The 72,089-nt window shown below is 44.0% G+C and overlaps 1 protein-coding gene across 1 annotated transcript; it reads right to left on the bottom strand.

Annotated features, from left to right (window-relative positions):
- Positions 1-14,404: 14,404 nt before the first annotated feature.
- On the bottom strand, positions 14,405-64,408 carry GUCY2F (guanylate cyclase 2F, retinal; the record flags this gene model as incomplete). Its single annotated transcript, XM_080613580.1, has 20 exons — positions 14,405-14,537; positions 24,140-24,225; positions 25,107-25,201; positions 28,063-28,161; positions 33,712-33,886; positions 33,991-34,183; positions 34,463-34,626; positions 35,845-35,993; positions 38,091-38,240; positions 40,132-40,288; positions 41,195-41,371; positions 42,521-42,601; positions 43,600-43,734; positions 44,509-44,605; positions 47,986-48,070; positions 52,624-52,978; positions 54,520-54,821; positions 56,957-57,660; positions 63,553-63,615; positions 64,392-64,408. 20 exons carry the CDS (start codon positions 64,406-64,408, stop codon positions 14,405-14,407), a joined length of 3,417 nt encoding a protein of 1,138 aa, XP_080469706.1.
- Between the last annotated feature and the right edge of the window lie 7,681 nt (positions 64,409-72,089).

Genomic DNA, 72,089 nt, shown 5'->3' with positions numbered 1-72,089 from the left:
GTTTCACTGTGTCATTTCTGTCAGAGTGCCATGAATAACGTGAGGACACAAAGCCCTCTGAAATAGTGTAGGAGGACTGTGTGGAGCAGAAGCAGACAAACCTGATGCAAGCCCGGAAGCAAACCCCAGAACTACACCCAGCTTGGAGGGAACAAGCTGGTTTGGTGGGGAAGAATGCCCATGAGAAGAGCTAACCCTCAATGTGGTTGGCTGTGGGAAGCCAGGTTATCTGACATTGTGGATGTATCTATGCATACCTCATGAAACAACCTGAGGACACTCAGAGGGACACCACACCCTGAAGACTTGTAGCATCATGCCTCCAAAACTGCTTATGAGCACCAATCCAGCCATTATTTCTTCTGGTACCTGCCATGCACAAACCCTGCATGTTTCTACACAAGAGAAGCAGGATGTAGCAATCAGCAAATCCTGCTTCAAAAAGAGAAACACAAGTCAGTGCTGGTCACACAAAGTCAATTCTGGGCCGTGTCCTACCCTCCAAGTCTCATAGGGTTCCCAGTCTTCCATGGGAGAGGTGAGCAGGCTTGGTTGCTGGGGCTGGCATGGAGATAAGCAGAACAGCATGAACAGAAAGCAAAACTCCCAGCTACTGAGATGCTCTAAGACATCACTGCCAGTATAAGCATCATTATCTTGAGCTGACGTTAGCCCAGTTGCTTTTTAGAAATGACACTAAAAAAATACCCCCAAGAAAGAAACCAGCCAGGAAGAGAAGAACTGGCAGTTTTTAATCACTAGCAAAAGATTAGAGGTTGACCACGTGCTCACCTCGTGCTTAAAATAGGTCGTATCATGTCAACAGGATGCCCATCTCTAATTATAAATGATATTTCCCCAGACTAAACAAAGTTTGATATTTATGCTCCATTTCCTCCAGGTCTGATTATAGCCTGTTCTTTTAGAAAAATACATGAGGAACAAGAGGGTCAGGAGCTTTTTTCTGGCCAATCTCTCTCCGTTCCTGCTGCTGATCAGGGAAGTTGGATGCTGGGAGCACGATGATGCTTTACACACTGGCATTTTGGCTTGCCTTGGATAACGTTGGTTGTGAGCAGCATGGAGAAGTTGTCCTCATCACCGGTTCAGCTGTGGTTCTTGTCCCATTTCATCCTCATCATATGGTGCCTGTAGGTCTGTGTCTTTAGCTTAACTCAAGGAAGATGCTGGGCTTTGCATCTCCCTGGACTAGAATGAGTTTATTCCCCCTGATACCAGCCATAACCTTCCTCAGGTCCACCTGACCTTGGTCCATGAAGACATTGCCATTGCAAGATGCTCTACTTACAACTGCAAAGGAGACATTCCTTAGCCATCTCCAAACCAGCCACCAGTACCCCAAATAGCTGTGAAACTCACCCAAAAAGCTGGGTAACAAATGCATAGTGTAACTAGGTACAAAGGGGTGAAGTTGTGCCCACATTATGATGCAGTGATTTTCAGGATGGGCATAGTCTTGCCTTGTCTTTTCACTCTTGGATATTTGGTGCCCTTGCTTGAAACTCCCAGTGGGAGCAGGTACCACCACAGGATATAGATGAGGTGACTTTGGTGATAAGGGTCTTCTATCACAGAAGATAACACAAATACAGTTGAAGAGGAAACAATGGCCAGATGTGGGATTTTCTGGGACATGGGGCAGTGAGACCATGATAGGAAAAGGAAAGGGAAAACTCCCAGGCAAGGAAAAGCATATCGCAGGAGCTGCAGAGAACCCCATCACTTCTGAGGGTTGAAATGGGGCAAATGGGACTTGTGTTTGGATTAGTGAGAAGGAAAGCTGTCTCCAGGGTCCTCTGGTTTTTATTTTCCAGTAGGTGTGGGTCTCAGACTTACACCATAGCCTAGTAAGACTTTGAGCTATAGCTTGCAAGCTAAATTGCCAGGTCAACATCTCAAGAAGACAGAGAGAAGGGTAGAGACCTTCTGCCTTGATCTCTGGTGGTCAGAGACAGCCTGCATCCACCCCAGGTTTTTCAAGTGTCTCTGGGCTTTGTCTGCGCCTCATTCCATCTCCAGAGATGTCTTCCAGCCTGTGCTTGAACCGTCCCAAGCTTTATCAACAAGTTCAGGAAACTGTGCTCCCTGTGACAAATCTGGTTTATCTTGAAATGCAAACCGGACCAGATTGATGTGGTTTCTCTTGCAAATGTTTCTCCTATCTCTGCCACTGCAAAAGCAGAAGGATCTATGAATCAGGTGGTGCCTAAGTATGTGCTAATGGGGTTAAAGATCATGCTTCTTTCTTTAGGTCTCCTACTCCATTCCAAGTGTGAAATATCATCCATTTTTCTTCTTTCTTTCCGTTTTCTTTTGGGTGGGAGAATGAAGAGGAAAGTTTATCTTTTCCCTTGGTGTTTTCAGTCCCTGTTACAGACTCAGACCTTATGAAAATGACTTTAATCTATCAACCACCACTGAAATAATAGATTCTCTCTTTTTGTTGTCCGTTCTCTTTCCACTTCTTTATCATATTTTCTTTGGGTAGATGGTGTCTTACTACAGGGAAGCTATAGTGAATGGATTACTGGTATTATACCTGTAAGGCCTTGAAGCTGATAATGAAACACGTAATTTTCAGCTCTTGTGGTAAAGGGTTTTACCACAGTTGGTCAAGAGTGTGATCTGCCCCGGCCTTTCATCCTTCTATGCTGGCTTTTTAAGCAAACACTGAAAAAAAGAAGGTTGTAATCATAGAATCATAGAATAATTAGAGTTGGAAAGGACCTTAAGATCGTCCAGTTCCAACCCCCTTGCCATGGGCAGGGACACCTCGCTCTAAACCATGTCGTCCAAGGCTCCATCCAACCCAGCCTTGAACACCGCCAGAGATGGAGCATAATTTTAGGAAGAGAAGAAATGAGTTAAAAATGTTCTATTTTGGTTATGTTCCTTAAACCCTTTGATCCTTCCCATAGACCCTTGATCCATCATTACGTCATCACTTATTGAAAGCAGTTTTTTATAGCCTGCAGCTGGTTTCTGGGTTCTTTCCAAAATGTCTTTGCTTCCTGCGCATGTTTTGCCTCTTGTGGAGTCATCCAGCCTCCACCCCCAGTGATGTATTTTGGATTATTTGGCATGAAGGAAAAATATTGAAATCCTGGCTTAATCCCTATGCAACATCCTTGTTGTACTGACCCCATCACAGCATCCCTGTTCATAGTGCTTCAGGTGGAGCATACTCCTGGAGGTGAAAGGCGCCTGCACCATATAACAACCCCTTTGGACCAAATAATGAAGCAAGGAGGTACAGAGGGGGACATGGGGGAATGTTAGCATTATTTCAGTGGGGAGAGCAGGCATCAGGCATAGGGCAACAACCTGAAGGAAACAATGCCATTATAATCTTGCCCATCAGCTTCTTTGATTTTTCCAGACACTAAAAGTTTAATTTGATGCTGAATCATAGAATCAGAGGATGGTTTGGGTTGGAAAGGACCTTAACGTCTTCTAGATTTCAGAGGTGGGATGAACTCAACAAAAACATTGGAGCTATTGCACCAGCTGCATTTTCACTAGGATGTTTAGTGCACTGGAATGGTGAAATATGGAGAACACAGAAAGGACGCATAATTAGGATCAAACACATATCATGCCAAGCACAGATAGAAGAAGCTACAGCAACAGCACTGAAGAGTAAACTCCTGGTCTCCTTTTTCTTATACACCTTTATAAGCCCAGAATGATGCCCTAGGTGAAAAAGATGAGATATCTTTGATCAAACGTAGACATCTGCAAGGTCGGCATCTATCAAATGAACCACTGATCTTGATAACCTTCACAGCTCATGGAGGGAAATGGAAACCCTTCTTGCTCATGACTCATCTCATTCTCCAGCAGATGAGTCAGCCACAAGGAGCTCCTACTTTCTCCTGTGAACACACAGGGAGTGGTGAGTGACTAATGCAGACACAGATTGAAAATCAAAGGAAATGAAATGAGTCCTTCCCGCAGTCAGGAAACAACTGGACTTTTTGCTGGCGGTGGGTGTACCTCCTGCTGGTGTAAATCCCAGCAATCCAGCCCAGACTGGGCATATCAATCACTTAAAGTACTTTTTGAGTTACCTTGGGAAAAGCCACTTCGGAATGGTATTTCTGGATGTGTTAAAAGCAATACAAGTGATTCTGCTATTCTGGTGTTGCTTTGAGGGTCTGACACTTATTACCCCACAGAGCAAAGCCCTGAACAGGATTCCTGTCCTGAGGAGCCTCTGTACCCCTATAAAGCAACTCCTTGTACGTGATGCGAAGATCTTTGTTAGCAAATTGGGATGCAGTTTCTGGGGTTAGACTCTACATCCCTTTTCCTCGTCAAGTCAAAGGCACTGGGTTTTAGACAATGACCCTTACAGATCTCATGACCCATCGTATCTAGAAGAGCTGTCTGTTCCATATCCTGAGCATCTCCTGGTTAGCGAATGTTCTTCTTAGGATTTACTTTCTGGCTTTAAGACCCCTGTATTTCTATCATCTTCATAGCATGAGTGAAAAGAAGAGAAGCTCTTCTTTGTCATTGTACCTTCCCAGAAGGTCCATGCTCCTGCTAACACACCTCACATCCTAATGGATGAAATAAGATGTTCTTAGGACTCAGGACTCTGAGACTGGTCCCATTGCTTATTGGTTCGTATCAACACCACTAGATTAAGATCTCAGTTATTTTCAGTTGTAAGGTAAGACAGTCTTGACAAATGTTCAACACACCCCAGAAGTGACCAGTCCTTTTCCGGTACATCAGTGAATATCCACTGATTGCAGGGGACTAATAATAGTTTATGCCATTGAAAAGCAGAGGCATTCAGCTCCCACTGGCCTTTGCCTCTCTCCAGACACACACGTCAATATCCATTCCTCTTTCAGCTGAGGCACTGAGGAAGCTTCTCACCTTTCACATATTCCTGGCAGTGTTCAAGGCCAGGTTGATGGGGCTTGGAGCAAGCTGCTCTAGTGGAAGGTGTCCCTGCCCATGGCAGGGGTTTGGAACTGGATAAGCTGTAAGGTCCCTTCCAACCCAAACCGTTCAACAATTCTATGATATGAATCTCCCTGTGCTTACCCCATGGTGGGCTGCTATCAGCTCAGCTCATTTCATCCTTAAAAAAATGGAGAGAATTTCTAAAGAAACAAACAAACAGCTCATTGTGCAAGATGAGGTTGTCATAAGGGTCAAGGTTCAGGGTAAGAAAATCATTGGAGATGGCCAAAGAAAATGTTGGTGATACCTTTCGGCCCACAGAACAGTACACTCATTGACGTGTGCGGGAAACACATGGGACAACTGATTTAGGTATACTTTGCCTGCCCTCTTGTGGTGAATGGCTGCTGCATATTTATGTATGCACATGTATATGCACATAAATATGGATGCACATATGCATCTGCCTTGATATATTGGTTTAGTGTGAGGTGTCCCTGCCCACGGCAGGGGGGTTGGAACTGGATGATCTTAAGGTCCTTTCCAACCCAAACTATTCTATGATTCTATTCTATATATGGCAGAAAATACATTCATCTGAATTGTACGTTAAATCTGAATATAACACGTGTAAGTAGTCGATAATTATTGTCATTGACTGTAGTTGGTCTTTTTAATGCTGAAAATTTCCCCCCTTACTGTGATTGTGTTAAAATTTCCTTCAGTTAAAATAATTCAGCATGAAGATAATAGTATAGCTAAATATTTGTTCCAGCTTGGAGAGACCAGTGAGCTCTTCGTGTGTCCTTTCCCTCTCTATAAATAAACTCTGCTGAAACTGGGTGAGCTGCACAAAATCAAGACCAAAATGTTTTTCTAGGGCCAGTTCTTACAGCAAATACAAGACAGCATAAAAATAACTACCACAGCATCTATGTGCTTTTGCCTACACAATGCCAGCCTGGGTTAACAAGGGGGCACAGAGAGAAAGGTAGCCTTGGGCTGAAAGCTTGGAGGAGATAGATTCCTCCAGCCCCATGGTGGGGTTTGTTTTCAGTTCAGCAAGGGTTTGACATCATCATTGCATTCACTTCCCTTTGTAGCTGCAAAGAGCAGAGAGATTTGCCATGCAGCCCTCCATACCTTCTGCAGACATGTCCAGCACCATGAAGTAATGAGGATAAGCATGTTCAACATCTCAGAACCTATATAAATGTCAGAGGTATTGCCTAAGCATGGTGTTCCCAGCCCTTTCTCTTTGGATGACCTATTGCAATGGGAAGGGCAGCAAAGGAGGCTTCTCAGGCTGTATTCATGTTGACAGGGTTTGTCTAAATCTAGAGGGAAATGAACCAGAGAAACTTCTCAACACCCTCATTCACCATTCAGCATTTCCAAGTAGAACTACAGCCTTTCTCCTTTGGGAAAACAGCCTTCAGCCCTTGAGATCTGCAAGCCCTTCCATAGATTATTACCCTGATTCCATAATTGCTTTGGATTGTGTTTTGAAGTCATGCACAGGGATAAGGACAGAACATTCCTGGACTCGTGTTGCCTTAGGCAATATGGAGTTGATGTCCATAGTGTCCAAACCCATCATTTATAGTATACCGTGCAGTGGCAGTACTTGTCTGCTTGTCTGTCTCATGGTAACTCTATCTAAACCAGTGATCTGTTCCTCGGTGCTAGATTCAACTGTTATATTGATGCCATCAGTGATCCCGAGGAAAACAAGCACCACCCCAAACAATCTTGGGGCCAGAGGCACTCCCACTACGTAGTTTGGGTGTTTAGGAGGGGAAGGCAGTTTATTAGCTGGCTCCAGTGCCAAGGAAGTGTGTCAAGTATGTGTTGTTTAATCATGCAGGTCTCTCCGTTGCTTTCTGAGGAGCATCCATTTGTGCTTTTCTAAGTCCACAGAAGCACCATGCAAGGTTCCTTGCTCTCAATGTTCAGGGACTCCTGTTGTTTCAGATATCATAGAACCAAGGCAGGTTTGTCCTAGCTGAATGAAGCCCTTTTTGTCTTCTATACTCATCTGGTCAGGAGGCTGTTATTCTTATGTCTCCTGTCCCTCTCTACCTACGCCAGTGTTGGACAGTCTGCACCTTTCCCAATGCTCCTCCATCAGGACAAAGCTACAGCAACAGCGGTAGGTAGGAGAAGGTTTTCAGGCTCTCCGTAGTGTGAAAAACAACCTTCACTGCATCACCCTGCAGCCAGGACCTGAGCCTTGGACCCATCATGAGTATTGGGTCATATTCCCCTTTTTCCTGATGGTGTTGGAGCCCTGACAGGTTCAGTCAACCGGAGCAGCCTTGATGACATCTCTCCATCAATAAACTTTGGCACCTTCTTTGGGTAACAACCTGTGATTATTCCCTGCAGTGCTTTCTATGTGATGATAGTGTTTGGGGAGTGAGAGTTACAGATTTGGCCAGGCAGACAATCACCTCCGCAGGGAGCCCACACAAGTAGGTTAAACAAAAGCTTTATTTCCACACAGTGTTCTCAGGACATGGTGCCAAGATTTCACAGACGGCTCAAAACAAGGATTGGCAAGGAATGCACTGCTTCTGTGAAGCTTTCTGTGAAGCACACAGCCCTGAGTCACAAAATGCATGTTCAGAGCCAAGCCTGAACTTCCTTTAAAATCAGAAGTGTAAAGACTAACAATTTTTAGGTTCTTTAAAGCAATAATGTACCGGGGCAGAGCAGAGGAGTTTAACCAGTTTCTAGAGCACCAGATTCTCAATACATGACCTTAAGGTCCTTTCCAACCCAAACTATTCTATGATTCTGTGATTCTATGATTCTATAACGAAAGCTGTTGATTGCACTGCAACTGCCATCAGATATTACTCTGTGCTTCATGATGTTCAGACTTTGCATTGCTCCCGGTGAGCAAAGACCTCAAGACTGGAGCTTCAGCCATGCGGAGCCTGTTTGCTGCCTCCTCTTCCTGCCCCCAGTTTTCTGACTAGCGTGAAGAAAGGTCACTTGGTTTCCTGCAGGATTTCACTATTTTGAAATGCTATTTCAGTTCCAGCTTTTGGACTAAAAAAATAAATAGAGAAGGAAATTGGATGTGGATGTTGGATCCAAGACATCTGCCTCCGGGGCTGCTTTGCAGTGAGAGGCTGGAGCTGGTCACTGAGATAGCCCAGCAGACGGGCAGTGGAGGTGTCTGGCATACACTGTTAGGAAACCAGGCTGTTTTCCATTGGAAAACTGCAGAACATTTGCAACTTGGCAAATTCTAACAATAGCAAAGAACACCCCTTTGATGCTAATAAATGCCTTCTGTTCAAGACCAGCTGGAATTTCATGCATTGTATTGTGGCTTCTTTCATTTGGACATCAGGCCTATGTAGATATAACATATTTCAGCATTGATCCTTGGCCCTATATCAACTTTTCCTGAGCTTTTTTGCATATGTTAATGAAAATGCTTCAGAATTCCAGCTTTGTGAAAATGAGTGTATTTGTTTTCAGTCTGTTGTACAGTTCTTTTAACTGTGCCTCCTGTCTGTACTATGTAGTTTGGCTCCTGGACAGGCTGAGAAGAGGTAATGGCAAACAGGGGATTTAATCCCTTTGACTGAAATAATTTCAATGTGTCAATGAAAGTAGTCAATATTAAAGAACAAGGTGATAAGATTTTTCTTGACTGTAAGAAGATACTGAACAGGTCCTGTTCAGGAAAGGAGACTATTGCACCAAGTAGTGACAAGGTGAAGGGCGATTGTTGTGGATCAAGACTGATGTGGAGGCAGGAAACAAAGGGGAGAATTGCATGACCAGGACTCATTGTACAACAGCTGTTGTGGGTGGTCCTTGCTGACCCCCTTCAATTCTGCTTAACAGAATTCAGAGGTGCTCAGGGATGTTTGTCAGGGAAGGAAAGAGAAGCAAGGGATACTGACATCTGCAGATATCATTAAGTCAGGCTTGGAGAGGGTGATGAGGAACTCCAGTAAATTAAGAGAAAGGTGGTGAATGAAATTTAGTATGAACAGCTGTAAGGTGATGAGCATCAGAGGAGAAATGTGAGGTGCTTCTTACACTGCACAGATATGAGATGGTTTCACCAGCTCAGAGGATGCTCTCCTATGGTCATTACAAGAGGACTGGGGGAGTACCCTGGTGTGGGACTAACACAGAAAGCTTCACCTGCTTTCCTGTCTCAGCTCCTGGTCCAGGAGCATTATGTGCTGCTGCAGGAGGCTGGAGGAGAAGATTGCAGTGACCCAGGGTCTGGAAACCATCCTGAATGCCACGGCTCTTAGTGCATTTTGGGAGGTCTGATCTAACTCTGTGTGCTAACCCGATCTCCCTTTACATCAAGCTCTTTCTCTTGTACAGCTCTGTCCCCACAAGCTGATCTAGCAATCCTATAGCTCTTCACCAGGCTGTTTTGCCTGCAAGAACTTTACTTAAGGCCACAATTTCACGTGGAGTCAGTTTGAACATGAAGAGCTGTAGTTCCTCTGCCTTCTCCTGTCTATTCCTTCATTCAGACAACTATTTTCAGCACAGCTGAGGTCAGTGACGAGAGTCACACTAGGACAGTCATGACTGAAGGGGAATAGAAGGATGTGTGGTTACAGCAGTAGGAAATCCTTAGCCCACCTTCACCATGATGCTCACGGATTTGCACCTGGCTGATGACCACTGTGTGAGTGGATAGGTGGAGGAGGGTAGGGGTCTGCCTATGCGTATGACATTACCAGAACATGTTTTTTATTGCCTAAAGCAAGCAGGTTGACCTGATATCTCCCACTCATTCAACAAATGGACAAATCCACTGCTGGTGTGAGGGTGAAAAGATGCAAGGAACGGAGAACTCCTGCTGCAGTGACCATGGAGCTGTCCCTGACCTCACCACTGAAGGAGACATCTCTACAACGCCAAGGTAAATAACCAGAGCTTTGGGGAAGGCAGACATGCTGATGTTTTTGCACGAGGATGTCGGGACAGAGGCATCATAGTTCTGTGAGTTCAAAGAGGGGTAATGCTGCAGAAGACTTGCCCTCAGCCCTATTTCTGCCTTCCTGGGGCTGCAGTCCCAAACCCCAGAGGAACATCTTGGTATTTTCCAAAGAGAAATATATCTGCATATTGTATTGCCCCTTCCCTGCTCTAGTATCCCCTGTCATGGGAAATTTCCCTAGTCATGGATCCTTGCAGCTATATGGACATCCAACTATGATGCAACTGCTCCATATCATCCTTGGGTTCTTCTGCACTTCCTCATACCTCCTCTGCCTGACTTTTCTACTGCTGGCTTTTGTATTTTGAGCCCTGATTCTGCATTATTGGACGGAATATGTGAACAGGGGTCTCTGATCTGCACAGAGAGAACTGAAAAGTAACCTGAGAAGTAGGCTGAAAGCAAATATCCAAACAAGAACAAGACTTTCAGGTGGAGGGATAGGTGTCCAAGGATCTTTATTGGCATTTGGTTTTAATTCACTGTTAAAAATGGTGTATGAAATATGATCGCTATTCAGACAGTATATATTGTGCATATATACATCTTCTACAGCTCTCAGCGGGTTTGCATGATTACGTTAAAATCCACCCTATAACATCAGTGGTAAAACCTCCAGCATTCACATGGTAGGTTCTTGTTAATAGTGGTTTCTAGAGTGTGTGCTTCACTACCCAAGAAATCCACCAAGTGACTTGCCTACAATCACCTGAGAAGTCTGCTGTGGAGCTACAAAACTTACATTTGCTGCTTTCAGCCCCTATCTTCTTCATCACAACATCCAAACACTAGCTTTAGGAGCAAAATAAGAATCACAGTTAGCATGGGAAGACATCTCATGAATAAACCTAAACCTGTCTAAACAGAACAATGCCAGGGAAATAGGAGTATATTTTATGGCTTTCTAACAGCAGAGGTTATCACACTCAGGGATGAGTCCTTGGCCTCTTCCTGTTGAAATCAAGAGGGAAAAAAATACCACTGGCTTCAAAGAGAATGAAGAATTATCTGGGGATTACTGAAGTCGTCAGTGATTAGAACTTTGCTTCTCTCCTACCCTTTCCCACAGATTTACTATTTTATTTCTTTTCTAAATAAATTCAAGGAATGTTGTTTATTTTAGAAGACTACAGGCTGAAGAAAGAATCCCAAAACTGTGGACAGAAGGGCGGATTGAAATCCTCTTGTTTAAATCATCTTCAGCTGGAAAATTTAGGTTTTGGCTACCCAGCATTTTCTTAACATGGTCTTGTTTTGGATTAATGAAAACACTCAGAATATTATTTCTTAGTGGTTATGTATGAAATAAAAAACAAGGTACCCCGAAACTGAAATATATATGTACCTATGTGTAGATCTTGAAAAGGAGAGTATATGTATAGTGGTACACTCAAGAGGTGTGTTGGTTTTGGTTTTGTTGTTAAAAGTGTTTACTATGATACATATATCAGAAACAGAAGGTTGATGTCCTTCCTGCTCGCTGCCATATTGCCAGCTAAATGAATCAATGGGAAGTTTTTCAGGGGGCAAATTGCTTCACAGATTTTGTTTTCTGCTCATATGTATCTTCCTTTACATCCATTTTACCTGTGCTGGGAAGAATAAGTGTTTCTGAGAGGGTTAGCACATCTAGAGAAGCCATGTGGCAGTTTCCAGGCCCAGGGAAAAGGTCAGGGAGTCCAGCACCTCTGGAATTCTGATGATAACTATTTGGGAGTGAGGTTCATCCAGCTTGACCTTATCCATTCATGATGTAGATTTCTTCATCTGAGCTGATCAGCACAGCTCCTGTTAGAGTTCATGGCAAGCACTTTCATGGTATGGTTCATCCATCTGAATGCAGATATCCAGGAATGGATTCAGTTTTGGGTTAAGACACCCAAAAAGCCTATCTTATTAAACATACCTGTCCAGTATTATTTCACATCTTAGGGTCTGCTATCTCATCTCCAACTCCATTGCAAAAGGATCTGGTCCTGTGACTTGTTTATCAGCTTTGTTGGATGTTGTAGGTACTTTGGTGCATCTCCTAATGGCATTAAGAACCTGTGCTTCAGCAGCTGAATTCTATCACAGATATCTCTGTTTGGGTATCTCTGCATGCATCAGGCTCCCACTGCTTGAATGAAGACTGTGCTAGCCACATGTAGGCACCCATTGTAGACTTAGCTGGGTCATTAGGCTCCTTGGACTTTTTCACTTGATCTCCATGAACTGGGAGCTGAGAAACCCAGCACACACAGAGGTATCCACGTGTAAGAGTCTAAGAAATTCTTCATTATGAGGGTGCTGAGGCGCTGGCCCAGGGTGCCCAGAGAAGCTGTGGCTGCCCCATCCCTGGCAGTGTTCAAGGCCAGGTTGGACACAGGGGCTTGGAGCAAGCTGCTCCAGTGGAAGGTGTCCCTGCCCATGGCAGGGGTTGGAACTGGATGAGCTTTAAGGTCCCTTCTTTCTGCCTGCCACGTCTTCCAGTTCTCTTCAGCCAAGACATAAGGTCAGGCAATTGAACCCACACCACTTCACAACAGAACAGCACTGATCCATGTTTTTAACATGGAAAATAATAGAAAATACATGAATTATGCAGGAATTGTTTGATTTTATACTCAACTTTTGCACAGACCAATTCAGATACCATCCCTCCCTGAAACTGTATATTGAGGTTTATTGGTGACAGAATTGCCTGGCCCAGATCTCTTCCACAGGACGTCATTCCTGAATGAATTTGCAGGCTGACAGTGAGTACAGTGCAGAAGGTTTCCTAAGTCCTGTCTGACAGCCCAAATATCGTAGGACAGATATCTTTTAAGAGCCAACTTCTCCCACCTGGAATATTAACTCTCATCACTAAATAGACAAAAGTTTCTTTCACAAAACCAGGTGCACCAGAGTCAAATCTCATTATTAAAGACCATAGATGAATTTTCCTTCTATTTCTACTTTTCAGAGGTTTATACTCCAAACAGCTCTTCCTTTGACAGCACACGTGTTTTGTGCTTGCTATGGTGAATTAGTGTGAAAATAGTATCTGGATGCTGGCTTGCCTCATTTCATGAAGACATTTGCAATAGCCCAAGCAGGCTTGGCAAGTGGCTGTTGGCTCTTAGTCATCATCTGAATGATAAAAATCCACTGTGGTCACTCTGATGTGAAGAGTTCAGACTGAGCTTGAGAAAGGTCTCCGTGTTTTTAGTGAGCACATTCTGGTGGTAATATTGACTAAAATTACCATATCTGCTCTTCCCTTCAGCCTTGCAGAAGAGAGAACAGCAATTCCCAGAAGCTTGTTAGAAGCCAGATGTTGAACAGGAGTAAAAAACCTGGAAGAAGAAGTGGTCAGCAACAAAAGGATTCGACCCTGATGAAGCGTGCTGTGTGAAGACAAGTTCTGTCTCTTTGCTGAAGGGTATTTCTACCCGCTGGGAGGCTTACTTTGAAGACAAGTGCCTTTGAGACCATTTGGAGATTGGGGAGGAAGAAGAGTGATGTGTTTCAGGCTTTGCACTGCCTAACAGATGTACTTTCTGTTCCCTCAGCCCCACTTTTGCAGGAAAGAAAATTCATCTCTTATTAGTATCACTCAGCTAAAGGAACTGCAGAATGTCATTCTCTGCATCTCAGTTTTCCAATATCCTGGTATTCCATTTTCACCCTGCTTTGGGATGAAAAGCATGAAATGTTTTAGATATGCTACATGTGTGTGTAAAGCTAAACAAAATGTTCTTCCAGTTTAGATCTGGAACTGCAAAGATGACATATTTTGACATTTTGAGCAGAATCATTTTGGCATTTGGAAACAAATATTGATTCATACCAAACTGTCTCATTTCCAAACTGTCATTTCAGCTTGAAAATGGCATTAAAATGACATTTGCAGCTGAAATGTCAATTGAAAAGAAAATGTTTCGGCTTAAATTGACATACAGGAACAAAACATTTTGATTCAAAATTTCCACTTATGGCAGAGTAAAAAGTATTTTTTGCTGTTGTCAAAACCATTTTCTCCTGAATGGCATTGATTTTCATGAAACCAGTTTCCTACAACAGCAGCAACAACCTATTGAATGCAAAACAGTTAAACCACTTTAGCACTTGACATTATTGTTTGAAATCAGGCCGAAATGCAGCTGGATGTGTTTGTGCTGCCATGCAGACCTAGCTAAAGTATTCTTTGAGCTCATCCTTGCGTCAGATGCTGATGAAGAGCTGGCACAACCATCACCATTGCTTTCCTCCCCAATGGACCCCTGCTGAAAATGCACACATGCAGCTCTGAGCTAGTGCCCAGTTTCACAAGAGACGATGTTCAGGATTCGTCTGCCTGCTGAGGTTCAACCTCTACAAGAGCTAAGAGGCTTCATCAATTATACTGCTTTTGGCTGGAAGGGAATTAAGTGGAGGGTATGAGCTCCTCTGCTCAAGGCTTCAAGGTGTCCATGCTGACCTCATCAGTTCTTTGCTGTGCTCTTCTCAGATGTCTTCCTCTTCACTACTCATTTTGTCCTCCTTTATGCTCTCCATCTCTTTAAGGGTTGCTTTTGCTAGTGTCCTCTTTGTGATCCTCAGGACAGTTTTGAGTTTCCTGGCCAGTACATCTGGCCACCTGTGGCTGTAAAAGAGAGAAGAGAGGGGGAGTTACCAACCCTGCTCACTAAGGAATCATCTTTCATTCTGCATCATTTTGTGTCAGACAAAGCAGAAACATTAGATGTTCTCAAAGCCATCAAGAGGCATTGGGCAAGCAGAGGTGGTGGTAAAGAGCTGCAGGGATGTGGTCCCAGTAGACCATACAACTACTGGAGTTAGTTGTTGTATGGGTTAATGGGATACGTAGAGGTTTCATCCAAGGACATCCACTTTAGCAATGTTAATTATATCTGCATAAAATAACCAGGGGGCTTCAGCTGCTCCTGAAAAACATTCCTAACTGTGCATCAGAAGTCTCATAAAGCCCCTAGCTGGTAATAAAAGAGATTCCTTTTCATTATTTATAATAATTTATTATTTATTATTATTGTCATTTATTATTTATTATTCTCTATTATTATTTATTATATTTATTCAACCAGCTGGCTTTTCTGGGTTTGAGGCCATTCACTGCCACCAATGAGAAATATGAGGGTCCAGCCACTCGGACAACCCCATGATCTCACCAAGCCCAAGACAGGATGGGCAGAGAACCAGAAAGAGCTGACATTCATCTCAGATCCAGGTGTGGTTTTGCTGTCACTGTTCCTGACAGAATGAGCTCTGCTGAGAACCAGGACTTAAGAGCTGGGCTAATTCAGAGACTACATCTGTATCCAGGCTAGTAAACTGATGTGATGGAGCTGAAGGCTATCATTTGCTTTGATGCTTCAAGTATTCATGATGCCCAGGTTCTACCATCTGTCAGTGGGCATAGATTTATTATGACATAGTTGGCTTTCAGACACAAAACAAACATCAAGGACTTGTAGAAGGCCAGAAGCTGAGTTAATGGCAGAGCTTTACGGAGGTCTCAACTCTGCAGCTGTGCTGTCTTACAAAGCATCATATGAAATCAAACTTACTGTGTATAATAGAAGAACTTATTACTGCTGTTGTGAACCAGAAAAAAGAACCAAATGCTAACCCATACCACTAACACCATTATAGTTATATTAAAAACAAATAGTTGAGAAATTGTTGTATATACATATATATGGGTTTAAACTGCACGCACCATTGTTGTGTACAATGAACAAGCAATTACTATAGAACAGAGTAAGTCTGTAGATGACACCAAGTTGGAGTGTTGGTCTGCTTAAGGATGCAAGGCTCTTCAGAGGGATCTGGGCAGGCTGGATCTATGGGACAAGGCCAATTGTATGAGGTTCAACAGAGCCTGATGATGGGTCCTGCACTTGGGTCACAACAACCCCATGCAATGCTCCAGGCTTGGGGAATTGTGCCTGGAAACTGCTCATGGGAAAAGACCTGGGGATGCTGATTGATGGAGCTGAACAGGAGCAGCTTGTGCCCAGGCAGCCAGGAAGCCCCCAGCATCCTGGCCTGGATCAGCACCAGTGCGGCAGCAGGGCCAGGGCAGGGATTGTGCCCCTGTGCTGGGCACTGGGGAGGCTGCACCTGGAATCCTGTGCTCAGCTCTGGGCCCCTCACTGCAAGAGAGACATTGAGGGGCTGGAGCGGGGCCAGAGAAGGGCAGCGGAGCTGGTGCAGGGCCTGGAGCCCAAGGGTGATGGGGAAGGGCTGAGGGACCTGGGGGGGTTCAGTCTGGAGAAGAGAAGGCTCAGGGGGGGACCTGATGGCTCCCTACAAGTGCCTGAGAGGAGGATGGAGCCAGGAGGGGCTGGGCTCTGCTCCCAGGGAACAAGGGATGGGACAAGAGGAACCGGCCTCAAGCTGCACCAGGGCAGGTTTAGATGGAGCTGAGGAACAATTCCTGCCCCAAAGGCTTGTCAAGCACTGGAACAGGCAAGGCAAAAAGCAGGAAAGGGATCTAAAGGCAAATTGCTAGATCTTTAGAAATCACCTAAATGTATCGACCCAATGTGATTTAGGATTCAATGGAGGATCCACCCTGAACATTCTTTCATTGAACTTTATAAGAGCGAGCTGATGCCCTTGTCAACAGTTATCCAAAACAGACCACAAGGAAAATACATAAATAATTTGGTTTTGGGGTTTTGTTTGTTTGGTTGGTTGGTTGGTTGGTTGGTTTTTTAGGCCTTTCTGGTGTTGGTCGGAGAAGATATCCTTTCCAGTGTGTTGCTGGGGGATGTCCCTGCATACCAAGAGAGAAGAAGTAGCTGATACGGAGTGGAAGAAAGGAGGAAGAAAAGAAAGATATAATGGGTAGAAAAAAGCAGCGGAAATGAGTGTTTGGTCTCTGCAGTTGTGGTTTTAATTTTTGGATAGGTCATCCAGGCAACATCATCTGAAATCACCCTTGCAGTGGGGGTGAAGGAGTTTCTGTGTGGGTTTCACCTTTAAGAGCAGAGAGAATCTTAACCAAAAACCCTGCCCTGAATGACTGCTGGTCAGTCACACCTTGCTAGTCTACGGCTTGCCCAGCAAGATGCAATGATTTGGGTGTTTATTTCCCGAAGAAGAAAGAACCTGAAGGGATCTCTAGTCACTAAGCTGAGTTCATGGCACAAGAGGCCAGAATAAAGGGAGAGGCAAAGCCCTGAGTAGAAAATAAGAGAAAATAACTTATAAATTTGAGCCTCAGGACTTTTAGGTGATCCCAGACTGGTCCTTTGTCCTTGCAGGACACACAACCTGTATGCTGATACATCTAAAGTCAGCAAAGAGCAATACAGGTGATGCTAAGATTTATACATCCTGGATCCCTCCATAGGTACAGCAGCTACCAATCACATTGGGGTGAAATCTCATCCCTTTGAACTCCACAATGAACTCTGACTGACTATGTGGGATCTACGCCTCATCTCCAAAGTGAGATCAATGTGAGGATCACAGGGAATCATTAATATCTCTATGGGACAGTTCTTTGCTGGGCCTTGAAGGAAAGAAATAAACCACTTTCTCCAGATCAGAAGCACTGTAAGATGCTGGGGGTGAGATTCAGGTGCCTGAGGGTGCTGTCTACCAGTGTTTGAGATGCTATGGTTTATCCTATGTGATCTTCATCTGCCAGCCTTGCACAAGTGTTTCTTGTGCTTCAGGCTGAATTCCACTTGGATAAGTGGTTTAGCAGGTCCATGTTATGGTCACAGATCCTACTGCAGGACAAAGTATAAAGCTCACTAGTGGTATAGCCAGGAGTAACTGGAGGTGCACTTTGGTGATCCTCATGCTTTGCTGCATGTTTTTATCCAGATCCATCCAGAACCATCATTTCTATTCAAAAACGTGTCCACCAAGGACAGCAGAGTCTACAGTCACTCATTGAAGGTTAAAGGATTCATTTCCTAAGTATGAGAAGCAGGCCTTCCGCTAGAGTCCAGGCCAGGTGAATACTCCAAAACATATAAATACTCGGAGATGGGTATCCCTATCTTTCTATAGACAGCAAGGACCCTATGAGACTGTTAACAGTTCACAGTCTTTGACTAATGGGACTCTAAACTGGGTGAGTGGACTATAAATCACTACATCTGAGCTCCTTGTATAGTGTTTTCTTATTGCTACCAAGGAAAAACAAGGTTATTGATGGCATAGTCCCTTTTACTATAAAATATCAAAGATCGATTAGCTGAAAACACCACTAAACCACCAAGCAGGCATGTGGGAATAAGTGGTTGTTGAGGACATAATTGCTTCCATTGAAAGCTTCATGCACACAAGAAGGATTGAACAAGGAGTGTTGAAAAGCTCCAGGTATAAAATGCCTTATTGATTTTTCTGCTATTTCCCCATGAATCGAGCCAAGTGGGCTAATGAGGACCTTCTGCTCTCCATAATGTACTGCTAACCAGCTTTGCTTCAGTGCAAAAGTCTATGTCTGTGGATGATATACATCCTAAATATTTTCTATACGTACATTCTTTGTCAAGCAGGACTAACCCAATTGAGAGATCCTCTTTGCCTCTGGCCTTGGAGGAGCTCCTTGGAGAAGCTCTTAGGTGTAGAGCTGCAGGGCATTCTTCTGTGCCTTGGAGCTTAGGTTTAACAGCGAGTGCTCACATATGGTAGTGCTTATGCAGGTCTCTGCACAGTGTGTCCTATATTTAAATCTTTTTATAAAAAATGAGGAATTTCTGCCCTGTTTCTAGAACAGGGAGAGCCTCAGACAAATATTTAAGAATCTCTTAAGGGAGATAAAACAGCCTAGTAACACCCCCTGAATCTTAAACAGTTGTGGTTGGGAAAGAGGAACACAGCCAAACGTTCTCTGCTGGGTTTTATCCTTGTGAGAAAACAGGATGGAGCTTTAGAGTAATCTATCAGCTGGATATGGTGTATCTTAGGGGTATGTAACCAGCACTCCGGGCTTTCATCCACCTCTGCCTACATCTAAGAAAGTGGAAATTGAGTAAAAGTTGGTTCAAAGACATTGAGCAGAAACATTATTTCTGCTTCCTGAAATATTATGTAAAAACCCCCAACCATAGAGCACTTTAATGGGACATCAGACCCTCTCTATGCATATGTGCATCTGCTTGCTTATATGCCAGCCTTGCTCTGGTAGCACCTATTTGATCAGGCACCCTAGCTCATGCTGTTATACTCCATGTAACCTCTGAATTCCAACCAAATCACCCTAAATCCACATTTATTTCTTGTACCACAGGAACTGGAGTGATGCATAACAGAGCTGCATGTTGTTTCACATCATGAGATATGGAATTACACTAGGCAGGAGATAGACATTGCAGGAAAGCAACAGCAGGCAATTTGGATTCTTTCAGACTTCATCTCTGTGTTTACCATGGACTAGGCTCATCTTGGCATAGTGTACATAGACATCCAGTGGATTGATAATACGCTGCAGGTAAACACAGAAGGACTGTATGTCTTTAAGGAATGAATGTGGTAATAGGTCATAAATTTGTTAGGAGATCGCCTAACAAGGTTACTACAATCTTTAGGCAACTTTGCTGCTGTTCTGAGCGTCTTTCAATGAGACACCTTAAAAGAATAATACATATTTTTGACCAAATAAATAGAAAAATAAAGCATGACACTAAAACCAGCAAAGTGCAGACAAACAACATGTAAGCAGGCACTAAATAGCAGCACTACATTGGGACTGTCCTACAGCTACTACCTCAGATCTAGGCCCTTTTGCCAATGAGTTTTGCAGCTTTCCTCCTTTTGAACTCTGCAATGTCTTCCAAGGGTAAGCCATGGGCTTTAGACCTGCAGTGAACATGTAGGCCATTAGAGAAAGAACCAGTTCAGTTTCATCTGCAATAAAGAACAGACCGTAACGGAGACTGAAAGGGAAGTGTCTTCTGGTGTGAAAAAGGAAAACAAGTATTGGGTCTGGTTCTGATTTTTATTTATTCCCCTTCCGTATCACTTCATCTTGATTTATTGCTAAGGGTGAGGTTAGCTAATTTAATTTCAATTGTCCCCAAGTGAAGTGCCTGCTCTGAAACAAGCATCTTTTGTGATCTGTATAGCCAGGCGCATCCAGAGGGCTCATCCTAAACACTTCTCCCAGGATGAGATGGATGACTTTGTTGATTGAGGAGTACAAACTACATGTCTATCATGGATGTGCCCAGAATCCATTAGACAAGATGAATCCTGGGAGAATTATTCTGTTATTCCTCTGATCCTCCCCCTCATTCATCAAACGGAAGAGCAGAACAAAACTGCTGTGAAGATCTTGCCTTCGGTTAGTTCAGCTCCCGCCTCTGTGCCCCTTGGTCTTCCAAGGGTGTTGCTTTCAGAAGCTCTCAGCTCTCAAAGCTATGGGCACATTTCCAAATGGAAATCCTATTTAACTGTCCCTAGAGACAGCCAGTTTTCCCTGAAAGCTTAGCACAAATTTAACAGCCTTTCCCGAGGGAGATCAGAATCAAGTTTCAGCTCTTTTGCCAACTCTGTCCTACATATGGAAACACCTAACCAAGCTGTCCTTCCACACCTTACCTAGATCCTCAGCTCTGGGAATACCTTTTCTTTTTATAGAAACATTGATCCCTGTTTATAAACCTTCCTGTGAATGCTGAAGCTTTCAGGGCTAGGTCCTAAGGACAGGGAAGCCGGGAGGCTATAATCTTGATGGGCTGAATGAGGAATAGCTTCTTCTGGGAATCTACACCTCAGATGGGGTTCATCTCCCTGAAATTTAGCTACCTGCAGCTGAGATGTCTCCATCTAAGCCAAATTCCTTGGGCTCTCTTCCGAGCAAGTGGAAGGAAGTAGGCACTGCTGGGCTGCAGATGGGATCTATCCCAATGTAGATGTCCTCTGTGGGGCAGAAGAACTGCACCTAGATGTGCCTGTTTCTCTGCGCTGACTCTATGATGTGTAAATGACCAGCTCATATGGAGGTTGTCTATGATATCTTTTAATAAGATTAAATCCTAACAGTGGGAGAGGGAAGAGGAATGCTTTCTCTCATTCCTCTTTATGCAAGCAGTAGCAAAATTCAACTACAAACGGGTAAGCATGAAAGGCTTGCTCTTTGAGTGCACCCAGCAGGACCCATCTAAACCCACCACTCCCCATCCAAAGGGGAGTGAAGGAGGTTGCTGCCTATTTCTGCACAATAGTGCAGCAGGTTTTGACCTAATGGTGGCTTGAGGTTTATTATAAGATAATCAATCAGATGTGTTCTCTCAGCAACTTCAGAAATATCAGCAGGGGTTATTATCACAGGACCATGAGTATTAACCCAATCACATAATGAAATACTTCATATTTTCAAGTTTGCTGAAGTTTGGCTTCTAACCTGCATAGAACCTCACCTTTGTAAGGTCAAGGACAGTTCCCCACATCTAGGGTACTAAGACTACTGCAAGCACAATAGGATAACGAAGCCTGATTTATCCTTCTATGAACAGCTCTATGAGCTACTTAATCATAGATCTTCTCATGACTGCCTATCAGAGCTGGAAAATTGCCTTCACATGCCAATAAATCCTCCTGCTAAGGGCTGTGTTTGCAGCATTGATTGGCTGATGGGTTTTAGTTCATGGGAAATAACAGGAAGCTAGCACTGTTTTCTAATGTTACTTGCTGTCTTTGCCATAAAATACTGCAATGAAGGCCTGAAAAACTTCATATTTCAAGGGCCATGACTGGTCATGGAAGTATGAAGCATTAACAGACCATTAGTGAAACTAAAGTGATCAAGTTGTCCATATGAGATAACTCATGGGGTCAGACACAGATACAGATATTTTTATTAAGATTAAATCCTTATTAGATTTAATTTTCCTTAGGGCATCTTTGACCCCTTTCTCCACACAGAATATCCACCCCTAGTATCTGACACTTAAATCTGTGGCCCACAGGTTTGTGTTTCTCCGGTATAGAGAGCAGGCCAAGCACAATTTATGAACCTTCTCTTATTAAGTATCACCTCTCAGCAAGACCACCACAACTGCCTATCTGTAGATGTTTAGGCCACTCAGGTCACAAAATAAAGCATGACATAAAAGCAAATGCTCATGGACCTCATGGAAAGGAAAGACCTAAGTAGAAGATGAGTTGCTTCAGGACAGGGTGAAAAGATGAGTAGAAGAGGAATTTATTCAGTACATCCTTCTTCAGCTCAAAAGCTTATAGATGTGGAAATTCCTGTAGAAGTATGAGGCAGTGACTTGAATCTACCATACTGGCTCATGTGACAGAAACAACCTTCAACCTCTCATAATCTGGCACAAAACTGAACTATCAAGATAAGGCTGGAAAAACAGAACATAATGTCTGATATCTACCCGATAATAGCACAGCATATGCATGAGGCAATTCTCAAAATATTTGCTTTGCTTGAACATCCAGTTACTTCTTTCTGCCCTTTGACATTTGACTTCCATGCAGTATAGCTTTCATTTCGACCTTCATTAGGTTTCAATTTCATATAACTTTGTTTTTCCCTCTGATTTCACATTCATTTAACTGCTGTACGATGAGGTATGGGGACAGAAATACTGCAAAAGAACAGTGAAGATCAGGGCCTTGGGATAAAAGCAGACACCTCCCTCTCTGCAGTGCTACTGGTGGGTTCTTTTGAGGTTACACAAGGATGTTTAAGATTTCCTGATCCAGGGTACATAGGAAAATTCTTTGCCTCCTCTTACTGTCCCTGTGGACCTGATGTATTTTCTGTCATTTGCAACCCATGCTCAGGCCTGCATAGGTCTGATTTTGGCACAAATGACCAGAGAACAGGATCTTTGAGGATTATAGAAAGAACCTCAGCAGTCAACAGAGGCCTAATACATGACTTTTAGATGGTAAAACCAGCATGAGAAAAACCTACCATCAGGGTAGAAGTCTGGGTGCTTCCTTGGCTGCATGGTAAGGCAATCCACCTTGCTAATGTAGCAAAACTCCTCCCAGTTTCATATTTGCCATGAATAATGCATATTTGATATCAACGCACATAACTCAATAGCTCATTTCCATCAAGGCCTCCAAGCCTAAGAAATACTGTGTCTCAAAATTATCTTGCCAGTAACCTTCTATCTTCCACTCTGATTGACACCTAAATAACTTCAAAGTTATGGCCCCAAATACTGTTAATTCATTCTACTCCAAAAAAGCTCTGAGAGGGCTCTGAGCACATGGACTGCCCTGTATGCGACTGCCCAAGTAGTTAACCATTATCTGCAAAGGAAGATTAAAACCATTTTCATTTTACTAAGATGAAATGAGGCAAAACTTAGAACAAGATTGCTCAGGGAAAGTCAAAGTGAAAACAGACCCTGTTTGCTGTCAGACATCTGTCTCTGAGCTAGTCTTTATAGTCAACAAAACCGGCATCTTGTGAGGGCAATTCATCTTAGAATACAGATGTCTAAGAAGGCAAGTCAAATCAGACCCTTGCACATGTATTTGTATTTGCTGACTACAAAGGGAGTCAAGGTTGAGTAGCTTTAATATGGGTGACCACAGTGTTCTTGTCAAACAAATCTCACTCCTGGTTTTTATGGCCTGACCACAACATCCTTTCCAGGCATACAGAATGTGACAGCTGAACAGGGAGTATTCCGTTTGCAAAGACAAGCATTGCAAAGCTACTGAATGGCTTAATGAATTTCAAGTACTCAATCTTTGCTTACCACCACTTGTATGGAAGCGACATCATTAAGTCTTTAGTTGCCTAATGGTGACATATTTTTACAACACAAAGTGTCCTTATTGTTCTGTTCAAATAAACAGTGCTACAAGGAAGAAACGTGTTTATATAGTGAATGAGGCTGGTGTTTTCTGCAGGAGGAAACACCTTTAGATGGAAGTAGAGAAAAATCTGAGTGTCACCTATATACAGATGACACCAGAGACCTGAAAGTGTCCCTGCTTGTACATCTCACATACAGAGCAGAAAGGGGATTCAGGACAATATAGGGGGGAAGCAGCAAGTTTCCATGCTGCTTCTTGGAAACTGATTAAGGAGAGGAACTGAAGAAAACACACTTCTGAGTCCCAGTACTACGCCTGAAAATGTAAGTCATCTAAGGAAAATGATGTAGACTTTGCAAACAGATAACTTCGAAAGACAGATATTCAGCCTGTGAACTCCAACAAGGACCTTTTAATGAATGCATTGAACAGTGAGGAAGTCACACTTACCCTGGCTTCATTTCAGGAGGTTTAGGTAGGGGCTTCAGAAAGCCTTTTTTCCCAACTAGCCAATATGTGTCTTCTACTCCTTTTCCCTAAAATGAAAACAAAAATCCAGATAAAGAGCAGCTTTCTGACCACCCTCTGCTCAATAAATAACCACCTCATTGGGCTTCGTATATATCCAGAAACAGAGCATGTCTCGAAATCTTGGGCTCTCCCTCATAATGGCTGAGATGATTTGAATTTCACTGTCCTAAAAGAGGAGGCTCAAACTATCATAAAATCTCTCAATTAATGATGCTTGTTCTACCAAATAAGATGGTTATGGGTGAAAGGCATCTGATGAACTGCAAACTCTGATATCAATGACCCTTGAAGGTAGAAGTGGAGGAAGACAGACACTTCTTGAGTGACATTCATCTTCACATAACCTGGACCCTGAAAGTCAGGTTAATAATTTCCTAAAGTGCCAATCTCCACTATGTAAAGGTTTCTTTCCATTGAGTAAACCTGGAATAATTACCTTTTATCTCTGCCTGGAGACGTATAAAATCAGTTGAGATGATTCCACTCATCATGAAAGATTGTTGTGGAACCTGAGGTCATATTCAGACCTCTTACTGTACGTGTTTAAGGCAAACAAAGATCCTACTGCTGTCTATTTGCTGTGTAAGGGGAGAAGTGATGTTTTGAATTATTTGTCTTTTTTGGACACTGAAAAGTAGCAGCTTTCATCAAAGGTGGACTAAATAGAGTCCTAAATACATAGTTAGATCCAGCATATGCAGCTGATTCCTCGATCCCACAGTCTTTCAATAATTACCTCATGTATTGAAACAATGGATGGGGATAATTTGGGAAGGATCAAAAGGTTGATTGGTGGATGAGGTCCAAACAAGATCTTAACAGGCAAATTCTTCAAGCAAGAAGATTCCCATGTGTGAAGTATTTCACACAGCCCTGGCCTTCTCACCTTGAGTTCTGTTTTTCCCCTAGGTACGATTTCATAGCCTTCATTTAGACTCCGAAGCGTATCCACTGTACTTTGGCTGACATGAATTCTGTAAGCTGGGAATGGAAAGCAAAACAGCTGGATCACTATACTGCACACATATCGCAAATTACCCCCTGCTTCATACTGGCAAGGAAAAACACTCCAAAGCATGCAGGTGTGGAGCTATTGGAGCTTTGTGGTGCTCCTCTACGTAGAGTTTGACGCTGATCACAGAATCACAGAATCACAAGGGTTGGAAGAGACCTCAAAAGATCATCTAGTCCAACCCCCCTGCAAGAGCAGGGTAACCTAGAGTACATCCCACAGGAACTTGTCCAGCTGGACCTTGAATATCTCCAACGTAGGAGACTCCACAACCCCCCTGGGCAACCTGTTCCAGTGCTCTGTCACTCTCACAGTAAAGAAGTTTTTCCTGATGTTCACATGGAACCTCTTATGCTCCAGTTTACACCCATTACCCCTTGTCCTATCACTGGACATCACTGAGAAAAGCCCAGCTCCATCATCCTGACACTCACCCTTTACATATTTGTAACATTGATGAGGTCACCCCTCAGTCTCCTCCAAGCTAAAGAGCCCCAGCCCCCTCAGCCTCTCCTCATAAGGGAGATGTTCCACTCCCTTAATAATCTTAGTTGCCCTGCGCTGGACTCTCTCCAGCAGGGCCCTGTCCTTCTTGAACTGAGGGGCCCAGAACTGGACACAATATTCCAGATGCGGTCTCACCAGGGCAGAGTAGAGGGGGAGGAGAACCTCTCTTGACCTACTAACCACACCCTTGATGGATGGATCTTTCCAAGTAGGGCTATAATAGGGCAAGAGCAGATCTACACTGGGGACTTCCTGGGGAGGAATACATGCAAAGTGTAGAAGTCTAGCTCTTAATAAAGATGGCAAGTGGTTTTTCAGCAACATTATCAGCTGGAATCAAGAATGCTGGTTTATCTATTGCCATAGAGTAACTAGGGAGCAGGAAAGAAAAGAAAGATAACCAGCTGTCCTGCTCCAGACACCCAATGTCATTTGGAAGTGATTTGAAGAGCTAGAGTTTGCAAGTGCACATAACAAAAGTGTGGCTATTTATCTAAAGCCATCTTGGTTTTTCAGCAATTGATTCCACCCATAAGCTGTCATTAGCAGTCTATGAACAAAAAGAGCAAAATTCCCATCTCCCCCAGTTTGTTTCACAGCCATTGCTGGAACTCACTGGAATTTGTTGGGTTTTTGCTGATGTGGACAAGCCAAGGAATGTTTCTGAACATTTTGCCACAAAATAGTTTTCTTTATGGTTGTTTTCGTTGAACTTCTGTTTCAAATGCATCAATCATATTCCCTTCCACCTTGAAGGATGGGGGATGAACCAATTTATGCAGAGGAAGAGCAGACAGCTTTGAGTTACATTTCCTGGGACACCAACCTACAGTCTTCCTATTACTGTGTATCTATATACATGCTTATCTATAAGCCCTTCTCTTAATGTATAAAGATGCTTTGGTATCTGCAGTGCTCCTGCTGTCTCCAGTCTCAGTGGGACTTTACACTTCCAAGGGTCTAAAGCTCAGGATTCTTTAAGTATCTGTCTTGCCATTAGAAATTTGCTATCAAAGTATTTCTTCTTTTCCATTGCTTTCCAAATGCAGTGCATGCTTCTTAAAATGAGTCAGCCATAATGACAAAAAAGGCAATTTTCCTTAATTAATGATTAGCCTGATTGTTAGTCTTAATTAGTCTAATCAAAATCACTGGAGCCAGAATTGTGAGGAAGAGTGGAAAAGTTCCAATGTGGCACATATACTGCAATGTGTTTCCAACCTGGCAAGACCTCAAGATATTAATACTGAGTATCCCAGGCTTGTGTAGCTTGAAAAGCAGACACAATGGGTAATTTCTTAGAGCTGTTGAAAATACCAAAAGGGAGATCAGAGATCAAGGAGGAAAATGTATGAGTCGTTGCCTTTGGAAACCAATTTGTACCAACAGCTTGAACATCAAAATTCAGAACACATCCAGGGCTCTGACACTGCTGTCACTAGCATTGTGCCATCCACAGTTCAACCACTGTGGTTTGCATATCCATTAGCCAAGGACAGCAAAGCAAAAACAGCAGATCTGTATACACGTATGACTGAAAAGCAGGTAAATGTTGCTTCCTCACCAGCTCTTTTTATGTGTCTAGAAGTCTCCAACCATGGGACAATAAGAACTGGCTGAGAGATGGTAGTGTCTTATCTGCTGCAACTATTGGCTCTGTGCACGTAGACTGTTGGTTTTATAACTGGAAGCCTCAGAAAAACAAAGGTAAGAAAGATCTTAAGGGAAAAATAGTCTGAATATCAACCCATCAAGAAAGACATCAAGAAAAACCAAAGAGGAAGGAAAGCTTAAGGATTTTGTCAGGACCTTCCGACACTTGTTCATGGAATTGTTATCATTGATTGTGAAAGCCATCACAAATGATGCCTTTCATGTTGTAGGACCTGGTTGCATGTGGTCTGCTTTTCTCTCCCTCCAGCACAATGGAAGCAGTGCCTACATGTGCTTCAACCTTGTCTTAACCATGACAGGCAAGTGCCTTATTTTACTGTGCAAGAACAGCTCTGAATTAAGGGTTCTCAGCGCTGAAAACAAGATCCATGTAGAAGAAATCTAGGGCAATATTCATGTTGATTTTGGTTGATGGGATCCAAATCAGAGGACTATAGCTGGAAGGCAGGACCTTAAATGCAGACCCACAACGTCAAAGATGATGCCTTCCTTTCAAGCTGCTTTGAATTTTGTTGTTTGACTGACCCATTCCTTCAGAGCTGATTCAGTTGCGATGCTTACAACTAACTAACACTCTATATAACATTTCTTAATCCCTTTTGAGAAGTTCCTTTAACCACCCACCCCAGGGACTGCCCCAGATACTCACGCAGGCCCGTGGACTCCATTCGTGAAGCCGTGTTCACAGTGTCTCCAAAGAGGCAGTACCGTGGCATGGTGAGCCCCACCACGCCTGCCACACAAGGCCCTGAAAGACATGTGTCATCTGTATAACCCAGATGGTACTGCATGAATCAAGGAATGCACCAACAAACAAATCTCATCCTCTCCTGTGATATTCAAAACCCACTTAGGAATATAGGAGAACAATTTTTAAAGATCTCATTGGCCTTGGTGCTTGCTAGAGGTGAATAAAAAATAAGCATTTCTATGTATTTCTCACTGTATAAACAGTGGTGTTTTATGCTTGAGAAAGGTCTTGTGTGGTAGGACCTCAGTTCACAGTCATCTAAGAGAAATTTGTTCAGAATTCATAGAAGCCCAAGAGCTATCACAGTCTCATTTTAAAAAGACCTCATTTTCCATCCAAGAAAACTAATTCAGATCTTGTGACATGCCCTGTATCCCAGTGAAACAGGTTTGACAATCAGCCTTGGAAATCCAGAGATGCTGGCAGCATGCTGGACCACCCTGTGACCCCCCCTTGGAAAGAAGACATGTTAGCTTGTCTGTCTAGCCAAAAACTGTTGATTTTCCCTATTTCTCATTCTGTAGACAAGATCCACTCCCTTTCAAAGTAGCTCCCAAAGAACCGGTGCCAAGTTCTTGGGGAGAGGTATGCGTGCAGGATTTACATGAACATACGTGGAGATAATATGTGACAGCCAAACAGCACAGACAATTGTCATCTGGGGCACTGGTCTTAGCTGATGTTAGGACTGTGGACGAGATGAAGATGAGATGCTAAATTTCATCACCCACAATTAGAGATACTAGGATTGCGAAAGGAATGCAAGAAAGAAAAAGATAAAGAAAAAAAAGCGAGTGCTCTCAGCAATATAAAGGAGGCATGGGGCTGTCTGCAGAGAAAAGACTGTGCCTTCCATTGGATGTATTTTGCCATATGTTTTTTCAGGCTCTACCTGCTTTTGTAATGTCATAATCCTTCTGGATTAAGATCTGGCAAAACTGACAACAAGGAAATCTTTTCCCATGCAAGGTTACAAGAGAAGTGAACATAGTACAACACCAACAGTATCTGAAATGATGGTATAGATAAGGTTTCTAAATAAAAAAAGTTGTGGGTCAAAATGTTAGTTTTAAAATAGTAATAATAATAATATTGTTAATAACAATAATACTAACAATAGTCTAATTTAGAAATGATCATGGAATCATAGAATGGTCTGAGTTGGAAAGGACCTTAAGATCGTGGGCAGGGACAGCTCACACTAAACCATGGCACCCAAGGCTCTGTCCAACCTGGCCTTGAATGCTGCCAGGGATGGGGCATTTACCACATCTCTGGGCACCCTGTGCCAGCGCCTCAGCACCCTCACAGTAAAGAATTTCTTCCTTATCTCCAACCTGAACTTGCCCTGTTTCAGTTTGAGCCCATCACCCCTTGTCCTGCCACTACCATCCCTGATGAAGAGTCCTGATGATCAGTTACTTGTCTTAGGACAGTGTAATTTTACAGTGATTTTAGCCTTCTTAGTTACAAAAACTGATTCTTCATATAGTTTTCCAACACATTTTAAGGACAATGAATCTCCATAGCTGAAAGCTTCGGGGAGCTTTGCAAGAACCCCTCTTACTGTGACCTCTGAAATGTTGTTGTTGTAGAATCAAAGTAACAGGATTACAATGTAATTTACAGAGGATGTAAACAGGAGTGAGGCAAAAATTACCTCCTCCTGGTGAAGCAAAACTTGATTAAAGAATAAAATAGAGAGAAGAAGAATGCTTCATACCAAAAATGTTACAAGGACTTCAACAGCATATCTGGACCAAACACAGCATGCAGGGACTGCTGGAGGTCAGGAGAACCTGATTTAGTGTTTGAGGTTTTTTACTGCCAATGTGCCATGCAACCTTGGATAAGACGTTGTTCCTCAGAATCTCCTCTAGTTTAATTCCTATCATTATCAGTAATCCCTAATTTGGTTTAAGTTCTTCAGGACAGGTGTTATATCCACTAGAGGAAGTCTTTTCAAGGTCTAGTCTATAGGCACTTCTATAGTGCAACTGTTGATACTAGCGGGTCAAGGGCCTAATGCTGACCTAACTGGTGCTTAATGTGTTCACACTGACTAAAAAAGAGTCTTGTTGGAGATTATTTAATTCATGCTTCAATAAAAGCTTTCCCTGAGTAAACACTGACTCACACAACATCACCTCTCTTCATCTTGTGGTGATGACATGACAGCGGCACTCAGGTATCTCAGTAATGATCAAAGCTCCTTCTGTAATACGTGTTTCAAAGACACAAAAAAGTGGTTCTTGTCAAAAACCAGCCCTCACTGAAGAGGATTTCATTCCAGTTAAGAAACACAAATATAGGCAGCTGAGCTCCTATGCAGTCACAGAATTACAGAATGGTTTGTATTAGAAGGGACATTACAGCTCATCCAGTTCCAGCCCCCTACCATGGGCAGGGACAACTTCCACTAGAGCAGCTTGCTCCAGCCCTCACAGCATCTCTGTGGCCTCCTCTGGACTTGCTCCAGCAGGTTGTGGATGGTGTGGAAACAGCTGAGTCAGCTGTGTTTACATTTTGGGAGCCCCAGACAGTAGTTGGTGGAGGCCAAGTCAATGCAGCCAGCTAAGCCATGAGACCTTTTCCACTCCTGCATCTGAAGAGCTCTCCAGGGTCCACTTAAATGTCCACCAGATCCCCACCAACCACAAAATGAGTGCATGCTCCCTAACACTCTTGGAAACACCTCCATGGGGTGCCTGAATTTAGGTTTCCTATTTAGTCAATGCAATCATCCAATCATAGAGGTTTGGATTGAAAAGGACTTTATGATCATCCAGTTCCAACCCCTCTGCCATAGGCAGAAATCATATCTGCAAAGCTGATGGCTAAGATGGCAAGATTTTTTGAGTGAGACACAATCATTCTCGAGTACAGCTTCTGCTGCACAGTTATCAGCTCAAAAGCAACCTTACAGTGTAAGCATTCCCAAAGGACTTCTCCATGTTGAAAGCATCCAGGAGTTAATTCACTTGCTGCTTTCACTGCCTGTGTGTGTTCCCCCTTGTCGAGACAGCTCCAGCAAACGGCTATCAAAAGCTTCCAGCCGTAAATCTCTCACAGCAACAAGTTACAGAGGAAACCAGATACCCTGTGATGAGAACGTTATGGCCTCCTTGTTTAATTATACAGGTTTGCTGGTTTGTTTTGGAATGGCTCTTTGCCAGCGCTTGCAGGGTCAGTTAATGAGTGGTGCTGGGCTAAGACTCTGCAACAACCATCAGTGGTGCCTTGGAGGTTCATAAACTCAATTGGAGTGTGTGCCTGCCTGCTACAGAGCCTGACTGATAAACAGATCCTTTCAGCCTCTGGAAAAGCTTGTTTTCTCATCGCTGCTCTCCCTGACTATTATTCTCCATCCCACACATGGATGGTGTGGAAACAGCTCAGTCAGCTGAGTTTTACTAGACATGGAGTTAAGTCCAGAGAGGAGAGCCAAGACTCCAGGGTCAGTTTAAAGCAGGGCAGAAACTGCAGAGCAAACACTGTTCTTTTTGTCCTCTTTGCCTTACCGATGTATTACCACAAGTGGGCTATGGGCATGGAACAGCAGAAGTTCCCAGGGGTGCAGCTTTCCATTGGAGTTGGAGAGACACGGGCAGCCTATGCCCAAATGGCATTTATTGCTTTATCAGAGAGGGGATCACAAGCTGTTCTTGACACCAGTTTCCAGAGAGCAGCTGGCCAACAAAACTGGTGTTCACACCCATTCTCCATCCTTTCCAGGGCAGTGAAAGTGTTAGCAAAGCCCTCCTCTCCCCAGGCACATCCTCAATGCTTTCATGATGCTGGTGATTCCCTCTTCATGCTTCTTTCCTCAGGAGAAACAGGGTTCAGGGTTAATCAAACTCTGCTGTCAGCTCGGTGGCTTGGAGATCTGGTTTGTTTTGGAGCATACGTTTCTCACTGCTCTCATGAGAGTATGAAGTTGCCAGATCTGTGCAAAACATGATCCAGCTTCTGCTTCTTTAGAAAGAAAACCCCAATTCCTTCCCCTCTTCCTCTTACACTCCATACAACAGCTTATTGCAACACCACTTTCCAAATACCCAGAGTTCATAAAACCAAGAAAGAATGTAACTACACCCCATACACATCACCTAGGGATAGATTTTTGGCGGGGTGCATGGAAGACACGTTGCAGAACTGCTGTCAACAGGCAGCAGCAGATGTTGTGCACCGAATTCATTTCTTTCCATGTTGAATATGTGCTGCTTGTGCTCCTTCTCTGGGCAAGACAAGCTGGGGCCATAGCCTCATCTAATTTCTGCCACAGTATAAACCCCACAGTGTTCCTGCAATCATTCATTAGCACTTCAGGCTTCTGTGAATGGCCAGCTAAGACCCCTAAACTGCAAAGAAAACAGTAGGGAGATTAGTTTTAAGAAGTAACCCTAGAAGAAGAACTTATATGGTCTAGGAGGTATGAAATACCAACCTTTAATATGGGATATGAAACATCAACCTTTGATATGAGATATGAAACATCAGAGGTTGCACCAAATGATCCTCAAGGTCCTTTCTAACCTGTTATTCTATGAAATACTGATTTTGTCTCTGCTCTGGGTGAGATACTTCCTTCTCTCTGCTCTTGTTTCCCCATATGTACAACAGGAACTGGGATATTGACTTCTGTAAAACGCTTGCATTCCAAAGCTGCAAAAATGTGGGCATTATTGGATAGGCAGAAGGATAAAACCCCTGTAACACTAAATCAGACTCCTGGACAAAGTTACTCAATGTTTTGCTTCCCACTATGGGCAAGTACCTGCTGCTTTAGAGGAAGACAGAAGAACTCTGGTGATGTACAGCTGGGAAAACTGTATTAATGAATGACTATGGTATAAAAATATGAAGGTTCGTATCTTGTCTAAAAGTAATGATCCTAACATAACAGCAGATGTCTTTTTATTAAAATCCCAGTCATGCTTTCACTTACATGACGCAGTCCTCCTGTCTTTGTTTTGTTTTGTTTTGGAATTTAATTACACTTTGTATAAAGAAGAGAACTTCCTCTTTTCTTTGTAAGCAAGCCACTTTTCTGTTAATTGAATAGATGATGACTTCTACATTAGAGATAATTTACTTTCTTTACAACATAACTTCTTAATAGCTGTATCACATACCCTTCAAGTTATGTCCTACCTGTAATAAAACTCCACAAACTTTCATTCGTTCACTCTATGTGCCTGCTTTTCTGTGCTTTTTTGTTTCATAACAGAGTTACAAAGGCATCACTGGATGTCCCCATATCACACCAGTGAAGATCCTGTGGCACATCAAAGAGCCACCCTTTCAACAAAACCCTTGTAACTAATGTGTCTGATGTAGTTCCTGTCTGGGACAGAATACACAATTTCTCCCTCAGATGACACTGAGCCGTTTTCCTCCTCGGGGTTTGTGTTTCCATTTTAATGCCCTTGTTGCTATGGAAGATTTTAAAGCATCTTCCAAGGGTGCTTGTTTTGGGGCAGGCAAGGAGAAAGCATTCAAAGCTGGAAATGCAATTGCAGAGTTCTTTGATGTTCAGGCGCTTACCTGTGTGCAGCCCAATTCGTATCCTGAGGGGAATGTCTGGCATGTGTCTCATTTTGAATGACCCCACCGAGCTAAGGATGTCCAAGGACATGTTGGCTATCTCAGCCGCATGCTTGTTTCCATTACGTTTTGGGAGCCCTGAGGCAACCATGTAGGCATCACCAATCGTCTCCACCTAGCAAATGCCATTAGATTAATAAATAAATAGGAGGAAAAAGATGGAAGAGACATAGAATAAAGCTACAAGAGTATTTGACCAGTACCCACTTTGATTCTCACCTTGTAAACATCATGGTTTCCAAGAACCGCGTCAAACAGCGTGTAAAGATCATTCAGCAGGTCAACCACTTCGATGGGCTCACTGAGGGCTGAAATGGTTGTGAAGCCCACGATGTCGCTGAAGTAGATGGTCACCTGGTCAAAATACTCTGGCTCCACAGTGCCACCAGTCTTGAGGGCTTCTGCCACTGATCTGTAATAACAGAAGCAAAGATGGCAGGGCACAAACCCCTTTGTAGTACATGCTCAAGGGTTCAGACACTCTTGCCCCAAAGTGCTTAAAAGATTTGCCACTAAATAAAAGGTTCTATATGGCTGTAATAAGGACTTATTGAAGTTTCTTACTCTGATCGGAAGGTGCTTGCCAAAACTGGAGGTCAACTCTGCAATCCTGCTCACTTCTGGGGAGCAGTTTTGTCCAGTTTAGCTATGGGTTTGGTTTATTTTTACCATCTAAAGTACCAGTACTTACGGAGGGAGCATTTGTGACAACAGTTTCTCTGTCTTCTGTTTTTCAATCTCTAGCTCTTCAGTCCGCTCCCTGATTAAATCTTCCAGGTTGCTCGAATACTGCTCAAGCATCCTGAGCATTGAGTCAATGATATTGGTCTTCCTCCCTTTGTTGATGGTTTTGAACTGGAAAATCAAACTGGAGAGTTATTTCTCCATCTCTTTACACCATTGTAGCACAGTAAGTTTGGAAAGGAAGAAAAAGCAAACACTTACTTTAAAGGGACAGTGCTAAAGACTGGCTTTGTGAGTGGCAAGAGTTCAACAATAAAGGTTGAAAGTTTGGATAGAGGGTGAATTTGCATCAATGACTATGGAAGCTGCCCAGGAGCATGTTGCTCATATATGAACTTCCAGTGAGGGTGACGTGAAACACTATAGTTGTTATGGAGTCCTATCATGCTGCACATTTGCACCCTGATTTATCCAATTACCAACCTTTAGGGTAACTTACAGCCATTTGCATTCAGAGGTGCAAATTGCAGGGCAGTAACAATACTTACAACCTGTTTATGTGTTACTGGTCTTAAATCCATCTTTGCATAGTGGCATGTATGTGTACTGCCACCTCCCATCCCCAATATTTCATTGAGTTTTGCTTTCTCCTCTTGACCTGAAGATGAGTCTCTGGACCATTTGGATAATCTGTGGCTTCAGAAGCTGCCATAGACTCAACAGTGGAGTCATATGGGTGTAAAATTATTCACAATTTCTTAGAACAAAAAGGTAAAAATCATTAATATTGGTTTACCTACTTTGGCCTTATAAGAACATAGGAACAGTACTGCTAGATCAGACAAGGGATTTATTTTGTCAGTTCATGACATTGGCCACTAACATATGTCTCGGAAAGCTGTTGAAACAGGGCTCAGGTATAGTTATATTTCTCTGGGATATGCTTCCAGTCTTCACCAATCTGCAGTTCAGAAACTTCATGTGCCAAACGGTTATATCTTTGTGTTTAAAAGCCATTGGTGGATTTTCCTTTTAAATTAATCACCTTTTAAATACTCTAGAAGATCAAAACCCGTATTGATCTGAAGGTGCTATCATAATTTACAGATCTCGGATCTCCATCAGATCATCAGTGCAGGTACACTGCAATTGTGAAGACACCATCCCGTGTTCAGCCTACTTCACACCCCACATGGTGGTGCCATGCAGCCGATGTTCAGGGCAGGGTGTAAACCAGACATCATGAACCATAAAATAACCCAATAGCAAAGGCAAAAGGAGAGCTCTGGGACTTCTTCGGTCGTTACTTAAGGGCTCACTTAAAGGAATAAAACATGATTCCCTGCCAAGTACAAACAAAGGATTGAACCTGCTGCTCTGTTCACTGACCTTAAGAAATACCTCCTCAAAGGTTGGACGTCGTTCTGGGGCTTCACCCCAGCATTCCTTCATTACCTGGATGCACCTCATGGGAGCCAACTCAGGGGCTACATTTGGGCGGCACAGGGGAGGGGGCTTCTTCACTTTCTTGATGATTTCTGTGACAAAGAGAATGGGAAGCACGTTGTGAGATGCAGGGTCTTGGTGGGGGCAAAGGACATGGATCTTTGCACCTATCCCTTGCTCGCTCCATCGCCCGTCACTGTTATTCCTCACCATCCAATGGCTGGTTCTGCTTTCCACTTCCAGGAGTCTATTGGAGGATTTAAAAGACAAGAGATTCATCTGCCACCTTGTCCCCTGAGAACCAGGTTATGAGCAATAAAGTGGCTGCATGGGGGAAGGATGTGTGACAGATGAATGTGTGACAGATGAATGTGTGACAGACAACACTGCAGGGTTGTGTTTAATGAAATTGCCTCTGACTCTCTCTATTAGGATCTGCAGTCCTCTAAGAGAGCAGAGGGTTATGGCTGAACCCAGGCAGGAAGGGTAACAGCTTGTGATACTCCATTATTAACTGTGAACCAGTATGTAGGAAGTTGATGGGAACAGAGACAGTGAAAAGTATTTTAAGGGGTAGAGTTTGGGTTCATAACAATGTCTGGGAAGTGACTCCCTATCCAGAGGTAAAATAAAGACTAACAAGGAACTGGGCTTGAGCTTTTAGACCTTAAGAAGTCAGTCCTTGAATCTGCAGCTTTTAGATAAAACATCATTACAGAGAAGGAGTAAAGCTGCAGGTTTCATTGACAGCTGAAGGATGGAGGATTGCGATGTCTGAACCCAACCCTGACTTCAATTTAGGTATTTCTTAATAAGAATATCCTGGAGGAAAAGTGTTTTCTGTACGGTAGAACTATACCTTCATGCTTAAAATAAAAACTCAAAGTGATTGTATTTGAAGGTTTCATTTTGCATAGGGCAGAGCATTCAAATGGAGTGAAAACCACCCTCTTTCTGGCAAGAACCCTGCATTTCCACAGCTGTTACTGGGAGTACCCAAAGCTTTTCAGTGTTGATAGTTTACTTTAAAGCTCTTTGGCACATCCCACCAATCTCTATCAAATGAACTAATCAAAGCACCTGGGCCAAATATTTCCAAGGGGCAGCCAAGAGGAAATGCCTTCCCCAGTCAGTTTTAAAGTTCATGCCGTGAATGAAAGCTCCTTGAGGATTAGGGTGCAGTGAGTAGAAATTAATCATTTTATCAAGTCAACATGATGCTCAACATGGGCTGCAGGTTCCTCAGGGAGAATAGGTGGGGGGGACACCTGCTAATTACATCATAGGCTACATCGAAGGTCCAGCTCTGAATTACAGAGTGGGTTAATAATCATCATCATCAATCATAATCATCATTGTCATTGCATTGCTGCAGCAGCTTGGCCCCAGTTTTTCAGGCAGGTACTGAATAGCCATACCCCGCCTGCTGACTGTCCAGTTAAAAACATATTGAGAATGGGCTTTCACTGAAATCAGACCACTTTTGATTGTTATCACTCCCTCCCTGTTCAAGTGCTTGTGACGTGACCCGGACCACAGTGTGTTTGCCCTTCCTATGTATGCATAACATGGTTTGAAGTAAGGTGATTGCACAATGAGCAGTTCCTAAGGAGCTCACCTATTTGCTGTTTCTGATACAAGCCACCTTGTATAGAAGTTAGTGATGTATCACTTTGGATGCATCAAGATACATTGAGAACCTCTTTAACTGGAGAAGTAATTAAAGAAAAATAGATGGACAGATGAATAAAATAGGATGCTAATGAGGAGTCCAGCTCAAAACTCTCAACCTCTATGACATACAGAAAAGGGCTGAAGATTGGGAAGCCAAGGATTTTCCAAGCTATAGGAAATTCTGCCATCAGATTCCATGCCACACTGTGATGATAAGTCAAAGTCTGGACAGGGAACTGGTGCTGCTGCAATAGCCTCACTGCTGGCCAGATCTGAAGCATCTTAGAGGTACCTAGAGCCCGAACCCCACTGATAGCACTGATGAGTCAGTGCACCAGAACTACACATTTTGATGTTTATTACGGATATTTTGTTGAAAACAGCCTTGTGTCACCGAGAAAGGTTGTGAGATTGGGACATTATTTCCATTCTAATGTGTTACCCAAGGTGCTTGGCCAGAACTTTTATGAGCACTTTGTGTAAAGCCTTCCAAATGTACTGAAATGGTTGCCTACCTTCAGCTGAGAGTTCTGACATGCAGTATGGTGGACCCCGAACTACCACTTCTTGCAGGATGATGGCAAAGCTGTAAATGTCCCCTTTGAAGGTGCCTTTTCTGCGCATGGCTGGGTCCCTTAGCAACTCAGGAGCTGTCCAGAGCAACTCTAAAAGATTCAGGAGCATCAGGTTTCTTACACGCGAGCTCAGACTATGGCAAATTATCTGCTTAAATGAACACTTCATTTCAGTCATATGAGGAAAGGTTAGCACATACTTCATTATTTACTGGATCAAGTCCTGTATTTCTTGAGAGATCTTAGAAATATTAAACTTCCATCCTAACAAAACATTTTGATTTTCCAAATTTCACTCTATGTTCTAAAAATTTATTGCTGCACAACAGTTTATATCCTATAACACCAGCCCTGAACTTCAACATAAAACATCTTCTCACCATTGCCAAAAGCTTCAACACCTTTTATTGCTTGAAAACATCACTCAGTCAAAACTTTGGCACTGAAGCCTGGATTTCTTGCCCCTGTTGTTGCTCTTCCACAAAGCAACACTTCATAAAATATTCTCTGTAGTTCTTCTTAGATGGAAGTGGTTCCTGTAAAAGCAGTTTGTGGCAGTCTGAAGCACAATCAGTCTTTATAATCCCATGGTTCAAGTGGTGAAAGGCACAGTTGTAAAACATACCCAGCTTCATCAAGAAATAAATCTTCCGACTGGGATATTGTTACCCAGGTAACTGTGCATTGTGAGTAATGGGAATAAGGAACATTTCAGCTACTGCAATATATATCACTTTGGTAAAGGAGGAGGAGAAAGTCTCCTGGCAGCTGTCCTATCCGAGACACTGGAAATGTGTAGGAATCGAATCCTGAGACAGAGGGATTGGAACACTCCATACTACTTGAAACCAGGTTTCAAGAATGAACTGGGATACCAGAGGAACCCCAAGGCAACGGCCAGGTGAAAGAAATCCTGTCCAACTCTCCAAACCTTGTGCCATGAAATGCTGTCTTAAGTGGTGGCAATGTCATGTGGCAGCCTTCAGTGATTGGCATTGGACCTCTTTCAAAAAGGCTGTATCATCTTGGGTCTCAGATAGCTTAATCTTACAAAACAAAGCTCTTTGCATTTAGGTTAACCTAAAACTTCAAATAGAGGGTTGGGGCTAAGAATGTAAAGCCAGTTCTACCAATCGCAGACATTCAGGATTGATCAGGATTGAGACCTAACTTGGAGCATTGTGTGCAGTTCTGGTGTCCTCAACATAAAAAGGACATGGAACTGTTGGAACAAGTCCAGAGGAGGCCACGAGGATGAGCAGGGGCTGGAGCAGCTCCTATATGGAGACAGGCTGAGAAAGTTGGGGCTGTTCAGCCTGGAGAAGAGAAGCTGCGTGGAGACCTCAGAGCAGCTTCCAGTGTCTGAAGGTGACCTACAAGGATGCTGGGGATGGACTGTTCACTAGGGACTGTAGTGACAGGACAAGGGGTAACGGGTTCAAACTGAAACAGGGGAAGTTTAGATTGGATCTAAGGAAGAAATTCTTTACTGAGAGGGTGCTGAGGCACTGGAATGGGTTGCCCAGGGAGGTTGTGAATGCTCCATCCTTGGCGGTGTTCAAGGCCAGGTTGGATGAGGCCTTGGGTGCCATGGTTTAGTGTGGGGTGTCCCTGCCCATGGCAGAGGGGTTGGAACTGGATGATCTTAAGGTCCTTTCCAACCCAAACCATTCTATGATTCTATGATCAGATTTCAGGGTCACTTAAGTCCTTCTCCAGCTGCAACAAGCTGAAGTTCTGTCACTGATTGCAATAAAATCCTTTTTCCTTGCCATGACACTCCGCTATTCACTTCACTTTCAGGAAGTCTGAAAAAAGCTTTGCCTATCCTTTCCTGTAACAATACATTTTATACAGGTAACTAGATGTTGTGAGATTGAGCACATAAATCCTCATTTGGCCACTGGCCTGCAATTGCATTAGGACACGTTAAATCAATAGATAAATGTATCTAGAACAAATATTTCATTATGGCACCTACCTTCTGGGGGTGGCTGAATATATGGGCATTTCTGTGCTTCTAAGAGCTCATTATAACCATAGTCGGTTATCTTCAACACAAAGCGGCCATCCACAACACAGTTACGAGACTTGAGACGTCCATGGGCAAAATCTCGGTGATGCAAATACCTAATTCCCTATGAAACACAGAAAAGAACAAGGCTATTCCTTAAGAATTACATTATCCATCTATCCATCAGCATTCAGAGACAGAAGACCAAATTATCACCCTATATAGCATCAGAAACAGCATTGACTCAATCAGATGCAGTCCTGATCAATGCAAGAAACTATGGGAAAAGTTCAGCAGTGGATTAAGAATGAGAATTAGGTCCACTGCACCTGAAGTAACAGTGGAAAGGACTTCAGGAATAGTCAAATGTCTCTATCTACAGCCCTAGGACTCATTGCACTTGAAAGTTATCCTTTGAGGCAAGGTTAAGAAGGTGGGCACAAGTGGTACTCAATGGTTAGGTCAAGGGAAGCCATTAAGAGCCTGATGCCCTTACCCGGCTCCCTCAAGGAGGATCAGAAGGTTCATCATGGGCCATAAGTATGATGCTGGCAGTCTACCGTCTGTAGGCCACCTGTCCCAGATTGGTAGTTCACCATTAGGGGGATAAAAACATATGGGAGATGATTGGAAGTGTGTGAACACTCTTTTAAAGCGACCGTATGTGCAGAGGATGGATACGATTTGGTTCTATGCTGGGTGCATTTTTTAATTTATGACAAGAAGGAGCTTTCGGCATGTATGAATTTGTCACCAATTTCACTGTTCAAAGTGATCGCTTTAAGCCTGATGTGTAATTTTAACCTCTCATCCTGCTGCTTGGATGTAGTCCTATTACCCCAAATAGTGCTTTTCTCAGATGATAGCAAAAGAACGAGAGGTCTGCGTTAAAGACCCTGTATACCAGTATAATTACATTCACACTCGTTTTTCCTGCATTACTATAACAATCCCAAAGTCCTGGATAAAATAGCTATGTCAATGTAAAAGTCACATGCAGGTCCTGCCTCAGCAGTAGCAATGGATTTACTTTTATTAGATCCATGACGAGAGAGGACTTGAACATCCAATCCAGTTTCATATCTTCATTCCTCAGCAAGTCCTCCAGGCTTCCTCGGGAGCAGTATTCTGTCACTATGGCAAAGATGCCACAGTCAGAGAAAAAGCCCACAAACAGATTCACATTTTCATGACGCAGATGTTTCATCTGAAACAAGACAGGGGATCACAGCAAGACCGAGTCAGACAGATACCTTTTGTTCTTAATATCTAGTTCTTTATATCATTAGATGTCGTTATCATTGTACTACCAAACAGTTCTGCACACAATGGAGAAGAAAATGTCTTTGCTGCTTACTTTCAACTATCTTACACTCTGTAAGCTTTCCTTTTCTTAGTCTATCCATTAAGACAAAGAAAGCAAGACAGCAAAAGCAAACTGAAGGGAAATTTGTTTAAGACAAGCTGGATTGGATCTTCCACTAGGACAAAATGGCTTCGACTGGGGTAAATTGAGTTCAGCAGGTGGAGTCTTGTTCCACCTTTGGTATGGTCTGGAAAGCAACACCACGCCTGGAGGATCCAAAGGCATCTATCAGTGGTGCCTTTGAAAAGGTGCCCTACTAAATGTAATATATTTATATACATAAAAATGCCATTCCTATGTTAGCAGTAGCTGCCAACAACTAATGGCCTTGAATTTGGAAAATAAATATATTTGCTTGTCATTTAGTTATAATAATAAAATTAAAGACTAAAAGTAAAACTTCTAAGAAACATCTTAGCTGGAGACACAAAAATCCCAGAGAAACACACAACCATGCTTGTGCCACACTGCCAACAAATAGCACATGAAAATAGCTATCGGTGCATCACTCTGCCCTGACACAGGCAGGGATGATTCCCTCCAAACTACTCTGCTTTTGCAGACAAGGTCACTTAAAGAACTCATTGTCCATTCAGCATTGCACCAGCTTTGACATGGGTAGGTCCGGAGTGGGGCTCTTCAAGCTGCTGCCTCTGACACATGGGTCATTGGTAAGTCAGATGCAATTCTGTGTGGTCTGTTCCACCAGATTTCACCAGGCAAGACTCACTGACAGCCATGACATTTGATTCAGTGAATAAACAGCAGATAAGGAGAATTACAACATGCTGCAATCACCAAAAGTCAAGCCCAAGGTCAGGCTGGGCAGACCCTTGGGTGATATGGTCTAGTGTGAGGTGTCCCTGCCCATAGCAGGAAGTTGGAACTGGATGAGCTGAAGGTCCTTTCTAGCTCAAACCATTCTATGATTCTATGAGAAGTCCCCTGAGCAACCTTCCCTCCACAAACCCCATCATCCCCTGTTTCTACCTTCCTCAAGATGCTGGTGGAGCTTTGCCGCAGACGGTGAGCTGGTCCCATGTTGAACTTTTTCAGCCATACCCAGTCTCCCTGTCCAAAATACAATGGGTGAATGATAGAGGAAGTCTTTGAGCAGCAGCTAATATTGCGACTTGGGTCAGAATTCCAGATCCTTCACTTTGAAAGTGGTTGGGGATTTTCAATGCTCTTGGCAGTGGATGCTTTCTATACTGCACCTAAATAAGAACATCCACAGCAAACCCTCAAAAAAATGGGGCAAGGCAGGACCTTCACCTGGATTAGAATTTCGTACGTGGAAGGTGCATTTGTATCTGATAAACAATGATAAATTGATTAAAAGGGTGCCCAGAGAAGCTGTGGCTGCCCCATCCCTGGCAGTGTTCAAGGCCAGGCTGGACACAGGGGCTTGGAGCAAGCTGCTCTAGTGGAAAGTGTCCCTGCCCGTGGCAGGGGTTGGAGCTGGATTGGGTTGGTCCCTCTTCCAACCCAAACCAGCCTGGGATTCTATGATAAAGGAAAGTAACTCTCTCCAGAGCTTCTCTCTGACATCAATGATCCAGTTTATTTTGCCCTTTTTCAGGAAAAATTGGCAAGCCACTTTCTCCAAAAGCTGCATTTTTAGGAAAGAACTGATGGACAAGGTGAGTTTTCTTGGCCATTGCCTCTGCTTAAACATTTTACAGTCCTATTGGCACAAAGGGGAATTTGCTACCATTTAGTCTGTGTGTTTGGATCCTTGTCTTGTAAGAAAGGTCCTTGCAAGAAAGGTTTTGTAAGAAAGATTCTTCATGGTGCCCTTAGGTGGTGACATCTCTAATAAGGACCAGACCTGGAAATGCTGCAGATGGATGTCGAATACCACCACCCCACATGCCTCCAGGTATGAGGGTGAGGGTTGAAGTAGAGTCACCTTAAACACTGCTTGGGGGTAACTTATTTTCACCCTTAAGATCCACCAGCAGCATTCCCATACTGGGACCTACAGTACTGCCGCCCAAGACTTCCCTCCCTTGAGCAGCTCAGTGGACAGTAGCAGTGGGAGAAGGCTGCCTGCGGTCCTCACCTACCTCATACAGAGCCACATTGGAGGTTTCATAGGTGGCAGCATCACTCTTCAAGGAGGAGGAGCGGGTTACGGATTTCAGGCTTCTGCTGTCTGCTGCTACGCTGTTTGCTTCAGTCAGACTGTCCAAAGTCATCCTCTGGAACACAAGAAAAGCAGGTGTAGGACAGCTACCACCTTTGGATGTAACCCTCTCATCCAGCTCTGCCTCTGGCCGTACATTCACCCATGCTAGCAGCCTCCCGAACTTCCCATCTCGTCCCTCTCAATACCTCTACAGGTCAACCCTATAAGGTTGAATCACTACAGCAGCACTTCAGGTGATGGAAATGCTGTGAATTGGGGGAAATAGCAGACAAGGCAGGTGTCCCTCTGAATAAGGCACAGGGAAGTGTCTCCTTCGGCATAGGTAAGAAGCCTGAATCTGTGCCAGTGACCTAGGCAAAGGGATTGCTCCACAGCAGTCCATATCATTGGCATGGTCCTCGTCTATGCCAAGTAACACCTTCCCAGGAGATCCCCAGCTCTGGGCAGGAGCCAGCACAGGCCAGGAATGGTTCCCAATAAGTAATTCAGGTGCAGACACTTTACTTTAGAGGGCAAGTTGGTTTAGCTGTATGGGCATGAACTATGCTGCACATCCAACCTCAAGAACAAAGAATAGGGGCTGGTTATTAGAATAAAAGCAACCAAGGGTATTATTTTACATCATCATAGCAGCTCTGATGCTGCATGTGCATCTAATCTGAGACTCAAAGGCATTCTGCATATAGGAAATCTTCTGATATGCAGGGGAAAAAGAGACATGGAGAAGTGAAGAACTTTCCCAGAGTTTCATAGGTATGAAAATACCAAACAGCAAACCTGGTTTTGAGTGTCCCACCAGGTTCCTTACAGGAGTGGAAGGACTTACCTTTTTCTGTAGCTCAGGATTGATGAAGATGAGGTCATCCAAGGTCAGTATGATCTTGTTAGGTCCCCTGAATAGCTGGCTGTTCAAGATACTGTGCCTGCAAGATTTGGAGAGTCACAGTTAACATTTGTAGGTAGTGACCAGCTTACACCACCTCTAAGTCCCCCACATCTGCCTTCCCTCAATATTAAATGCCAGCGAGGATGGGCATGGGTGAAAGCAGAAGGCAAATTATGGTGCCCTGACTTGGACAGAATCCCTCTGAGTGAAGGGTTATCCAATTCACAAGACTACAAAAGCTATAATCTCAAAGGGTCAAATAGACACCTTGAGTTAATCCGGTTACAAATATGAATCACATGTGTATGTAATGCTTACTTTGCTTTGCTCAGTTTTATTTTTCCTAATCCAAATTATTCTCCATTAGGAAAGAATAAGAAGTTTTATTAGAGCAGCCAATGTGCCTGGTGAGCAAACAGCTCTCAGGCACACCAGCTTTTCTTAGCAACTGAAACTGAACCACAGGTAACTTATAAAAGCTGCCTGAACACATGTTACCATCAAAATACGCTGGTTAAATCACTATATTGTAGCATGGTAAAGTAATGCACACAGCAAAATACCCCTTTGTAATGGCTGCGAGCTCATAAAAAGGGAAAGCTACAGGGGATGAGCAGTTTGGTGTGTGTAGTATAGCGCAATGCAGCCTGGAGGGCTTAGAAACAGTATTGCTGAACCGGTGCTGTTTCTCTTGGTCAGGAGTAATCAGATCAAGAAGACTGTGCTGATTCAGACCTACTTCTTCCAGGGCCTGAGCCAGATGGGATGTCTACCACGCACTGTGTGACACAGGACAAATATGCTCCTGGCATCTCCACAGGATGCTGTGCCCATTTTCCAAGGGATGACTCTCTGCATTCCTTGATAGACTATTAGATTTGTAGAATTGCCACAGGCAAGGCAGAAAGTTCAGTATAGCCATCAGACCAGCAAAGACACTACCTGTTGCTTGACTGCATCTTTCTACTTTCTCAGCTTCTCTTTAATTGGCAAGGCAGAAGAAACCACAAGAAACGGTGCGTTGTCAAGGACTACATTCATGGCATGGTTTAAACAGACTTATGTCCACTTCATGCAAATCATGACTGAACATTCCAGACTTCCTTTGTTAGTTTTTAGCTGCGATACATGTGACACTAATACCCAACACATGGCTATTCTAGGGACTCAGGGAAGAGGCAGAATTCACACGCCATCATTCTGAACCCACTGTTTCAATGGATGCCAAGGTTTAACACTGAACACAAAGCACACTACATGTATTAAACAGTCAGAAACTCATCAGATAGGAACAGAGAGAAGGCAAATGAAAGCTCCTCCATTGCTCTCCATGTCATTTTTTTGTTTAAGGAACTTTGGTTACAATATAGTACATCTGATCTGCACACACCTAAGATTTTTCCTGATGAAAAGGGTGCATTTTGCTGGCTGCTGTAGAGGGAATCCAGTAAAACATCCATACATCACCACAATTCACTTTTCTAATGAATGTGTCACTCTGGGCATTTTATAAGAGCCCAGACATCTTTTTGGAGTCCAAGAGTCTTGGCCACATAATCACAGGCATCACTTGGGGTGATTTTGATAACCTTTCTCTGACCACCTTGCCCCCCATCTTATCCTCATGCAAAAAACTCATCACTTACATACCTTTCACCTATCCACCTGAAAACCTTGCTTGGTCAATCACATCATCTCCCCCAGACATGGAGGAAAGCATCCCTCTGCCCAAAGCAAAGCACAGATTGCAGAGCAATTCATTTAAGGTCATGCAGCAGATCCCTGGCAGACCTAAGACCAGAGCTCCCACATTTGAACTCAAACCATGCTGTGGTTTAAATTTAGTTCCAGACATGCCCTTCTCTCACATAAATCATTGTCTGAGTCATGCTAGACTTCTTTTCTTCCCTTGCAGACAGCCATACATCTTTATTTACTACCGAGCCTTCCCAAGAACAGTCTGGAACTTGTGGAACCGTTTACAAGTAAAGTAGGCAGAAAGATTCTCTTCTATTTACTTAATTGCAGAGGCTGGTAGCCAAAGGAATGGAGTGGGGTTTTAAAGTGCAGATGGATGGAGCAACCTCCTCAGTGCCTGCAATTAAAAGATATCAGAAGCAGCTGTGTGTCATAAGGGAGAAAGCTGTTTGGGGTGTTGCTTGCTGGGTGGCCTGATATCATCTGGGTTAGGAGGGATGATTCAGAAGGGGAAGGAAAACATGTTCTGGGAAGATTTGAGAGGCAAAGCTGCATGGGACAGTCCAGGAGCTTTGTTCTGCTGAACTCAGTGCTGCTGAGTAAATATGCCTTCTAATTTCACCCTAATTTCAGTTGTGTACCATGTAGACATCAATAATGAGAGACAGATTACTCCAAAGGCTATTTTGGGGCAGATTACTTCAGGTTATGGCCATAGTGTCCTTGCTAAAGAGCAACCCATAGCTCCTGGACCAGCTAGGTCATGCTGGCTTATGTTTACCTTGGGTATAGAGTCAGGACACAGATGTGACCTATGCAATCATTTGAAACTGTCCCTTCCCAAGCTTCATTTGCTCCATAGATCCCACGCCCAGAATAATATAGACGCAATGTGGATAACCAGGGAGCTGGATTCCAGACCATAACAGGGAGAGAATCAGCTTGGTAATAAAGAGGTATCCTAATTAATTGCCCCAAACCCTCTCCAGAGATGTTCTCTTTCTCTTTAGTACATGGAGAAAATAAAGAGGGTCAGCCTAGGTGCTTCATGGGAAACAGGATTCTATTAGGAACAGAAACCCAAGCAAGAATGATCTGGGTAAGGAAAAGACATTTAACATGGCAGCCCAATCAGTTTCTACCCCAATGTTCTCAAAGCAGATTCCTGTCTTTGGTTTGTGTGGCATACTTTGCACCTCCAAAGTGATAGCCACCTTCTTAATGCTTCAGAGCCATCATCTAGCTACTCTTCCCAGCAACAGACTGCAATCCTCTTCCAAACCTGGACTGGTTTAAGGGTACAGTGGCTGCTCCTGAGACTGCAGAACCCATTCCTACAGTGCTCAGGCCACTATCACTTAATGAAGTTGAACTGGGTTTGTGTTTGGAGCAGAGGAAGAGTGTGAGGATCCTTCCCTGGGGAGGAAGGAGCTGCAGAGACAATGTGTGATGAACTGTCCCCCTGCACCACTGGTGGGGAGGGGGTAGAGAATTCAGGAGTGAAGTTGAGCCTAGAAAGAGGGAGGGGTGGGGAGAACGTGTTTTACGATTTGGTTTTATTTCTCATTATCCTACTCTGATTTGATTGGTAATAAATTAAACTAACTTCCCCAATGACCACAACCAAGCCTGCTATGCGTTCACAAACTAAACTGCTGGCTAAAGCCTCCCACAGAAACTAGAAGTGACACCAAACCAAAGAGGTCCTGCAGTTCTCACCTGATAAGAGAAGCCAGGCCCATAGCAAGAAGCACCAGGGCAAATATCACCATTACTCCCAAAATGATGACTGTAGGCTCAATTTCTGTGCAAAAAGGGGAAACAAAACAGTGAATTAGAAAATCCCTATCACTTGGGCAATAATATTACAAATATATCAGTATCAGACCATTTGACTACAAAGTCAAATATTCAGCCAGGAGAATGACAGAAAATAGGTGTTTTGATGAGAAACTTTATGTGAGAAGGACATGGAGCTGCTGGAGCAAGTCCAGAGGAGGACACGAGGATGATCAGGGGCTGGAGCACCTCCTGTATGGAGACAGGCTGAGAACATTGGGGCTGTTCAGCCTGGGGAAGAGAAGCTGCGTGGAGACCTCAGAGCAGCTTCCAGTGTCTGAAGGGGGCTACAAGGATGCTGGAGGGGGACTCTTCATCAGGGACTGCAGTGACAGGACAAGGGGTAACAGGTTCAAACTGAAACAGGGGAAGTTCAGGTTGGAGATAAGGAAGAACTTTACTGTGAGTGTGGTGAGGCACTGGAGCTGTGAATGCTCCATCTCTGGTGGTGTTCAAGGCCAGGTTGGACAGAGCCTTGAGTGCCATGGTTTAGTGTGAGGTGTCCCTGCCCATGGCAGAGGGTTGGAACTGGACGATCTTAAAGTCCTTTCCAACCCAAACTATTTTATGATTCTATGACTTCAAGTACTGTAATTATGTGTCTCCGTGCACTCTTTACTACACGAGCCCTGGAACCCTGAATCAGTGGGAAAACAGCTTTTTCTTCAAGTAAATAAAGCCTGGACTCACAGGGAAGTATTTTGCTTTAGAGGCGGCTTCTGCAAAGTTCGTAATTTCTCAACATTTGACCCTCTTCTCTCCAGGAACTGAAAGGCTGAAAAATCTTTACCATGTGAGTCACCAGCCCATCTGGGGTTTTTCATTCCCTGCCACACATTTCTAATGCTGGAAAGAGCAGAAAAGGAGGAGAAGAAGGTCGATGTTTTCCTCAATGGGCCCATCGACAGAGAGCACTGGAGACGGATAGTTTGCTTATGAGTGTCTTTGTTAGAGAGCTAAGGAATGCTGACATGGGTGGATGAGCTAAATTCCAGTGAGAATTCTTTGCTGTCTCTGCCTCTTCTGTCTTCTTATTTTTCTACTTCAGTCTGTCTGCATTCAGAGATCCTTAAACACAAGTGAGCATGGAGATATTGGGGTTGATAAAAGGTTCATAACTCTATGTCACACTTGTACCTGAATCACAGGCCTTTTATCAAGCACTGAAACCTAGAGCTCCCCAGCAGAAAAACAGCATTTTTGAAAGTATGTGTCCGTTTCAGGAAAAAAAGAGAGCATTTTAGCTGAATTTTTTCTGCCTGCTTTGGACTCCCTTTGTGCTTCAGCCCACGGCCCCAGTCCCTGGTTGTTCTCACACATACACTGGCCATAGGGTGCCCAGAGAAGCTGTGGCTGCCCCATCCCTGGCAGTGTTCAAGGCCAGGTTGGACACAGGGGCTTGGAGCAAGCTGCTCTAGTGGAAAGTGTTCCTGCCCGTGGCCGGGATTGGAACTGGATGAGCTTTAAGGTCCCTTCCAACCCAAACCAGGCTGGGATTCTATGATACTAAGATTCAAGTTAAGTCACTGCTTTCATGCTCCAGCTTATATAGTCCTATATACCTCCTTCTGAGAAGAAATCTGGGCATAGTAGGGTGGATACTTCACACCCATTTCTCACCCTCCCAAACAATGTGGATGTGGAACAAGGATTCGCTTCACCAAAGTGCAATGGAGACACAGACAGTTTTCTCCAGGAATAGCTTTCACCTTGAGTACAGGAATGAGCAACACCACACCAAAGTGGCCTGGAAGACATGGTTTGTTCTTCATACATGGAGAAAGTCAAGCGTTGCTGTCCCCATAAGAGCAAATGACAGCAACCCAATGTTTATCCCTAGGAGGCAAGGGAGCTGCCAAAGATGTGCCCTCCTGCAACAGGACTGGTGTGAGTATGAAGCCAGAACACATCCCATGAAGGTGTTAAATCCATGGAAAAGGAGGGACTGGATCAGTTTAGGGGAGATATTTTGCAGGAAATCTAGTGCTCTGGTTCTGTGGTTGTCTGTTTCTTGCTAGGAAATCTGTTATTAAAGAGAGAATGAGCTTAGAATAGCCCAGTCATAGTGGCATACGCTGGTTTATTTGCTGGACCAAGAAGCAAATGCCTTCTGGACGAACCAGTGGTGAAGTGCAGGGGTATGAAAGTCCCATCTCACATCTCTGCGTGGCCTTCTAACACTTTGATAGAGAATCTGTAACCCAGATCACAGTGTGGTAGGAATAATGTGGAGTTTGTTAATGCTCCCTACTGTATTCAGTCAGGGTTTTTTACTGGTCCTGTCTCCTAAGCTTCCTCAGGTAGCCCTCAGAGACCCTACTGTCTGAACAAATCTCCTTTGACAAAGAGCCTGGGAGAAATTCTTCTGCTTATTCCCACTGCATATGATAAGCCACAAGAGTTTGGCCACACTTTAGAGGACTCTAAGGCAATGTGGTACTTGAATGACAGTGCAGAAACGCAAGGAATAGCAAATGGTGTGTCTCTGAGCATGTCCTTTGCTGAAGTAGGGGCACAGTTACATGTCAGGACATGAGGAAACACAGCTGGAAAACATCCAAAGTCCATCCAATTTCATTCAGTGGCACAGCATCTGATAAGCTGAGATTGAGAGCTGGCTGGAGCACAGCATTCACTGGGATGAACGAGAGACAGTAAAAGGACAAGAGGCATAAATGAATAAACACCCTGACAAGCAAACCTGAAGGAATAGGAGATAGTGAAGACAATACCAAAGACCATGGAGCTCATGTCAGTGATGGATGGGCCATTGCAGAGACCATGCAAAGCCTCAAGTAAGCTCAACAAGAACTTTATAACTGATCAGAACCTTCTTCTTAACCCCTATCCCTGTTTCTTGTTCTGTATGAGTGTGCTTATTGCCTGTGTGTGACGCTTATAGACTTCACATCAACCTAGCCAAAAGGTAAGATAAGGAGTTCTGAAGCCTATGATCCATCAGAGACCACAAGACTGGAGACCAGCTCCTGCAGAGACCAAAGGGATTGAGAGCTGGCTATGGGGGAATTACAGGTTTGGACCATTTACCAATGGTATGTACATCTACATCTGTATGTGTGCAGGAGCTGGGGTTGTGAGATCTGGAAGCAAGCTTGGAGCCTGATTAAGTGGTGCATAAGAACCGGATCATGCCATTTGTGTTATCCATGTCACGGCAATGACGGCTGCGTGTAGTGGTGGTTTCAAATATGTTGCTTTCCTGTATATGTTGCTGGGCTGGGGACTGACTTTGTTGTACATGTACTGGAAAAAACCTGCTTAGCCCTGCTCCTGATGGACTTTGGGTCAGGAACCACAGCAGCCTGGCAGCTTCACGTCCAGCCACTCTCCAAACCTAACTCCATACAAAAGGCAGACTGAGGCCTGGGTTTAATTCTAGTCATAAGATTCAGTCTCTGAAATATTAGTAATAATAATAAATTACTGCTCCACTGAAAATGCCTCGAGCTTTACACTTCTATAAAAGTGTGAACGTAAAATCTGATCTCTAAAAAGCAGTGATTTTTCCATAGACAGCAATGGGATGATAAATTGCTACTCCAGTCCTAGTTGTAGTGCAAAATTAGATATACAACAGCATCATATTTGTCTCTCCTATAGCTTGCCAGCTGCTGTGAGATCAGTGTATCTCCAATTTTCATGGAGCAACACTGATTTAAACCAGTTATGGCTGAGCCAAGGGGAATGATTTTCGCAGCTGCTGCACTAAATATTGTGTAGATGTGGTTAATTTTCTCTGTTTAAGCCATATCCTGGAGCAGTAGGAATAAATGCTTAGCATTATATGTAAATATGTCAAGTGGAGTCTAAGTATCCTACCCTGAGATGCTGGATTCCCTGTGGACTTTAAAACTGCACCATAGTTACCTCAAATTAAAAACAATAAGCAAAACCAGTGCCCAGCCTTGCAAAGCTAGGAGGAAGCAGTTATCTCTGCCCTTAGGTCTTCAATTACCACCTCTGTTATCTACAAGTAACTCAAATTATTTCAAGTAATGATTATCATCTTTTCTTGATGAGGTGAGCAGAGCTGACTGGATAAAGAAGATGGGGTTAACCAGGAGAGACGGTGAGAGCATCTGCTACCGTGCAGCTCTTAGGCTGTCTTCAAATCCTCTTAGTGCCCTGTCCCTTAGAAGGACATGGAAGCAGTGCTGGGTGGAGCCTTTGGCATGTATTGATTGCTATCAACATATCTAGATGTTGGCTATCAGACCTAGAAAACCCTTTCCAGCACGCAACAGTGGCAACAACCTTATAGAATCATAGAATAGGGACCTAACAAGAAATACGAGAGTCTTGTGGATCAACAGTGGGTTCTCTGCATAGAACTCCCATTACAAACAGCATGATGACTGGTCATTTTTATAGTAATTTATTGAGTTTAGATGTTTCTCTTTGAGGAGCTCTAATTTAAAGGGGTAATAAGAGAAAAGACGAAAGAAATAAGCAGCATTGACCCAATGCCATTCAACCCTGCTTTTATGTCTTGCTTACCTCCAGTGCAGAGAACATCTGGATCAAACCAACAGCTGGAGTCTGGCTTGGGTAGAGTTTCTCTGGGAAAGTGGATGTCCCGACCTAAGGACATCACAGAGTCTGAAGACATATCCAGCAAGTGGGTTGGGAAGAGCTGGTTCCCATGACCGTCTGTGTCCAGTATCACGTAGTTGCTCAGCCCCTTCCCACAGTGGTCTGTCTCTACCTGGTGACTAAATCCAGGGAAACTCAAGTTTTTTGTGTGCTGAGCTATGTTAGCTCCTGAGACTCTGGCTCCTTTTCTCCGAGCGCTGTCAATAGCCATTGCCATGAAGTAAAAGCCATCATAGATTGTCCCAAAAAGAGGAGAAACCTGGAAATACAGAAGAAAATGAGGTCTGGATATACTGTTGACAGCCTCTGGTTTGAATCCTGTGACAAAATGATGTCCCACTGGTTAAGCTGTAAACTCAAGAATAGGGAGCTCTGAGCATTAAGAGTTCACAGAATAATGGGTTTGAAGAATCTTAGGTTGAAGGTAGCTTTTGGGAGCTATTGGGGTTGACCCAATCTATGTGTGACTTTGAATATGATTCTATGATTCTATGAATATCTGTCTTTTCTTATGGTTGCTTCCCAAAATAGAATTTCAAACTATTTTTAAAACCATGTAAAATTGCTTTATTAAGGGAAGAACTAAAACTCTGAACCTGATATTCAGCTGGCATTTTAGCACAGCCTGCCTCAAAGAACTATGTGAAAACATCTACAGATAGAAGATCAAAGTCAGAGGCTCGCCTTCCTACCCAGGTAGGAAAAGTGTCATACCCAAAAGACTGGTCCTCTTTGCCAGCACATTGTTTATTCCTAAGATTTAGAAATCACAAAGCAGATCCACAGCAAACTCATTCTCTGGGGTACCACATCCTTTTCTCCTTATATCACTCTTTTCCATGCTGGATTTGGTTTAGGAACCTATAACTTTACCCCTCTCCTAAAACACACACACAGTAACCTTTCTAGTCACATGGTCATTCACAGTTGGCAGATGAACATTGATTACAGCCATATACTAATGATATAATGAGGATTGCTGTTTGGAGCCGTGGAATTTGACATCTGTGGTGGAATTCATTGATCAGATGTAGACACCTCTAATGAAGAGCCATACACTCAATATAGTTAATCAGGGCTCTCATTATAGTGAAGGAGAAGAAATTAATGTTTTCAAGGCATGATTCATCTCCTTCTAAAGTAGATATCCATGCAGATCTCATAAATCATGCCTTAAAAATACTTGGAATTTTTTAAAAGAACATAATGAGATTAAGCTCAGCTGAATCCTCCATCTTTTCCCAGATTCCCCAATTCTTGTAATGCAAATGACTTGGTTTTTTATAGGATTGTAGTGACATTTTGATAATTGTGCTGAGAAAGAATAACTTTGACAATAGTGCTAAGAAGAATGAGGCTGCAACGATCCTAACCATTTCCCTCAAAAGCATCCAGTATTCCACTTGTCTGTTGCATTCTCCCAGATTATCAGGCATGTGGACATCTTATTTTGGCTCCTTACAAACTCTATGGTCTTTATCCACCTTAGGAGACACCTCTTCAGCTTGGGCCTACAACGGTTAGCATGTAGTAAATCAAATATGAAAGCCTCAGAGACAGCCCCTTTCTCTTCAGTTCCCAGCATGGTCCTGCAGTTGACCCAACTGTGTTAGAATGCCAGATATGCAGAAATATTCTTTCCAAATGAACTCAGATCACATCCAAATTTCACCATATTCTTCCCAAAATAGAAGCATAGAGACTGGGTTATCTCTCTCCTGTACTTCCTCTATAGCTATTGCTTGTCCCATGTCTCCTGTTGTCAGGTCCCAGCATAAAACAGAGAGAAAGAATATTTACCTGGGTGGCTTCCAGATCCCTGGTTATTTCACCACTTATTTTGGCTTCCCTGAATGCATCATAGAAAGTCCTTTCTCCAGACTCCAGTGTGACAGTCAACACAGCATCATATGCTTCCTGGAGCTTCTCATCATTATCAAAGATGCTGAACGAGATGTTCTGGTAAGGAAGACTGTACAGCAAAGTGTCATATGGAACAAAGACATATCTTCCATCTGCTAGTCCCATTTCCAGAGCTTTTGTGAGTAGGGTGGCCTGTTCCTGCCCTCCAATGAGCACAGAATGCATGCACAGGATTATAGCTGAAACACAAGGATCGCAGACAGTGGTGTTAATCCATTTGTGGTTTTCAACACAAAATAGCTCCATACCTCCCCAGTGAAAGAGATGTGAACTGCTTATCAGGTCAGACTCTAGTGGTCCCTCACCAACGTCATGTGCTGAGGAAGTTGGGAGCTACACCAATTTTGTTCAACCTCTGGAGGACTGCAATATCTAGCAAAGGGAGGCTGTGAGCATCACCCATTCCTGGGGCCATACATAAGGAGAGATGAATCACAGAATCACAGAAGAGAGATTTTGTCAAAGGTGAGGCACAGGCTAACATAGAATCAATCATAGAATCATAGAATGGTTTGGGTTGGAAAGGACCTTATAATCACTTAGTTCCAACCCTGTGCCATGGGTGGGGGTCCCTCACATGATGGGTAGTTGTGGTCATTGCTGTCATGGACTGAGAGACATGAGCTTTCCCTTTGTATGCCCTGAGCTGACAGGCACCACACAGTTGTTAGTGCACAAGCTTCACTTCTTCACCCTGTCACCGTAAGTACATAACACAGGACACTGTGTCATGTTTCAACATCTGGTCCATGCTTGGTTGTCCCAGAGTTTGTGTCTTTGCCTCCGAAATGCCATGGAGCCAATGTCTCTATGTCTGGTGGGGAGATAATGGGTGACTATTTTTGCCGCACGCAAAGAGCTGTGGTCAATGGCTCCATGTCCGGCTGGAGACCGGTAACGAGTGGTGTCCCTCAGGGATCGGTGTTGGGACCGGTCTTGTTCAACATCTTTGTTGGTGACATGGACAGGGGGATTGAGTGCGCCCTCAGCAAGTTTGCCGATGACACTAAGCTGTGTGGTTCGGTTGATACGCCGGAGGGAAGGGATGCCATCCAGAGGGACCTCGACACGCTTGTGAGGTGGGCTGATGCCAACCTGATGAAGTTTAACCATGCCAAGTGCAAGGTCCTACACCTGGGTCGCAGCAATCCCAGGCACAGCTACAGGTTGGGCAGAGAAGAGATTCAGAGCAGCCCTGCAGAGAAGGACTTGGGGGTGTTGGTCAATGAGAAAATGAATATGAGCCGGCTGCAGTGTGCGCTCGCAGCCCAGAAAGCAACTGTATCCTGGGCTGCATCAAGAGGAGCGTGACCAGCAGGTCGAAGGAGGTGATCCTGCCCCTCTGCTCTGCTCTCGGGAGACCTCACTTGGAGCATTGTGTGCGGTTCTGGTGTCCTCAACATAAAAAGGACATGGAGCTGTTGGAACAAGTCCAGAGGAGGCCACGAGGATGATCAGGGGCTGGAGCAGCTCCTGTATGGAGCCAGGCTGAGAAAGTTGGGGCTGTTGAGCCTGGAGAAGAGAAGCTGCGTGGAGACCTCAGAGCAGCTTCCAGTGTCTGAAGGGGGCCTACAAGGATGCTGGGGATGGACTCTTCATCAGGGACTGTAGTGACAGGACAAGGGGTAACGGGTTCAAACTGAAACAGGGGAAGTTTAGATTGGATCTAAGGAAGAAATTCTTTACTGTGAGGGTGGTGAGGCACTGGAATGGGTTGCCCAGGGAAGTTGTGAATGCTCCATCCCTGGCAGTGTTCAAGGCCAGGTTGGATGAGGCCTTGAGTGGCACGGTTTAGTGTGAGGTGTCCCTGCCGATGGCAGGGGGGTTGGAACTGGATCATTCTTTGCTATTTGATGTACATCAGCAAGGGCCCTTCAGCTGCTTTAGTATGTGCTGTATAGCAGTGGACTTCACTTCTGATACCTTCCCTGAACACAGGTAGCAAGAACACAGCATCAAAGATTGAAATTTTTGATAATCCATAATCCAAAAAGCATAAATACAAAACCTTTCTCTAAACTCCTCTTTACATTTGATAGGGTCAAGTGCAGACTCTCATCTACTAAACACTATTTTTCCAAGCTAAACCCAGCCTTTCATGTTGTAGAAGACTACTTTGCCCTGTCTCCATCACATACAAAGTGCCCAACATTCTTTTACTGAAGCTCTGGCTCTGTTAAGGTCAGAGATAAAGTTCTTGCTTGACTTAAATGACTTCAAAACTTCATTCTCTAAGTTGTGCCCGTTGGATAACAATGCAGTCCTACCCTGGAGAAAAGAAAATAAAGAAAGGAATGACACTCAAAACACTTACTTTTAATGTTGTTAACTTCTTTAACCTTGTTCCAAGTGTCTTCAATGCCTTTTTCTCCTTTACGCATGGATGTGACAATGCCTACAGGAAGCCCCTGGTTCCTGAGTGCGCTCGCTAACTTGCTGGCTGTGTCCATCCAAATATCCTCATTGGAAGCAATGATGCCAACACGAGCCCAGCTAAAATGTTTCATTATTGTAAACAAAACTCGGGTTGGAGAGGGCAGGGTCCTTGCAAATGTAGGGTATTGAGTGGTGGAATCCAGTTTATAATTGATGCACATCCATGAGAAGATGGCTTTATTCCAGTTTTCCCCTAAAAGTGTGGCCACCTCACAGAAGCCAGGGTTCAGAGGGCCTATGAAAGCTGAGGAAAGCTTTCGAAAGTCAGTGAATCTAACAAGAGCTCTCGATGTCTCACATTCTTCTTCCAGGACCACATAATCCAGCCTGTGGCCAAGATCTAGTGAAGGATCTTTGGTTATTCGTTCCACTGCTAACCTGGCAGCCACGTGGGGCAAGGCTTTGGAAAAGAAGGGGTCACAGTTCCAGGGTCCAAGCAGTCCAATTTTAAAGACAGAACAATGTGCTGGAGAGCAAAGCAGGGTTATTCCCAACAGCAGCCACCAGAGAGCCTTGGAAAATGTCTTGGATGAATTGCAGGTGTTGAACTTATGCAATCTAATGTGCCTTGACCAGAGCAAGCTGTTAGGACACAGTGGGATAAATGACATTGTTTTACAGGTGGGTAGAGCTGCACTGAGTTCTTTGGGAAGCCAGGCAGTGCATTACCAGCAGCTGGAAGAAAAGTAGATTACATTTACCTTCCTGCATGCATATTTGTCCAGTGCATGTAGATACAGCTGAGTCAGCCCAAATTACACAACAGTTCTCAAGGTGCAAGTCCATGTGCCAAAAAACTGCACAGACACGTGGACATGCACTATGTAGGCAAGTGTCTATCCAGTGTCAGTTAAACTTACCATAGCCCTTAAATGCACACTTATATAGACTTCTTAAAGTGCTTTGCAATACATTCTGAAACCAGGCAGTGAAGAGTGAGTCTGCTTTGATTGCAACAGTAAAAACAACCTATGGATGCACTGTGGTTTTGGTTCTTTGGAAGGATAATTCCCAAATCACACAAGGAAAAAATGCACATAAGAAAATAAATAGGTGGAATGCTCCAAGTCAGCATCTTTTGCCAATCCAAAATCCTCAGTGACTTTAGAATACGAATCAGAGCCTATACAAACATAAATACACACATCCATGTAGACCCATACGTACACTTAAAGATACACAGAATCACAGAATGGTTTGGGTTGGAAGGGATCTTAAAACTCATCCAGTTCCAACCCCCTGCTGCAGGCAGGGACACCTTCCACTAGACCAGGTTGCTCAAAGCCCCATCCATCCTGAATCCTCCTATTCCATCATACTTGAAGTAAATCTGTGTACGTGCATACGATTTTAAAACTGTCTGAAAAGATTTTTTGGGGACAATTTGTAGCAAAGTCTCTTAAACCTGTCAAAATGAAAGGTGAATAAACAGGCAATCACAGAACGAGGAGAAAGGAGGATTATGATTTGCATTTAGATTAAGAAACGTTAAATAACCATCAGAGTAAAAGCTTTGTGTTAAGATAGCCTTGGTTAAAGACTCAGAGCAATAGGGCTTTGGGGGAATAACAACATTACACTTTACAGCCAGGCAAACAATTGCAAACACACAATGGTCTCCTTCCCTCTGCAGTGTCACCCTATGGCTTAGGAAAGTTGCTGATCCAAGCAGGTTTGTGCTCTAAAATTAGCAGACCCTTTACACCAGCTTACCTGTTCATCACTGGAGAAGTGTTTTGTCCTGGATCCTCAGCTACTGAGACACGCAGCACCAAGCACCGCAATGCGATGTGTGCTGTAAATGCACAGCACAGGTCCTCTATCCTGATGGAGAGAGGCCTCCAGAAAGGGCAACCCACCCGTGGAGCAGCCTCTCACTAGTGGCAGTGGCTGTCCTCTGACGTGGGTCCCATCTCAAGGATAGGCGATGCATGGTCAGGGTCCCCTGCAAGTGCTCTTGGGTGCCCACCTCCTTCAACTTCTTGCTTGCATGGACCACTCCAACTGGGTGGGTGCTCTGGGACCCTCCATGCCGTGTCAAAAGCTTCCTATGTCCCTTTTGGTCAGGGCCATCCTTCTCCTTCAGGGTTTCTTGACTTCAGGTACATTCTTCCAGGCCCTTAGTTCCTCAATGAAGGTCTTGCAGACCTCCAGGCTGCTTCACTCTGAAGTGTCTCAGTGCAGAGATGTATTCACATCTAACAAAGTAATTGTAGGGATGGTATCTTAAAGCTCTGCCCTTGGATTAGTGGGATTTAGCTCCTGGGATCTGCCCCTGCAGAACAGCTCCTTAAGCCTCTCTGAACCACAGAAGGGATAGCTCCTCTTCAGCCCTGTAAGCAGCAGAGACAAGAGCTGGTTTAGGTTTGGGGTAAGCAGAACACTTGATTTTGGGCTTTATCATCCTGCTGATGCTTTACATTCCCCTTTTCCCTGTTTCTTCCTTGTACCCATCATGACACACACACAGCTTTTTACACTTCTTTCTTATTCCCCTGGGTCTTCTAGATACCTCCCTATAGTTGACTCCCCCAGTAACCCTCTCCAACCTCCCAGACACCTTCCTTGCCCAGTGGACCTTGCAATAAAACTCATGTGGAAAGACCTTGCATGTCTCAATGCCTGCCTTAGCTAGGAAGCCCCTTGCAATAATTCAGCTGAGGCCACAGAAGCACTTGTGGTCTAGAGGGAACCATTTGTAATTCGGCCTTTTAGCAGTATTATCTTCAAATACATCATATAAATTATACACATCTCATTGCTGTGTGTGTATTCAGGAGCAGTTCTTCATGACTAATGATTGAGGGAAGCCACAAAGACTTTCAGATGCAGTGGGGAAAGCAGCTCTTGCCATTCATCACATTAATTTCCTCCCATTCATTCATTTCCTTGCACAGCCCAGATCCAGGATGGTTCCTGGGCACATGATTCATTGAAGACTGGTACAGCTCAAGATAGTTATCAGGAATTACCAAATAGCTTCACGTTTGGAAAGTGACTCAAAGACACGCTAACGTCAAGCTTAGAACACTTCTTTGCATGCTATGAGTGCATTAGGTTTTGACACTGGGTTTTAATCAAACCATGGCATTCAATAAAGTTTTTGGAGCCTGTTTTTGTTTAATTGCACTTAAAAGTTTGATTTATCCATATACAAATACACCCATATCTCTATCTGTATATCATATACTCACTGCTATCTCATTTCTCTTGTTATCGACAGTGGTGCTGTACAGTTTAATTCCACTCAGAGGCAGCAATCACAAGGTCTCCTACAGTAGCTGCAAAACCCACTTCTAGGGGAGTGTGTGGTGTCCCTGTCCATGGCAGGGGGCTGGAACTGGATGATCTTAAGGTTGTTTCCAACCCAAACCATTCTATGATTCTATGTTCATAACATCGAAATCTCCTCTGTTGAAAAAAAATGAGGGTCAGACACCCAACAATGAAAGATTAGGAAATAACCAACTTGGAGGTCTATTTATCAGGGTAATTACTCTGACCCTTAGCAATTCATACTTTTCCATAGCCAAGTGGGTTGAAATCCTTACTGTTTCCTCCCTTTCCTTCTGCTTCTTGTTTGACAGTGCAAGAAAAGACCCTCCTGCAATCAGGTAATGACAGTGTCAGGAATCCACCCTCTAAAGGAAAAGCTGGTTATCCCAAATGGCTCCAAATGTCTGCCCCATGCTCAGGGTGTGCAGGACTGGGAATAACATTCATACTTTTGCAAAAGGAGTCCTGGCACTGCCTGATTTGCCTCATTAATAACAAGCAAGGTAAATCAAGCAGCTGAGACAAAGAATAAAAGGTGTTATTAAGGTAATTTATCTGGCTGGAATTAGCATTAAGGTTTAAAACCTTGTGTATGCCTCCAAACCTGGCTTTTTTTCTCACCTCTTCAGCTCATCATTCTGGCCACAACCGCATCACAGAGCAAAGATCTCTTTGTATTCCCGTGTTATTTGCACACCATCAGATCAATTCCCAGCGCTCTGCTGTACTCACTGGAGTGAGAGATGTGTGTGTCTGTATAGACATAACATTTCCCATGGGCAGGTTAAGCCACAGCTCTATCGCTTTGCTTTAATTTTTTAGGGCAGAAGAGGGTGCTCTAATCTCTTGGTCTGACCTCCCACATCAGCCTGGCCAAAGAGCTGCTGCTGCTCCGAGCTATTCAAGCATCCTGGAAATGAAATGTGTTTTGTAATGAATTATACCTGAGGGTACCGCTGAATAAAGCTGATTTCTCTGGAAACCCTCTGCAGCCAGCAGAGACAGACAGGGAAAAGGTTTGGCTCCTGTTCTGCCTCTTCCTGCAGAACGGTCTCATGTCTCCGCTGATTAATAGAGAAAACCGACGGAGAGCAGCATGGCAACACTTTGTGTTAGCCTTTCTTCGTGTCCTCTGAGCCTTAATTAAAAGCTCCAGCCTTGGAGGGATCAACCAGGTTCCCACATCTATTGTTCCAACTGTTAATTACCCTCAACATGAGAAATACCCACTTAACATCTAGCGTGTCTGGCTTCAGCTTCCTGCAACGGGCTCTCACTCCGCCTTTGCCTGAGAAACAGGGCACCAGAAAGCACAATAAATACCACCTCCCTGTAGACATTTGCAAACCATAATTAGCTCACATCCCAGTCATCCTCTGAGTAAAAGAAATAAACAGCTCCGCAAGGCTTTTGCCATAGAGCATGCTGTCAGGATTGCATCCTTGCACTGCTTTTTGACATTCATTTTTCATTTTCCTTCCCATTGCTAAATTAAAAGCCGTAGTAAGCCTCGTTCTTCCATGCTGAATATTGATGTGATGGCATCTTTTATCACCTATTTGATTTTTCTCCGCTTCAGTTCCATACCTCAGATCAACACAGTTGCGGCATCACTGTTTTCAAGCCTGTCTCTGCTTTCCCTCATGCAAACATCTGCCTTGGAAGCGTGGTGTGAATTCTCTGTTCCCACATGTATACAAACCCGTCTGCTTTTAGTTTAGAGGATCCTTTTCAAATCTGTCCATTTAATGAGAGGCCCAGACCAATCTGCAAGTCGTAGGAATAATGATTTTTCTGTTTCTTCCAGGTAATGTGATACAGCTATTGAACAGCACTGGAAAAAATGAGGTCCCAGAGGCTCTGCTGGAAAACACCACTAAAGGAGGCTCCTCATCTACTATTTTATTTCAAAATAGCCATTAATCACTATTTATTTTCCTTATGACGCAGACACATTGACTGCAGAGCACTGATTTTTTCTCTCAAGATCACCTTTCAGCGGGTTGACAACTTGTAGGCATTTAAGACAACATAGCCACTTGACTTTACATGCCAGACCTGTGACTCGATCACAACAATTACGTAAAGTCAGCCTGTCAAGATTCATTATCACTCCAGCCTCACTGCCTTGCATTAGTTAACCTCCATCCTTTAATTCTTTACAAGTTCCTTTCCATTTTGTCCTTCCCATCACTTTGATTTGCTTGATGTTAACCCAATCTGACATCAGTTTCGTGGTCATGCAGCACAGTTTGATGTCTCATGGTGTTGGAGGGGCTGGTCTGGGGGGGAAAGAGTGTCCTGCTGTGCCATATTACCCTGTTTTCAAGTTACAGTCCAGCATGTGGAATGCCTTTTCCTCCAGATTGTCTGGTTTTCATCAGAGCAGCTACATATCTTTGCATCAGAGCAGTTGTATGTCAGCCCTGAAGAGTCCTGCAGAGTCAAGTTCAAGCGAGTCCACTTCTTTCCCAGCATGCCCAGATTTATTTGATTTTCTTGGAATCTGATTTTGTAGCCTGTAAGATCTGAAGTCTCTGGCACTGGTGTTAGTGGAATATATGACGTTGCATGTCATTTGGATAGTCAATATTAGAGCTGGCAGGAAACGGTCTCGTAACACTAGATGAGATATTTATGCATTTATTTATTTAGGCATCAAGACCTGAGTGCTTGACAGCCTTGTCTCCAGAAGCTCATTATATAGCAACACATAGAGAAACACTCCTTTTCCAGAGGACATTTCCGAACCTCTTAGAATCCAGCTACGATTCAACCTAAGAAGTGGCTACTGTTCATCATTTTCTCTACATGAAGCTTAGAGAGGCTGCACTTTAAATAAGCGAGTTAAAGCCAGATACTGAAGGAAATGGAGCGTCTCGTGGTGTTAACTGAAAAAGCACCTGCCCAACATGACTCAAAATGTTCTTCTTGAAATATGTCAGATTGAAAACCACTTCAGATACGTCTGGATCTATGTCTGGAGACCTTAGAAACTGCAGGTGTCTTAGCTGGGAATAAAGACATCGAGTAGGTCTGCCTCATAAGCAGGGAAGCTGAAAGCGGATGAGTGTTTTATACATGCTTAGGAAGCCTGGCCTGCATGGAAAAGCCTAGAAACCAGACACAGCGGCTCATTGACAATGACAATTTTACTGATGGCCTTAACAGAAAACCTGAGGGGAATAGCAAACCCACCTAGCACTTGTAAAGTTCAGGAAGCTTGTACTTCCTTGGACATTTAACAAATCACTCGCTTCACTGCAGTGAAGAAAACAAGAAAAGGGGTGAAAAAAGGAGTAAGAAAAGAAAATATCACACTGAATCTCCTGGCAGACAAAGAACGATGGGGTTTGGCCAACCCTGTTCACGGTGAATGGTAACAAGACTTCCAAATGCGTCAATGTACTCATGAATGGCTGGCTGACGTTCTGGATGATGTCTTACCCTGTGCTATGTTGCACACTTCCCTGCAACCACATAACCTCACTGGAGCATTCATCAGGTCCTGCCAGATCTGATAAATGGCATTTACGCCTAAAATAAAGCTTGAACATGACATTGAGTTGCATTTTCTTTACACCAAGGCTTTAAAAACCCTACAGAGGAAATAATCCCAGATCATTTTCTGTCCCAATAGGTCTCTTGTAGCCACTGGCATCTTTGACAGCTTGAAGAAAATAACCAGTCTACAACCCTATCTAAACATCTGAGCTTTCAACTGTCTGCTGGAGAGACTTTAGCTCAAATACTGAACCACAGCACAGGCCATACATGTGTTACATCTTCCTCCAGCTCTCACCTTGCCTATCACAACATATACCTTTGTCTCCTGTTATCAGGCTACACAAACATCTAGCCAATATTTGGTAGAACAGCATCATTAGCATCATTTAAAGGTTTAGAAGCTGAGGAGAGACAAAGTTTAGCTATCTAACCTATGCTGCATAAGAAATGCATGTACTAGACCCAAAGCTTTGTGTTCTTTTTAGTATGGGATGAAACAAGACCCAAAAGGTATACTGCCTTTGTTATACCTGTAGACTTCTATCATGTAGGCCAGCATTTTTAAGGCAAGGTCTCTGCATGATCTGCCAGATGTTACATGTAAGATCGTACAGGGAAAAACACTACCCCAGGCTCTGAGCTGCATGTGCCTGTAAGCCTAAATCATTTCTCTGACAGCATCTCAGCTCCCCAACACCCAGCATCTACTGCATAAGAGCATTCCTGTCACAACACGCTTTATTAGTTTACCAGCTGCATATGCATTAACTTTTTATATCCCCATTTTCTAGCACCACTTCATCATAATGAGGAGTTATGATACATAAATAAACTTATTAATTAATATAGAACATGATTTAGGTATGAACTTTCTTTGATAGGCGGAAGGTATAGTGGACAGCACCCTCCAGCAACCTGATGGCTTCTCTCTCCTGCTTCAGTTACACATACACATTAACTTTCATGTATATATATGTATGTATATGTGATATATATATGCATACATACATATGTATGTATTTATATGTATATATATCCTGTAGGCTGCTCTGGCAGCTGCTTTGCATTGCAGCATGGCTGGAGAGTCCTCCCCTGGCTTCAGCCTGCCTCTGCTGACTCCCTACAAAGCCCATGGTCTGCCTGAGCCTTACCACTAATCCCCTCTGGGCCTACAGGGTTGTGCAAGTGCTCAGTTTACTTGTAATTAACTGGTTTTATTTCAGGCTGGCAGATCTGCAGGAATTTCTACTGACCTTTTCTTTTAAACTGTATTTAAATCCTTTCCAAAGGAAATATTTTGATTTCGCTTCATTTCCAGAGCCTGAACAAAACTTAATGAGGGTCAATGGATCAAGTTTCAGAGCACACCTATTTATTAGCACCCTTTAATTGTCATACATAAATGAGAGATGACCATTTCCAAGGGACATTTGAGCCACGCGGGCTGTTGCAGACGGTTATCTTGTCATGCTGCTCAAATCTGTTAACCCAGCTAGAGCAACACATCTGTTAAACACGTTACACAATAAAGAGTTAAAACGCTTCCATAAAGCTGAGATAACAGAGCAAAACATCTTATTTCTTTGCCTCCTGGGGGTAGAGAAACAACCAGTCCTAATTGCCGCCCAGCCATCAAAATAACCAGCAATACCTGCAATTCAAATAAGCACAGAAGGGGGAAATAGAAATGAAATAATCAATTGCTCTTATCCATCTTCATGCCAACCATGTGGGATTTTTGAAAAGGAATTATAATTCCATGGAGATGTTGCACAAGGGATAAGTCCCAGGGTAAACAGTGCTGTATTTCATACCCAGACTCTGCAGGAGTCCCAAACAAGCCTCTAGATATTAATCCCTCCATCCGAAACACGCACATCCAGGCTAACGCCTCACTAAGTCCCCATTATCTATTGCTGCACAGCATGGTACCCTACAGCAGGGCAAGCACTGCATGCCCCAGGAGAGGAGACAAAAACCAGACCAAAACTATCAGTGGAAACAAGCACTGACCCAGAAGAATCCTGGAATGGTTTGGGTTGGAAAGGACCTTAAGAGCATCCAGTTCCAACCCCTGCCATGGGCAGGGATATCCAGGCATTTCAGAATAGCAGCAGCCTGCTGTGTTCTGGTACAGATGTTTAGGATGGCCATCACAAAGGGTCGTTTCCAGACTGATAAGAGAAGAAACAGCATATTCCTCATGGAAAAGGAATCCTTCAGTGAAATTTAGCTGTCAAAGTACATCTGAGGCTGAAGAGCCGGGATGATCAGCAGTTAGGGATCAGCACAGCATCACTGTGGTTCATGGAGCAATCCATGAACAGAGGAACAGTCCCAAGAGCTGCATCTCAGCTCTTCTGGTGCCCGTTTAAGGGAATTGATAGCATCTTTGTCTCTTGGGGTGTGAAAGTGTCTCTGCTAATTGTAATTCCCTGAAGACCTACATCTTGTAAGCTGATAATGATAAGCCTCTCAGGCTGTGTGTTGCTCTGTTACCTCCAGCGCTGCTATGGATGGATAGCAGATGAGATCTGGGACCTCTGCATGTCAGAGTGGAAATCTTGGATGCTTAGAGCCACAGAAGGAAAAGGCAAGAGCAACATCCAGGTCTGGGGAAGCAGTGAATCTGCCTTTGGCCAGAGCAGGCTGCATGGATGTCTGCAGGGATCTGAAGAGAGAGCTGCAGGGAGGTTTATCAGAGGCGGGTCAGGAAAGCCCCTTCCTAAACTGTCCTTGGCTCTGATGGGCTGGTTCTCACTTTCCACACTTCCAGCTTCATTGGCCTTTGATCCCTATCAGAGACGAAAAGCCCCACATCTGATCCGAGCCCAGACTCCAATGCTGGACCAGCCAGTTCTCTTTTGACCTTTCAGATTGATGTCAGAGTGCTTCTGTGAGGCTTGCAGTGCTCAGAGGTGGGCAGACAGAGAGATCTGTTGAGAAAACACCTTCCCAGGTTCTAGGACTGCCTCCTTCTCAGATGTATTTAGTAGGGGCAGGACAATGGGGAGGGCAGCTCGCCTTTTCCTACTAGCACTGACAGCTTCATGCTGTGAAAAAGAGAGCCAGTCATTGCCTTTTTTCTTCTATCACTTCACCTCCTGCGGCTGTCTCTAAAGCAGACCATGTTGTCTTATACAGTAAGACACTGGAGCCCGGGTTACCTTCTCCTGTGTTTTAAAGAGAACAAAACACTTCCAAGCCTGCATCTGGATCAGCATCACTGCGAGAGACTGAAATACTGAGTAAATAATGCAGCAAAAGAGCTGTCACTTCTGCTTCTTCCCTAGGACCACAGGCACACATGCAAGCCATGTTTTACCCCATACTGGGCAATCGACGTTGCTTTTCCTGAGCACTTGATGGCTTAGATAAGGATCTGCCAAAAGATTTCATATCTGGCTGACGTACAGAGAGGATCTCAAGGATTAGTGTAAATATTCCCTCAGGTATTGAGCTGATGGAGTGAAGATGCTCATCCACAGCAGTATCAAAGTCTGGTTCTGGGCCTATCTCAACCTCTAAGCATTATCCTTTGAGTGGAAAGGCCAAGGAGTTGTTCTTCTGGGCTAGGAGGAACCTCAGTACAGTAAAGTACGTAAGCATAACTGTGAGAATTAACCTTGTGCATATTAGATCAGCTCTTTGTATTGAATCTGGGCTGGAAAAGGCTCTATCTGCCTTCTTGGGGTTTTCTGTTGGCTGTTCTAGTTTGTGAAAGCTTCTGTGTCGTGAGATGCAACGGGGATGGTTATGTAGATGCAATGCATACGTGCATGTTCTTCAATGTATACCAAGGCAGGTCCAAAGAGGTGGAGGGTACTCCAGGTAGGTGGAAGAACTGATTTCAGCGGTTTGTGCTTATCATAGGCCTTGTGTAAGACCACAGAAAAGTCATTTCACCCACACAGCAAAGATAAAGCTTCAAGGCTTTAAAGGGGGAAGTATGAGTCAGGCTTGCGCAAACCATCATGTACCAGTTAACAGCCTTTTCTTCCCATCCATCATCTGCGTTTCTTATTCCTCCTTGTGTTCTCCACCTTCTCACCACCATGGGCAGAAGAACACCCATCTAATGCTGCCTTGTCCTGCTTCCATCCTCAGGTGCTGGCTGCTTCTCCTAAACCCTGATATGGGGTAACTTAGAGGAAACCCAGCATGTCTATGCCTTGTGGTGAGTTGTCCACATGCCTCTGCAGTTCGTAGCCCCCAGCCAGGGCATCACATCTTGGACCTTCCCTTTCATCTCAGATGGCCTCAAGCAGCACAGTGGATATTAAAAGTGGCTCTGATACTGGTGGGGCTTATTCGCCTTCCTTCTTCCTTGCTTCTTCAAGAAGATCAAAACAGCCCAACATCTGGTTGCACTTTACTGCCGCGCTGGCTTATGTCATGTCTTCCTTCCACAGCCTTTGTTTTCTTTATTAATCACCTCTGAGCCAACTTAGCTGACACATGGAGTGCTCGTAGCCCACGAGAGAGCGCTCCCTTGCTGGATCACTGCATGCTTTTCCAACTGGCTAAGCCGGAAAGCAACTCAGATGGGGTTCCTTGATCCATTGGGATGCCCTTTAAGCCTCCACTCACACCCAAATCCCACCAAAGTCCCACCCTGGGAATCAGACATGATGAATCAGCATCCAATCTGTCAAACGATGGGGTTTTTATGCAGGAAAGGGATTTCTGTGGGGTACAAGCACTTGTAAGTGAAACAGGAGGGCATGACAAGAGGGGTTTATTCTCCCAGCCACACATTTTACTGAGTGCAAATGTGATTTTCCAGTTCATCATCCAGACTAAACCGTCACCAGCAGGATTTTGATCCTTAAAGCGAGCTGAAATCAGTGCTGGTAAAACACATTTCGTTTCGCCCAGCTTTTGCTTTCATAGCTGGGACCTCCTGTCCAAAAGAGCCTCGGATGCTCCACTAAGCCATTGAGCACGGTTTGTTTCTCCCATTAAGCAGTGAGGGAAGAGAGGTGAGCCTCTGTCACTGCTTCATTTTAATTAAGCTTCCCTCGTGGTGAACGTCTGAGGATGACAGGCAGTTCAGAGGACTCCCCAAACGCCATGCTTACATCCCCTCCTGATTTGATGCTATTTTAAGGCTCTTTTCCCTGCTCAGATGATCACTGGGTCTCATCGAGCCATGTGCGTTAAGAGTCCTTGTGTTAATCAGCACGTAAGAGCTACAGCCCCCTGCTTATCCCACCCTGCAGCTGCAAAGTAGTGCTATAAAAACACTTAGTGAAGCTTAATGCCTGGAAAACACCCAGCTCGTTCCTCCAGGGAATAGGAATGCCCTCAGCTGTGATTAAAGCGATGCTCAGAGCCAGTGGCAGGGCAGAGGGTGGTGTTGTCTGCTTGGTGTGGTGTGTGTCTCGCACATGGCTCTGTGTCGGATAGCAGTGGAGGCTGTGATTTATCCATCGTCCTGATGCATTAGGAGAGGGGAAAAAAGGCTGCTATCTCCACTGCAGAAAGGCCAAGGTATCATAGAATCATAAAATCAACTACACTGGAAAAGACCTGGCAGATCATCCAGTCCATCTGTTACCCCAGGACTACCAAATCCACCACTAAACCATGGCAAGGTGAAGCCCCTGCTTTAAAACTGGGAGAGATGAGTGGCCCAGCACCGTAGCAGTGGGACTGGGGGCTGTCGCAGGGAGCGGTCTCATTGGCTGAACAGCAATGGGCATGGGTTGAGAAGCTGGGATTGTCCAAAATCCCAATGTCTAAACTCAACGTCCAAAAATTCCTTGGACATTGAGTTTGTCCCTTCTTTCCTGACATCCTTTGAAACTTCCTTTCTTCCCAGCACAGAGCTTCAGCTGTAAGAAATCACCTTCCTGTGACAACACTGGTGTGGGTTTGAGCCCTCCAGCTGATGCCAGCATGTGTTTCCATGTCTGCAGGGTACCCAAGCTCCTGCACCAGTTAATGTTGTTGGAGCACCAGGGAAAAAAATAACTCAACTCTCCCTAAAACATTGGAGCAGCTGAATGGAATTATTCACCCCAGGGTATATAGTGATACATATGATATCCTCTTCTAACACATCAGCATGGTGCCAGATATGCCTCAAGTAGGAGTTGTATGCTCTGCTGGAGCTGCAATGCCCTAAACCATCTCCTGTTCCACTAAATACCCATGTGTGGTCACATAAATCAGCCTTCCTTCTTTCCCTAACACCCTTTGAGGTCCCCAAGGTGTCCCATCTGCTCTTGTATTGACTTTTCAGAACAGGCAGGGGTCTCCCATAGGCTGTGTCATACCTGTCATCAACACCATGCAGATGTCTTGGATACCCCAGGGCATCTCAAACTGTACATGAGCAGCTCATCTGAACCCAGATGTGCTCCTTCCTGTCTTCCAGCCTATTAAGAGGCAAGATCCAAGCCAATGGCTATGAGGCTTAAATCTCTCGGGAGCCTGGAAATGCCCTGTGTGCCTGCAAAGTGAAGGATGAATGGCACCTCAGCTCAATGTGAATTAAGCAGCACCTGCAGATGAGAGCCGGTGCAGAGCAGAGCGGTGGATGGACAGACATCCACACCATTTGCACTGTAATTGGCATCCCCAGGAAACTGCTGAGCAGACTGTGGAGATGAGCTATGGGCTTGTCACTCTTCATTAGTGAGGGAAGGAGGGGGAGAACAGGCATTTTATCCCATTATCCCAGTAGATAGGAGGGGAAGGTGATAGGGGAGGGAGCACTGATCTGCTCAAAGGAAGGCTGGCTGATACCATTGCTCTGGTTTGCATGCTCCAGTAGCACAGCAGTGACCAGAGAGCACCAATGAGGATTGGAACCGGGAAGAGTGGGATGGGAGAGACACTGGTCAGAGAGGAAAATGACTCAGGAGAAGTGTGGTCAGATGCAGTGGACAAACACAGAGATGCAAGAAGAGACCAAACAAGCACAGTCTTGAAGGGGAAAACCAGAAGGAGATGGCTTAGTTCTGGATGGTCTTCCCTGTGCTGTGATGGGACGTGGCAAAGCCTAGGTACCTGGATTGGGATGTAGCCTTCCACCCTGCCAGGGTGAGAGATCAGCCACAGTCCTCATATCCCAACATAAATACTGAATTCCCAGGAACAGGGGTATAAATGAGAGATTCCTTCTGGAAATTACAGCTGTGAGCAGCCCAGATATATTCCAGGGGAATCATCTTCAGATTTTATCAAAACCATTGCAGAAAACACCAAAAAGATGGGGAAAAATGCTGTTTACTGAGTTTTGGATGGCATGAGGATGGAAACTGAGGGACTTAGTTTAATATCTTGCTCATACAATGCATTACCTTGACGTTGAAAAGCTGAGGCACCATCACTTTAATCATGGTAGTCGGTGTTCAGTGACATGGGGCCGAGTTGGGAGAGCTGCCCAGGAAGAAGGGGCTTGAAAGGAAGCTCCCACCACACCTCAGCTTGAGCAGATGGGAGCTAATGGGAGGGATATCACCACAAGTTAAACCCCCTGAGGTGCTTCCAGGTTCAAGTAGACAGGCATGTGGGTACCGCTGTATCTGAGCAGTCAGGGATGTGTAAGAGGGATTGCTTTGGATCAGTATTCAACTTTGTGATCTTCCACAGACCTCTTAGCACCTTCTGGCCAAGCCTTGCTGTCTCTAGCACTGTATTTAAAGACTCCTTTAACTGGTAAAACATGTTACATCTGCAATTCCCCATCATCCTGAGCAGGGAGACACCGGGACATGGCAGGTATGGGGTGATGGTGTCTGACTCCTTGCTATGGACCAGGGTGTCGAAATGAACCCACCACATTGATTAGGTGCTGAAAGAGGGGGGTTAAAACACCCCTTGTGATGCCTCGTTCCCCATAACATGTAGACAATACCTTCTCAACTCACAGAACACATGGAAATTGTGAGGCACTCCATTGCTATGGCAGCAGGAAACATTGAATTATGGGTGGATGGAGTCAAATAGGAAAGATAATGGAAATGCATTTGTGTCTCCTGCTTGCTGGAGGTCTTTATTCACTGGCGTCCCTGCCATGCACTCATCTAGGCAAGGAGCACAAAATGTCACCACTCCCTGACCATGGGGCATGGTGTCCTACAAGGGTTTTATGTACCTTTATCAAGCTTCTTTATTTCTAAGGTCTTGTAAGATATATACATCTCCTCCAGAGTTTGTTTAGCTGGAACTGGCTTGTTACAAGCATCCAAAGATGGGCACGCTAACCCCTATTATTT

Source organism: Psittacula echo (assembly GCF_963264785.1).
Source record: "Psittacula echo genome assembly, chromosome: 3".
In the NCBI taxonomy this organism is placed as follows: Eukaryota; Metazoa; Chordata; class Aves; order Psittaciformes; family Psittacidae; genus Psittacula; species Psittacula echo.
Note: the sequence above shows the minus strand (reverse complement) of the source record. Positions and strands in the feature narration are given on the sequence as shown.